The following is a 72,089-nucleotide window of genomic DNA, read 5'->3' on the forward strand; positions in this document are numbered from 1 at the left end:
ATCACACACACTTGCCTAGGCCCACACTCACACACACACGCCAATACAAATGGCAGAACAAGAGGATACGCTTAAGGATTTTTTACAGTTCATGAGGAAGATAAAAAAAGGAGTGCACTGTTAGCTGCCCTTTAGATGCCCTTGACGCAGTGATTCCATGTTGTGGCCATTTTGTTCAGTTGTCTTCCTTGATGTAGTTGCATGGAGCAATTTCCATATTTTATTCCTAAAAGATTTTGGTTTGTGGTAGATTTCTCTTCTCAGGACGGTTACTTTGCAAATCTTGACACAATACTTTCGAGAGAGAGAGAGAGAGAGAGGGAGGGAGGGAGTGAGGGAGAGCAAACAGCTTCAGCCACCAGTTTCTTGATCTCTCTTTTTAGGATCCCAGACCAGATCCCAATATTTGTCAGGGTGCAGGCCAAGAACCCCCAAACACACTTTTTTAAAAATTAAAACTGTTCGGAAAGGATACTTTGCTTCAGGAGCGATTTGACTGATCAATAGGCATTGTTTATATTGAAACAAACTTTATTCTTAGCACAGGATTAAGCTCATTGACATCACAGTAATTCATTTAAACTGCAAAGTGGAAACGTTGAGAAATGGAAACATTCAGACACAGTCCAAAATAAGAGAAAACTGGCAGAAATTAGTTTTAAACTGTCTCAATGGCTGGCAATCATTCTGTGCCTGGGCTCGATAGGGTCCATTTCTCACTTGGCAAACCTCTTACACTGTCAGAGTGGGCAGTGGGAACTTTGCAAATTAATACTTCTCTTTAAGCTCTGCTGTCTAACCTCTTCCGCGAATGGCTTCAGCTGGTATTAATGCTCAAGGTGTATAGTTGTGTTGTTCATTCTCAGTCCAGCTGAATGAAAGGCTCCTGCAAGCATCCAAAGGAGGTCCTTTCTTCCCATGTTTGGCTGGAAATTGCACAGATCTTCTGCCCATGGAAACCAGATGAAACTGCTTAAAGTGAAAGCAGCAAACATGTTTTTGATTGTTGTTTCTTCACTAAATTTTTTTTCTGATGCTTTAGCCATTTTTCAAATTTTGCTGGCTGATATTTGTTTCGCTTAAATATAGGAGCTTATTTATTCTGCAGCTGTTACACATATAGATTTAATTTTTCTTTTCCTGTTTCCTGTTTTTTTTCCTTTGGTTTGTGAATCAGGTTGCAGTGGAAATGTTAAGGAAAGAAACTGCTGAATCAGTGTTACCAATATTATAGAAAAACTGACCAGACAGAAACCTGTGTTAGAGTTCTGCAGAACATGGTGATCCTCAAAGGAGAAACCATTTGTAAATGTTTTCCAGGATATCAATCCTCATACCCATCTCTGGACTGGGGTGGAGGAGCGAGAGTACATAGCTTGGAATTGGAGACTACACAATGTGCAATGCCCTTTGACAAATCATTGTACCATAATCATAGGATTTCATGGCTTAAGTTGTAGCAAAAAAGATGATCGGGAAATTAACATGCACTATAACTGATTTGATTGCACCTACCTTGACATCATAATTTCATGGGGAATTGGCTCCATGGTCATAGGTCAGCTGAGACCCAGAAAACTATGGGCAACATGCATCATTGGGTTGGCAATGTTAATGGCAGGCAAGGCTATTTCATAATTTTGATTGTGCTTCCTTTTAGTCTAGTATAGGCCTTGTCTACACAATCAGCAAAATGCTCACAAATGTATAAACATCAACAAAGCGAGCTATTTCCCCTCCATCCCTAGTTAATAGGAAGAGGAGCGTGTCAGTGCTGCCAGTATCAATGCATTGCTGCATTTCTCAAAGCAGAGGCTCCTTGGAGCTGATGGACCAGTTTCCAGTATGTAGTCCTCCTCACCACTCTGACCTTGCAAGGTCACGGACAGCATCCTCGTGAATGTGTTTCGTACTAGTAAGTGGAATGTTTGGTGTGTGTAAAAGTGATGTCTCTAAAAAGCACCTTCCAACCAAGGCATTGGTTCAATATATCTTTCCTATGCTTGTGTAAGTGCGCATGTCAGAGTGAGCGAGAAGGAGGCAAGATATTATTTTTACATGATATGTGCCCATAGTTTTAGAGTTGGAGGGTGGGGGCAGCAGCTTGCAGCTTCACTACCCATTCTGTTGTAAACCACACAAGACCTACGTGAAACGACCAATTAACCACCCCGCATAAAAGCCGGCCCAGAAAGGAGCCGAGTATGAGTAGTCCTGGCTGGGTCTTGGAGTGTACTGTGTATATAGTTTATATATAACTTTCTTTACGTTTCTCGTTGTGGACTTCTCTGTGGCCAATCCACCTACCCTGCACATATTTGGGTTGTGGGGGTGAAACTCTTGTAGACATGGGGAGAATGTGCAAACTCCACACCAACAGTGACCCGGAGCCATGATCGAACCTGGGCCCTCGGCGCCATGAAGCAGTAGAGCTAACCACTGTGCCACCGTGCCTCCCTGGAGAACACTTGAGCAACTTGGATGAGAAACTATGTTGTTTCTCAGAGTCGGGTGTCTGCCACAAAAGAGAGACGTGCATTTTCCTCGTCAAGGAGGTAATTTACTTAGGTTGCCGCGTGGACTGGGATGAACTACACCCAGCAAAAGAGAAGCTGTGAGAAATTCAATAGGACATTCAACAGGCACCCACGCCAGAGGGCACAACCTAGCTGCGTTCATTTCTGGGGCACGTAAATTATTACGGCAAATTAATTTCGGGACTTGCAACCTTGCTAGCCCACCTGCGCATCCTGCTGAAAAGAAACAGGCATGGGCGTTGAGAGCACCACAGGAAGAGGTGTTTACTCAAGTCAAGAAACAATTGACTTCATCTGGTCTGCTGATGGACTACGATCCCACCAAACTACTTATAGTCATGTGCGATCCCTCGTTGTAAGGCGTTGACGCCATGTTGTCACACCGCATGGATAATGGTAGAGAACGGCAAATTGCATTTGCCTCTGGAACACTAGTCATGGCAGAGTGAAACTACACACAAATTGAGAAAGAAGGATTGGCCGTAGTTGTTGCAGTCAAAGAGGTCCATCAGTACCTGTATGGACGTCATTTTATGATACTGACGGATCACAAACCATTCTTGGGACTCTTCAAGGAGGACAAGGCTATTCCACTCAACGCATAGCCCATATCCAGAGATGGGCCCTCCCATTGGCGGCGTATGAGCACCAACAGGGTAGACATATCGTGAATGCGGATGCTTTGAGTATACCTCCGCTGCCAGCACGACACCCGACTTCCCCCAGAGACGACAGAGTTGTAGCTACATTAAACTTTATGGATACGTTGATGGTTGCGGTGGCCCAAATATATGAGTGGATGCAAAGAGATCCTTTATTGTCCAAGGTCTGGCATATAGTGCTATACGGTGGTCAACACTGGAAACTGGCCAACAGGTTAAAGGCTTTTTTGGCTAAAACTTTACTGGGTTCAACGCGTCGAAGACAGCATCCTTTTGGGGGAACTCGCATCATAGTCCCACACAAGGGTCAGGACTTTATATTGAGAGAAAAGCATAATAGGCACCTCGGCATATCAAAAATGAAAATGCCTGCCCAGAGTTATGTTTGGTGACCAGGTCTGGGTGTAGAGATAAAGTGACTGGCTCAATAGTGCGGTGTTTGCCAGGAGCTCCTGCCCGCCATGCCTCTTTACCCTCGGGAATGGACATGGCGGCCTTGGGTGCGGCTTCATGCGGGCTTTGCCAGTCCTTTTCAGGGCTCCACGTTTCTAGTTGTTATGGATGCCCATTCAAAGCGGCTGGAGGCCCACAAGATGATGTCCACTACTTTGAAGGTGACGATTGTAAAACTTTGACTCTCGTTCAGTACCCATGTCATCCCGGAGGTGTTGGTCACGGCATCCAAGAGGTGTTGGTCACCGACAACAGCACGCCTTTTACTCGTGAAGAGTTTGGGAGTTTCACGAAGGCAAATGGGGTGCAGCCCCGCATCACCCGGCTTCGAATGGGCTAGCCAAAAGGACGGTGCAAACGTCTAAAAGAGGCTTGACGAAGCAGGCCTTGGGGTGATGCCAGCAGACCTCCTAATGGGCTGAAGACTTCAGATCCGCCTCAGCCTCGTGTTCCCAGACATTGGCGGGAAAATACCCGGTAGTCTCAAAAGCAGGGGCCTTGCCCAGACTGACGGACGGAGACCAGACAGTTCAGACCAGGTGACGCAGTCTACATTGGAAACTTCGGTCATGGCACTAAGTGGGTCCTAGGAATGGTAGTTAGACAGGCAGGGCCAGTTTTGTACCAGGTTCGAGCTCAGAACTGGGTGATGAAGAAGCACGTAGACCAGCACAAATGCAGGAGACTAACTCTACGTGAAACTCCTCCGGAGGTTTCCGTTTCAAGTCAGACAGACACGGCACCACTAAATCCAAGAGCGTTGCCCCCTGGGGTCCCGACGCAGAGATGTGGGAGGTCAAAGACATGGTCTCCGATATGGAGACCCAGGCATTGCTGCCAATAGTGCTCCCACCACCCACACACACAGCGATCATCAAAGAAATAATGTTCGCCGTCCAGATAAATTCCGAAGGAGTAACCACGTGGAAAAAAGAGCAGGCGCCCTCCTGCTCCACCTTCCTCCAATGATTTTGACAGGGGAGGGATGTTATAACCCACACAAGGCCTACAGGGACAGACCAATTAGCCTCCCCGTGAGCTTGAAGGAATACGAGCTTCCCCGTTGAGGGGCGGGTCCCATCAGGAGGGTAATGGACTGGAGCATAAACGCCAACTCAGATGGGAGCCGAATTGGAATGGTCCTGGCTGGAACCTGGCGTGTACTGTACATAATTTACTTTGTAATAAAATGAGTTTCTTTACGTTTCTCATTGTGGATTCGTCTATGAACATTAAACATTCTTTTGTGCTATTCCAGGCAGTGCTGTTCAAGGTTGCTTCTTCAATGCAGTCAAAGGCTTGTCATTTCCAAACCCTCCAGTTTCAGTCTGTTTCCTATGTAAGGTGCCATATTTTTGTGGCGAAAGCGAACTGGTCTTGCCAAGCCCTAACTTGAAAGAGTACTTGAAAAATGACAGGCATTTGCTGAAGCTGCAGCCTATCCTTAGTGTTATTAAGTGACTATGCATCACACAATTAGATTACGTTAATCTTCTTTTATGCGTGAAATCCTTTGAAGGTATTAAGCGCCAAGATTTTCAGTTGTAAACCATAACTAGAATTATGCCCGATGGATATATCTGCTCAGTAATGAAATGGTTGCAAGATGGTGCAAGAGATTGACATTTGCTGGTAGTGAATGTGTAACAGGGGAGGCGGTGGCATAGTGGTATTGTCGCTGGACTAACAATCCAGTGACCCAGGATAATGATCTGGGGACCCATGTTCGAATCCCATCAATTTAAACTCAATAAAATATCTGTAATTAAAGAGCTAATGATGACTGTGACACCATTGTCGATTGTTGTAAAAAACCATCTGGTTCACTAATGTCCTTTAGGGAAGGAAATCTGCTATCCTTACCTGGTCTGGCCATATGTGACGTCGGGAGGAAGTTGCCCTGGGAGTCCTCAACATCGATTCTCACCCATGAAGTCTCATGGCTTCAGGTTAAAACATGGGCAAGGAAACCAACTGCTGATTACCACGTACAGGCCACCATCAGTTGATGAAACACAACTTGGAGGAAGCACTGAAGGTGGCAAAGTGCAGAATATGCTCTGGGTGGGGGACTTCAATGTCCATCACCAAGAGCTCGGTAGTACCACCACAGAGCGAGCTGGCCGGGTCCTAAAGGACATAGCTGCTAGACTGGGACTGCAGCAGGTGGTGAGGGAATCAACACGAGGTAAAAACATACTTGACCTCATCCTCACCAATCTGCCTGCTGCAGATGCATCTGTCCATGACAGTATCATAGAAGTGACCACCGCATAGTCTTTGTGGAGACTATGTCCCATGTTGACTTTGAACAGATCTAGCGACTCAATACTCATCCATGAGGTGCTGTTGGCCATCAGCAGCAGCAGAATTGTATTAAACCACAATCTGCAACCTCCTGGCATATCCCCCATACCATTACCACCAAGCCAGGGGACTAACCTTGGTTCAATGAAGAATGCAGGAGAGCATGCCAGGAGCAACATCAGGCACATTGATAAATGAACGGCGGGATTCTCTGGTCGGCGACACCGAAATCGCATTCGGCGATTGGCCGGAGAATTCCCATTCACGACCAAATCGAGGGGGGGGGGGCTGGCACCGCTTTCGCGGTGTTCCGCCCCCTCCAAAGTGACATACTCGGAGAGTACGCCGCGTGCCATACAAACGGCCTCAGAACATTGCCTGAGGCCCGCCCCCTGAAGCTCCGCCCCTGACCGGCCGAGTTCCCGATGGCGTTAGCCGTGTGTGGTCTCGTCCATCGGGAACTCGGCATGACGGCTGTGAACTGTGGGGGAAGGCCGATCTGCGGGCAGGGGGCCTTTGCCAGAGGCTGGGGGTACTGAGGGGGTTGGTCCGGGGCGCGTGAGCCGGCCAAAGGAGGGTGCAGGCCGCCGCCATGCACAGGCGCAGCCATGGACCCGGCAATTCTCCGGGCCGTATCGACAGCTAGAGCCGGGTGCTTTACGCTGCTTTGATGCTCGCCCCCAACCAAACGGAGGTTTGGTGGCTGTTTTACGCCATTTTTTCTGTCATAAAACCCCACCGTTCCCATGCTGGCGTGGGGACATAACCTCAGAATCGGAGAATCCAGCTCGAGGTGTCGACCTGGTGAAGCTACAGAGTCAACTACATTGCTGTGGGTCTGGAGTCACATGTAGGCCAGACAAGGTGAGGATGGCAGATTCCTTCCCTGAAGGACATTAGTGAACCAGATGGGTTTTTTCAACAATCGACAATGGTTTCACGGTCATCATTAGACTTTTAATTCCAGATATTTTATTGAGTTTACCTGCCATGGTGGGATTCGAACCCGGGTCCCCAGATCATTATCCTGGGTCTCTGGATTAATAGTCCAGTGACAATACCACTATATCACTATGCCACCGCCTCCCCTGCACAAGTCAGTCTCTTGCACCATCTTACAACCATTTCATGTGCCAAACAGCGTGAGCAGCAAGTAATAGAGAGCCAAGTGATTCCCCAACAAACACATCAGATCTAAGCTCTGTAGTCCTGCTACATCCAGCTGTGAATGTTGGTGGACAATTAAACAACTCATTGGAGGAAGAAGTTCCACAAATATTCCCACCCTTAATACTGGAGGAGCCCAGCACATACGCGCAAAAGACAAGATTCGCAACAATCTTCAGCCAGAAGTGCCGAGTGGATGATCCATCCTGGTCTCCTCCCGAGATCCCCAGCATCATAGATGGCAGTTTTCAGCCAATACCATTCATTATATGTGCTATCAAGAAACAGCTGAAGGCACTGGATACTGCAAAGGCTATGGGCCCTGACAATATCCTGGCAACAGTACTGAAGACTTGTGCAACAGAACTTGCTGCACCCCTAGCCAAGCTGTTCCAGAACAGCTAGAACATTGGCATCTACCTGGCAATGTGGCAAATTAACTGCCCAGGTGTATACACAAGAAACAGTACAAATGCAACCCAGCCAATTCAGTCTACTTCCCATCATCAGCAAAGTGATGGAAGGAGTCATCAGCAGTGCTATCAACCGGTACTTACTCAGCAATAACCTGCTCACGGACACTCAGTTTGGGTTCCGCAAGGGTCACTCAGCTCCTGACCTCATTACGGCCTTGGTTCAAAAAAGAGCTGAATGCCAGAGGTGAGGTGAGAGTGACTGCTCTTAACATCAAGGCAGCATTTGCCCTAATTAAATTGGAGTCAATGGGAATCAGGGGGAAAACTCTCCGCTGGTTGGAGTCATACCTGGCACAAATGAAGTTGGTTGTGGTGGTTGGAGGTCAATCATCTCAACTCCAGGACATTACTGCCGGAGTTCCTCAGGGTAGTGTCTTCAGCTGCTGCATTAATGACCTCCCTTCCATCATATGGCCAGAAGTGGGGATGTTTGCGGATGATTGTACAATGTTCAACACCATTTGTGACACCTCAGATAATGAAGCAGTCCATGTGCAAATGCACCATGATTTGGACAATATCCAGCTTTGGGTTGACAAATAGGAAGTTACATTCGCACTACACAAGTGCCAGGCAATGACCATCTCTTACAAGAGATGATCTAACCATCGCCCCTTAACATTTAATGGCATTCCCATTGCGGAATCCCCCATAATAAACATACTGTGGGTTACCATTGATCAGAAACTGAACTGGACTAGCCACATTAATACTGTGGTTACCAGGACAGGTCAAAGGCTAGGAATCCTACAGCGAGTAACTCACCTCCTGACCCCCAAAAGCTTGTAAACCATCTACAAGGCACAAGTCAGGAGTGCAATGGAATAATCTCCACTCACCTGGATGAGTGCAGCTCCAACAATACTCAAGAAGCTTGACGCCATCCAGCACAAAGTGGTCCGCTTGCTTGCTTCCCCTTCCACAAACATTCAAACCCTCTACCACTGACGGATAGTGGCAGCCACGTTTACCACCTACAAGATGCACTGCAGTAACTCACCAAGGTTCCTTAGACAGCACATTCCAAACCCACGACCACTACCATCTAGAAGGACAAGAGAAGCAGATACCTGGAAACCTCACCACCTGGATGTTCCCTTCCAAGTCACTCACCACCCTGACCTGGAAATATATCGCCGTTCCTTCACAGTGGCTGGTGCAACATCCTGGAACTACCTCCCTAACAGCACTGTTGGTGTACCTACACTACACGGACTGCATTGGTTCAAGGAGGCAGCTCACCACCACCTTCTGAAGGGCAACCTAGGGATGGACAATAAATGCTGGCCTAACCAGCGATGTCCACATCCCGTAAATTAATTTTTAAAAAACTTTGTGGTTGGCACACATGGGTTAAGAAGCTGGCAACGTTACCATGGCAGCTTCTATTAGCTGTGTATTATATATCTGTGTGATGGGTAAAGGACACAGTGTTGAATCTGGCCACCAAACTGTTGCCACCATTATCACCCAGTTCATACAGCAGTTCTTTGAGTGTTTTGCCACCCAATCACCAGCTCATATTTAAAAAAATGTTTCTATTAAGGTATTTATATATATACATCAAACAAAACCAAAACCAAAAAGGAGAACAAACAGGAAATCTCAGAACAAATAAATAACCAACACCCGTGCCGCACACTCTCTGCCTCCCCTTTTTTTTTAAAACCCCGAAGTTCCGCCCCCACTCCCCCTCTCCTCCCCGCTGATTTAACTATCCTGTAAGAAGTCGGTAAATGGTTTCCATCTCCAGGTAAACCCTTTCACAGACCCATTCAAGGCAAACTTGATTTTTTTCCAGCCTAAGGAATGCCGCGAGATCGCTCACCCATGACCCCCCCCCCCCCCCCCCCCCCCCCCCCCCGGCTTTGGCATCTCCAGGTCCCTCCATCCCAACAGGATCTGTCTCTGGACTACCAGAGAGGCAAAGGCCAAAGCATCAGCCTCTCTCGTCCCCTGGACTCCTGGGCCTTCCGACACTCTGTGTACAGGCCAACGAGCAACCACCAGTGGTCATCTAACCATGACGATCGGCGGGAAAACGGTATGCACCATGTAGATGAACACCGCCTGATCCAGCTCCACAAGCTCAGGATGTGCAGTCGTGGGCAAAAATGAGCAGGCGGCCTCTGCTCCGCCTTCTTCGGAGGATCTTCGGACTTTGGGGGTAGGGATGTTATAGCCTGAATGAGACCTTTTATAGCCGCAATGAGTCTCCCTGTGAGTCTCATTGAGCACAAACTATCCTGCTGAGGACCAATGGGAATTATGTAAAAAAGCTCGGCCCAAGTGGGAGCTGAGCAGGGAAATCCCAACAGGGACCTGTGTACATCGTGTAAATAGTAAGAAGTCTTACAACACCAGGTTAAAGTCCAACAGGTTTGTTTCGAATCACCAGCTTTTGGATCACTGCTCCTTATCGTGTAAATAGTTACTTTATTAATAAACAATCCGGGCGGCATTCTCTCAGCCTGGGGCAGGGCCGGAGAATCTCCGCGTCCGGCGTGAATCGTGCCCCGCCGCACCAACGCCGGGACTACGGAGAATCTCTACGCTCTACGCAGCCCTCCCCGTTGATTCTCGCCCCAGGATGGGCTGAGAGGCTGTCAACACTTAGCCTCAGGATCAGAGAATCCCGCCCCCTGTCTCTTTACGCTTCCTCCGTGGACTCCTCTGTGGTCACAATAGATATATTCATTGGATTCCCCCTTAGTCTCATAGGCAGAGGTAATTACCATTGTGGTTATGCTTCTATCCAATCCGCAGTTTATAACTCAAAATAGTGATGCTTACTAACCATGGTTTTTAATATTGTAGAATTGATTTAAATTTAACATGTATCCTTCTTGACATTTGATTTGAGTTTGGATGCAGAGAGACCAATTTGCAATTCTTGAATCAGATAAATCAGAAATCTCAATTAACCCTAACTCCAGATTGGAACAAACCCAACCTGTGAGTTGCCCTTCTCCCCCCCGCTGAGTGTATTGGTTATAACTCTGCTGACCTGCCTCAGCTCCTCACTGACACCGCCAGCTTTGACCGACCTGCAGTCTCGTTTAGGATGCAATCTGAATTGTAAAGAAGAGTAAAGCTGTAAAACGCACCAATACTAACCTTTTGAACAGTTTTTTTTAACTAACATCAACTTTGTAGGGAACTTTAAGTTAAATACTGTTGCAATCTTCCCTGTTTTCCAGTATTCTGGTTTCATTGCGGAGTCAGAAGATGCTCACAGGCAAGATTACACTCCACCATGAGAGCAGACTCACCAGAAAACAATTTGCTGTAGACTCCAGGAGATTCCATAGGAGGTATGTTATTGTAATAAAACATAATACAGGATATACTTGACCTAAAAGAATTGGTAGCTGAAGTACAGAAACTGTCATCCTTTTACGCCATTTATGCTGTGTGACTTATTAATTCAGCCTTGCGATTAGAAAGGAGTGGCACTGCCCTGCTTTTCAGTATGATTTAAGTATGTTGTTCATTAATCAGTACTTTAAATGATGATTTTGACTGTTTGTGGGTCACAAGATGAAGTGATTGCAATGTTATGGACTATTAAAGCTGTTTTATCTGAGTTGGTTGGTTTACCAAGCGGTGTCTAAAACCGGAGAAGAAATTCCAGTACATGCATTAGCCCTATCCACTTAAAAGTGAGCATTAACCTCTTTGCTGCTGGCAAATTCCTTTCTCATAATTTCGTAAGTGTCAATAGACAAATCAAACAAAATGTTAATTTGCAACCATTTCTAACTTGATAAATACCTGCAATGTGCAATTGATTTCTTTACCAGCTCATCGAGGTAGTGTATTGCTCTGCTTATAAACCAAAATTATGAGAAGGAATCTGCCATTTATTTGAATGAGGGATTCATGCCCACAGAGGTGTAGTGCCAAGTTACAGTATCAATCTTTCCCTGATTATAATCCCAGAGTAGACGCCAACAGTGGTTGGAATGCTGGACAAAAAACCCAGTATTTTATTTTAATTTTGTAAGACTGTGAGGAAAGAATACCTCACTCAAGGAATGATTGCACGAAGAAATAGGGATATGGCAAACTTTATTACTAACACAGTATTAAAATATCTTTAACATCACACCATAAAATAACTTACAATCACCCCTTAAACAATGCTACTTAGGACAGCAGGGTAGCATGGTGGTTAGCATAAATGCTTCACAGCTCCAGGGTCCCAGGTTCGATTCCCGGCTGGGTTACTGTCTGTGTGGAGTCTGCACGTCCTCCCCCTGTGTGCGTGGGTTTCCTCCGGGTGCTCCGGTTTCCTCCCACAGTCCAAAGATGTGCAGGTTAGGTGGATTGGCCATGCTAAATTGCCCGTAGTGTCCTAATAAATGTAAGGTTAAGGGGGGGGTTGTTGGGTTACGGGTATAGGGTGGATATGTGGGTTTGAGTAGGGTGATCATGGCTCGGCACAACATTGAGGGCCGAAGGGCCTGTTCTGTGCTGTACTGTTCTACAGTGAATACAGTAACCCTTAACTGCTATTTTAATTCCCACTCAAACAACAAAAAAAACATTTTACCTCTCAATCCACTGTGAAATACAGTTAGCATTCAGGAATAATTGCTTTACAGAGATGTTTGGATACTCTACTTTGAGACAAAGAGATCCTTCAAGATCTTTAAAGAAAAGACCTGACTCTTGACAGAACCATGCAGAAACTCTGGCTATATTCCTTCAGAAGTTGCTTCAGCTTGTTTCTGCTCACACACTCTTCTGAACTGCTTGGAAAAAAACTGCTTATCGAGCTACAGACATATCTTTTAACAAAATGGAGATGCTTGGTTTCGGCTCTCATCGTCAGCTAACATTCAACTAAACCTGTTTTCCTGCAAAGTGTCTAATACCTTGGCTCCTCCCTATAATTACTTCATCTCACCAATCTGAGATCTGATTAACCCTCTTCACCCAAACAAAACTGCATTAGCCCAAGATTTTTACAATGTCTTAATTGCACCCCTGGTTCCCAACCTTTCAAACAAGGATTTTTAAAAACATGACTGCAACAATCACACACATGCCAAGCCTGGATTTTAACCCTTTCCGCACCAAACACATAGGGCGCGATTCTCCGCCCCCCACGCCGGGTGGGAGAATCGCGGGAGGGCCAGGAGACTCACAACACGCTCCCCTGGCACCCCCCGCGATTCTCCCACCTCCCGCTCGGATGAATCACCGCTCACTGTTTTTCACGGCGACCGGCGATTCACGTTCCTGTCCGGTTCACGATGGCGGCAACCACACCTGGTTGCTGCCGTCATGAACATGGGCGCCAAATGCTTGTTTGTGGCTTGTGGGGGGGTGGAGAGGCGAGTGAGCACCACGGCCATGCTCGGGAGGGGACTGGCCCGCGATCGGTGCCCACCGATCGTCGGGCCAGCGTCTCCAAGCGACGTACTCTTTCCCCTCCGCCGCCCGGCAAGATCAAGCCGCCACGTCTTGCGGGGCAGCGGAGGGGAAGACGGCAACGACGCATGCGCGGGTTGGAGCCGTCAGCCGTCGTGACTTCAGGCGCGCATGCGCAGGTTGGAGTCGGCCAACCTACGCATGCGTGGCTAACGTCACTTAGGCGCCGCCGTCACGTCATTCTCGGCGCGCCGCCCTGACGCAAGTGTCAAGTCCCGGCGGCCGAGAGTTACGGAACGCCACTCCTAGCCCCCCGGGTGGGGGTGAATAAGGTGCGAGGAGCGGCCTCCGAGGCCGTCGTGAAACTCGGCCGAGTTTCACGACGGCCTTCCCGATTCCGCGCAGGAGCGGAGAATTCCACCCATAGAGTATACCGGGCGGAATTCTCCGCTCCCGCGCGGAATCGGGAAGGCCGTCGTGAACTCGGCCGAGTTTCACGACGGCCTCGGAGGCCGCTCCTCGCACCTTATTCACCCCCACCCGGGGGGCTAGGAGTGGCGCTCCGTAACTCTCGGCCGCCGGGCCTTGATGCTTGCGTCAAGGCGGCGCGCCGAGAATGACGCGACGGTGGTGCCTAAGTGACGTCAGCCACGCATGCGTAGGTTGGCCAGCTCCAACCTGCGCATGCGCGGCTGACGTCACGCCGGCTGACGGCTCCAACCCGCGCATGCGTGGTTGCCGTCTTCCCCTCCGCTGCCCCGCAAGACGTGGCGGCTTGATCTTGCGGGGCGGCGGAGGGGAAAGAGTGCGTCGCTTGGAGACGCCGGCCCGACGATCGGTGGGCACCGATTGCGGGCCAGTCCCCTCCCGAGCACGGCCGTGGTGCTCACTCCCCTCTCCACCCCAGCAAGCCACAAACGGGCATTTGCCGCCCATGTTCACGACGGCAGTGACCAGGTGTGGTTGCCGCCGTCATGAACCGGTCGGGAACGTCAGGCCGCTCCGGAGAATCGCCGGTCGCCATGAAAAACGCGAGTGGCGATTCATCCAACCGGGGGGTGGGAGAATCGCCGGGTCTGCCAGGGGGACTTGTCGTGAGTCGCCCGGCCCTCCTGCAATTCTCCCACCCAGCATGGGGAGCGGAGAATCGTGCCCACTATATCTGACACTCAGGTCACTGAGGTAGTCTGGCCCACTTTAGTAAATACTTCTACATGCAAAATGTGGCAAGAACACAATGCACCACATGCACAAAACAGGATCTGAGGTGGACCATACAGCAAAAAGATAATGAAAAGGAGAACACTAGCAGGGAAAAATAGGCATTGAGGAGGAAGGCAGTGTAGCATAGAATCTGCTGTCAGTTTATATGGGCAGTGGTTCAAACTGACATTACTGTAAAGCCAAGCACCTGGAGCCTGTGACACCGGGGTTGAGCTTTCTTATTCAGATGTGGTTAAAAGTCCAATCTATTAATGAATGTTGGTGAATGGATGAATGAATGGGTGAATTGATGATTGTGAATGGATGAATGGGTGAGAGTGAAGGGCTGGGTGTGTAACTGGGCAGGTGCGTAGGTGGTTAAAGAGTGGTAGGTTGGTGAGTGGGTATTCAAGTAGGGCGCGGAGTCAGTGGAAGGGGATGCTGCTGGTTGGGTTGGGGGAATTGTCAGGTTAGGTCGGGAGTGGTAGTCTGATTAGGTTGCGAGTATGGGTGAGGTCGGGAGGCGTTGAGTCAGGATGTTGTCTGTCAGTTGGGCTGTAGCCGGGTTTGGCTTCTGGGGGGCTTGCTAGGTCGATGGGGTGGTAGATTGATGGTTGGGGAGTTGGGTGGTCGGGGGATTAGTTGGGTGGTTGGGGAGTGGTTGGGTGATCAGGAGGGTGATTTCAGTGGTCGCATGCAGGTGGATTTGTCCATCTCAGAAGATTAAACTTGCTGGGAAATCCTACATAGGTCTTCGTGTCAGGAGTTACACGGGGGCCTGTTGCGCATCTTTAGCTGTACATCTGGTCTCTGCCAATCCTGAAACCGGACAATTTAGGCCATTGTCTTTGCGTTGTTCATTCCCTTGCCACCAAATTTATTCCTCTACCAGCTACTATCTCTGGCTGAGCCTGGTTCACAACTCCAGTATCTTAATTGATAAGCTGAGTTTCCGATCTGATATTCTCCTTAATGCAAAGAACTCCTACTCCTCCGTTGTAACTGATGTGTTTTTATGATGATATAAAAAGTACCGATCACTCATAAAAAATTGTATACATTTTTTACAACACCATCTCATATCTCAGCCTTCTGCACTAAAACCTTCATCTCTTTTGTTGTCTACTTCTCTGACATCCATGAGTTGGTGGGGAGGTACCTGGTGTCATCTGGAAAAGTGATTAGAATATGCCAGGATTCCTGTCAGAGTGCTGTTTTGAACAGGTCCTATCAGGTATAGGGGAAATGTTGTTTAGTTTAAAAAGAATTACTGACCAATTCCTTCAGCATCATGACCCTGGGGCCTGCACCTACATGTTTCTACTCTCTGTGAGGCCCAGAAAGGCCAGAGAATCCATCTATGGGATGTTAATGATGCCAGGAACAGAAAAGCAACTGAGGGTAATTGACTTCCCACTGCCCTTCTTTTAGAAGCCCCAGCAAAGGAGCTAAGCCATAATGCAGGTGGGGACTGCAGTTGAGGTGGCAAAGGGAGGAATCGTAGCTAGGCAGCAAGGCAGCAAATCAATGCCAACGTGGATCAGCAACAAGGACAAAAATGGATTCTCTGCTCAGGCTGAGCACCCGACTAATCCCCCTGACCACCCAGCTCACTCACCAACCAGACCCAAACCAACTGACCACCTTCCTATTCACCGATCCTAGGTACACACCTGATCCAAACACAATACCACTCCCGACCCAACCTAATTGCCCCCACAATCCGACCCAACTGCTCTCCCCTCCACCCGATTAACCCCAACTCGAATACCCACTAACCCACCTATCCCTTTTACACACCTAAAAACTCACCCACCTACCAACTCACCCAGTTACCCACCTGACCTGTGGCAAGAGGTCTGCAGAACCAGGGGTGAAAAATACTTTGTTCTAGACTATGTTCTATGAACCATTTAGTTCCTCACTAGTCCAAACAGCTTTCAAAAGAAATCAGCTGAACAAATCAGCACCCTGTGCAACAAGTCCAGCATCCCAAACCCATTCAGAATTCATTTCAATTTCTTAATCTGAGTCTCCTTGACATTAAGAACAATAACTGAATCATTTCACAAAAATATTCCATTTGAATTCCTTCTGCTATAGCGTATTCACAAGGTTATTAAGACAAGAATATTATAATTTAAAGTAAATTGTCCAGTTGATTATCCAGGCAACAAGTAATGCACTTCCAAAATAATTCATTGTGTGAAGTAATTCATGATGTCTGAAGCTGTTTAGTTAACCTGTTGTTAAAATACATTGAAATTAAACTATTCATAAATCTGCTTTTCAATCTTTACAAGGACCAATGATAAAATATTCTGATGAGATGTTGGAGTTAGAAATATTGGGAATAATTTCATCTGAGCCTGTTTTCCACCTTTACACGTCTAAAACATGTACGATAGAACTAGCTCCTTGTGCTTCATTAACATAACCCAAGTGATCTTCTGTTGATAGTTGAGCTTCCTCAGGCAATTCGCCTGAGGGAAGCCATCAATGTTGCGCCCCCTACCTCTCCAGCATTGGCTTTCAGTAACATTGCTGGAAAGAGGTTTTCATGAAGCAGGTTACATGTAATTGGGACATTTATGGGGTAGAGCAATCCAGCTCCCTTGACTCCAGGTCTGATAACTGGCTTCCATATTGCTGTCTAATTTGTTGGACAGAGTTTATACATTTTATTTTTGTCCATGATAAAAAAAATTAATGTGTGAGGTTAGTGTGTTTTCTTATCCTCAGAGTGATTGTCCCAATTTAAGTGATTTCCAGGAGCAAGCTTTTGTGAATTTAAAATTAAAGATTATTTATTAGCACATACTTGTTCCGGCTATTTATACTCACACTATCACAAGCACAATGATTAGATAAAGATGAAGGAAAAAAAATACAATTACAATATGGATTTGCTTCTTTCAAAGCAAACCTGTAGTTTCTTGGATGAATTGATGGTTGAGCTGAAGTGAAGTAACTGTAAGAATAGATGATTCTTCTTAAACTCCAAGGAATTTGTGGCTGAATTTCCATAAGGCCAGCTCCCAGGTGAACCTGGAGTTAGAGAAGGTTGGGGAGGGTGATAAACAAGAGTCATTGTCCAACTTTCAAGGTATACTTGTAGTTACCTTTATAGTGTAATTGTCTTACAGTTTGTTTGATGGTTTTTCTGATGGTATCTGTCTTAGAGCAGCTTCTGCTGTTATACATTTAAAAGTAGGTAGTAATCACAGCTGCCTTACCTGTGTGACCTGGAACAAGTCCTCATTTTGCAATGGGGTAGTACATTAGGCCGATAAACACCGTGGCCTCAACTTTTAGGATGATAGAGTCTCTAAAGAGTCAGTGGGGAACACATCCCCATTATCTTCACGAGTCATGCTGCCATTTTGAACTCTAAAGAACATTGATTGGTGTAACATAGGACTTCTGCTCCTCAGTTGCCGGAGGAGACATTTGCATGAGACTGTCAAAGTTTAAGTCCTGTGAACCAGAGGCCCAGGTAAGTATCAGAAATCCAAGGGCAGGGAGAGTAGGGAAGGTCTGGGTCTTGGGAGGGGACAATCTGGTCTCAGGAGATAGGCTGGGGTGAGGAAAGTTTTAATGACCACAGAAGAAACCGAGGTGAGTGGACAAAGATAACTTGGTTTTATTGCAAAGTAATAATATATACAATACTCTTCAGATCCCGGCCAGGTCTGAGGTGTTTATTCATGGTCTGGCTGAGTTACATATCTATACCCCTGTCCATGGCTCCCCACCCCTCAGCGAGGGAGCTCGTATTCCATGAGGCTCACGGGGAGACCAACTGTTCCAACCCCTTAGGTCACGTGTAGTTTATAACATCCCCCCCCACCCCCCGAAGTCTGAAGACTCTTCCGATTATGGTGGAGTTGGGGAAGTTATGTGTCTTTTCGCTCCTAGCTGCGCCTATTGCGCCTACTAGGTCAGACCAGGCGGCATATATGTGGATGGTGAACGTCGTTTCCACGCTGACCGAGATACTGTTAGAGGCTGCTGAATGGCTTGTTCCCCATCGTAAACCTCCAACGCCAGGGTCTCCACATCAGAATCAGAATCAACAACCTGTCTCATCCCAGTATCCTGACCCCCTTGGGACAATGCTCTTGAGTCTAGAGGTGTCGGAGTTGGCTGGGCTGGAGTAGGCATCTCCTGAGGAGTTCGGCGCATGGCTGGTCTCCTATTCCTGATTGTCCATGTGAGATTAGATATTTGTTGGAGTTTTAGAACTGTCTGGAGTTGCATAAGTGCAAATTCTACAGCCAAGTCACATGATATGCTACAGCCATTTTAAACAGTGTTTGATGTCCACTTTTTAAAATACAGCTTTTACGTTTGGCATGGCCGCGATTCTCGTGTTTTTGAAAACTAAGTCCTGCTTCCAGTGGGAAATCAGGACTGTTTCCCGCTGGTGCTAGGAATGATGCTGACATGCCATTCAATGACACTTAGAATTCAACCGTCTCCCTTTGACATTCAATGGCATTACCATTGCTGGATCCATCATTGTTAACATCTTGAACCATAATTCTGCAGAGAGTAACATACTTCCCCACTCCCCAAAGCCTGTCCAGCATCTACAAAGCACAAGTCAGGAGTGCAATGGAATACTCTCCAACTGTCTGGATGAGTGCAGCTCCAACAACACCCAAGAAGATCAACACTATCCAGGACAAAGCAGCCTGCTTTTTTGGCACCAATTCCAGAAACACTCACTCCCTCTGCTGATGCACAGTGTGTACAGGGTGCACCATCTACAAGGTGCACTGCAGCAACTCATCAAAGTTCCTTCAATATGATTTTCCAAACACATGACCTCTACTCTCTTGTAGGATGAGGACAGAAAATGCATGGGAACACCATCACCTGCATGTTCCCCTCTAAGCCTGACACCTTGCCGTTCCTTCATTGTCACTGGATCAAAATCCTGGAACTCCCCCCTAATCACACTGTGGGTGTACTACTCCATATGGACTGCAGCAGTTCAAGAAGGTGACTCACTACAACCGTCTCAAGGACAAATAGGGATGGTCAACACATTCTCTCCTTGCCAGAGAAACCCATATCCCATGAAAGAATAAAAAATACAGGCTGCTACTGGCTGAATTTGGATTCTGATTTTAATCAACTCTAGCTCTGAAAACTTAACTTACATTACATTTATTCTCATGTGAGTTTATTTTTGAAATTCACCCTTCGATTTGGCCAAATTCGATGGCCCATCACCTTGCAGCAGTAGCTTTGCAAGAAGATTCATGCTCTGCCATTTTAGCAAAGATCCATTTATTTTAAGTGTTTCAGATAAACGGGTTCGTTAACACGTTCATTCCATTGGCAGGGAAGGATCATACAAACACACTTAAAAACATTTATATCTGAACACATACAGGCAGAATGTTTGGATCGTGAGTATAGTATTGTAACATTTGTATCACCATGTGATCGCTTCAGCGCACACAGATTTTCCAAATGCCATTGTAATTAGCATTAGTATGTCACACTTTTCTATTATGTGACTTACACTCTCACACTGATCAGCTGGAGCTTGACACCTTTGAAGTTCAGATGAAGCTTTGATGTGCAGAACAGAGTGTCAGTCTGAGTTCTAAAGCCACAGCATTGCAAATCCTTTGTACAGCTGGTTGATAACGGCACTTTATAAACAGTAGTTAAAGAAAACCCTGAAACATATATAATACGGTTCTCGAAACTCACTAACTTGTCTGGATCCCCTGTTGTCAGTTTTCAAGAATTCGATTATTAACTCTAAAATAGCGCCTTGATTTCAGGCCAGATTCCAGGGCAAAATTCTCAACAGGTTACTTAACAGTTCTAGCATTGCCTGCTGACTGGATCATTAGCTCCTCTCTGGGCATCAGCGCACAATGCCCTTTCATGTTGAACTTGCATCATGTTATAAATTCTCTGCATGAACTCCTGACCCTCCACACCTCTGGACCACTGGCTGTCCTCCGAATCACTGGCTGTCCTCTGGACCACTGGTTGTCAGCGAGTCTAACCTCAGTGAAGAGAGGGTGCGATTCCAAATTAGGATAGTAGTTTCTTCCTTTATGCATTTGGCATACACTGGGGATCCACTGGGCAGAAAGGCAAATTTCAGAGTACAAGAGGGACAGTAAAAGACGGAGGAAAGGGATTTCCACTTTGAGCAACAGTAGCAATGCTAAGGAATTTCTGACCACCATTCGAACCATCCTCATCCCAATTTACTTTTTATGGACCCTGAGATTAAAGCCTGCAAAGGTAAATTTGAATTTTGGCGGGGGAGTGGTGGTGGTGGATGGTAACGAGGATACCTGTAGTAGATATTCAACATGCAAGATGTGGGCAACGTTCCACTCCTCAAGGCTTCAACTTTCACTCAAGCTGTTCAGGAGAGTAGCAAGAAATATAAAGACATCTAAGTCACCATCATTTACATTTATCAACTTGGGATAGGATGGCCTCTGGTGTTCCCAGGGGTGAGAGATTGATGAGGCTTGTGCACAGGCTGTGTAACAGTAGGCCCGGCTACCCACTTTTGCTCTGTACTCTGCAGAAGAAAATGCATCTGCATTGTATTGGAACAACATTGTTTGAATTGGATTGGAGAGACAGGCAGCACGGTAGCACAGTGGTTATCACAGTTGTTTCACAGCTCCAGGGTTCCAGGATCAATTCCCGGCTTGGTCACTCGCTGTGATGGAGTCTGCATGATCTCCTCATGTCTGCCTGGGTTTCCTCCGGGTGCTGCGGTTTCCTCCCACACTTCAAAGATGTGCAGGTTAGGTGGATTGGCCATGCTAAATTGCCCTTCGTGTCCAAAACGGTTACTAGGTTATGGGGATAGGGTGGAGGTGTGGGCTTAGGTAGGGTACTCTTTCCAAGGGCTGGTGCAGACTCAATGGGCTGAATGGCTCCTTCTGCACTGTAAATTCTATGATCTATGATCTCCCGATATAACGGGTCAGATTTAACATGACTATTGGTTGATTTGAGTCAGTTTTCCAAATATTGTGAGTAGATCACATTGAATCCCTGCACCAATTAAGCACCAGAACTTGCTTTCTCCGTTGGGCTTGCAGTGAAATCGAGCATGCAGTGGAGTCCAGAAAGACCAAACTTTAATTAGTAACGGGTCATTTTACACAAATCATCAGGTGGGAAATGGGGTAGTTCAAATTAGCTCTTCCTTTTTGCACCCTTCTCAATTTTAATTTTCATTGAAAATCAGGTCGGGTATAAAAGAGTCATCGGACCTAAACCTGTGAACTATCTTCAGGGTGGGTTTGGTCAGAATTACAGTTAGTTGATCTCAGGAGGAGCAGCAGTAGGGAACAGCACAGCCTAATTTTAGAAGGGGGAATTTGGCCAGTTCCAATAGCAGCCCAGTCACATCTCTGAGAAATGCAAGGGCAATGTATCAGGACACGATCAGGCTCGGTTGCGATGGGTCCCTGTAGCTGAACACCCTCTGGCTACTGGCAGCCAAGGATAGCACTTGAAGAATGACCAGTTGGGCAAGTTGCTGGAGAGCCCTGCTGCCATGAGAAATTCAGCATAATTACGGAGAGGAGATCAAAACAATTGGAATTCAGCATTGATGGCTACTTAACAATTCTTAACCCTGAAAGGATCCTATGCTATAGAAAGGTGCGTGACATTCAGTTATTTTCTGTGGCGTTCCCTCTTCCTGCTCTTTTGCCCAAGAGAACTTTAATTCTCCAAGCCTGGGGTTGACTTCAGTTATTAAAGCAAACATTATGCCAAAAGTCACAGGAGATGAAAAGAGTGAGAATTTTGCTGCTGACAGCTGAATGTGTTGGGTTGTACTCACACAGGGACCAGCAGGTGAATCCAGGGGGAGGCATTCTGTCAGCCCATTGGATGTGAGTTTGAACATGCTGACACACAGGGGGGGAAAGGTTAATATCCAAGTAAAGGAAATGGTAAGTGGCCCTCCACTATTTGTCATTCTTGCTGGAATGGAAATCTGTGCTTTTCCATTTTCTATCCCCACCAAGTAACGAGACGAATTCTGGATCTTCAACAATGCATCCATGTAACAATGATACTGTAAAGTCATCTTTTGAACTGCAGTACTATAGTTATTCCCACTGTGAGGTACCACCTTTCGGATCTTAAGCTGCAGCTCAGCTTGATAAGGCCATTAAAAATAACAGTTTATTGAAAGAGGTGCAGAGTATTTTTTAAAAAGAGTTGATGACAGGGTAGCACGGTAGCATTGTGGATAGCACAATTGCTTCACAGCTCCAGGGTCCCAGGTTCGATTCCGGCTTGGGTCACTGTCTGCGAGGAGTCTGCACATCCTCCCCGTGTGTGCGTGGGTTTCCTCCGGGTGCTCCGGTTTCCTCCCACAGTCCAAAGATGTGCAGGTTAGATGGATTGGCCATGCTAAATTGCCCTTAGTAGCCAAAATTGCCCTTAGTGTTGGGTGGGGTTACTGGGTTATGGGGATAGGGGGGAGGTGTTGACCTTGGGTAGGCTGCTCTTTCCAAGAGCCGGTGCAGACTCGATGGGCCGAATGGCCTCCTTCTGCACTGTAAATTCTGTGAACTATGACCAGCCCTTATATTACCACCACACCCAGTTTGGGTAAGATATTAAATCATACCAGCTCCTCCAGGTGTATGTAAAAGATTATACAGCACTAATTAAAGATCTGTGGAATTCTCCTGGAGTCCGAGCCAACATTTATCTCCAAACCAATGCTAGGCAAAACAAGTTACTGGTCATTGATCTCATTGCTGGAGCTTTGCTGTGTGCAAATTGGCTCCTGCATTTGCCTGCGATATCACAGTGATTACTTATCAAAATAGTGTGACACACTTTGGCTGGGATTTCTCGCACCCGTCACATCGTGTAGGTTCGATGACGAGAGCAGAAAATATCACGAGAAGGCCAAAGTCGCATTTTACGTCGGCGTAAACATGCGATGTCATTGTCCATTGTCCCTGCCTCTCCTGTAAGTGATGGGGCACAATTCCCAACGTTGAACGTCAGGCGCATCTTTAAATATATTAACATATAATTATCAGGCCTGTATGCCTGAATCATTCCTCCCCCCTCCTTCCCCTGCAACCCCCCCCCCCACCCCCCCCCCCCCCCCCCCACCGCCCCCCCCCCCCCCCCCCCCCCCCGCCCCCACACCGCTCCACCCCCTGGCCAGTAAATCCATTCATGTTGGTATGATGACAGAATGGCATGAATCAAGATTGGCCTCCCAATGTGTCCGAAAGGTTTGGTCCTCTAGCTTGGTAGTAATGGTAGAGTGAAGGATACTCCAAGTCATGAGGTTATAGGTTGTGGTTGATTACAATCCTGCTGCTGTTGCTGAGGGCTCACGGAGTATCATGGATGGCCAGCTCCCAACAGCTAGATCTGTTCTGAACCTATCCCACTGGTGCTAGACACCCACAATGGAGGGTGTCTGTCAGTCTGAAGATTGGACTTTGTCTCCAGAAGGACTGTATGGTGGTCACTCCTACAAATACCGTCATGGGCAGATGCATCAGTAACAGGTAGATTGGTGAGGGCGGTGCCAAGTAGGTTTTTCCCTCCTGTTGGTTCTCTTTTCACCGACCACAGGCTCCGCCTGGCAATTAGCCCCTTCAGAACTCAGTCGGCAGTGATTTTACCAAGTCACTTTTGGTGGTGGGCATTAAAATCCGCAACCTTAATGTATTCTGTGCCCTTGCTTAATGTCATCAGTGCTTCATTTAATTAAGGGGCATTCAACATGGAGGAGCACTGATTCATCCATTGAGCGAGGGCAAATGCGGTAACCAGAAGGTTTGACCTGATGCCATTAAGTTTCCTGACGTCCTGTGTCAATGAGGTGAGTTTTCCAATCCCGCCTGCTGTGGGAATGGTCATGGGCGGGGCAGACAATTTGACGGGCCATTGAAAGGTCCGTTGAACTCGGGTAGGAATTTCCGCTTGCGGGGCGGGTGGGCAGGCAGGATCGGAACATCGTGCCCAATGTTGAGGATTCCCAAGGCTTCATCTTCCTGATTCTACACATGATGCCACCAACTGCGGTGGGTCTGCATTGCTGGTGGGACATGAGATATCCAGTGATGGTGTTGGATCAGTCTGAAAGGTCAGCTGAAAGGTTTGATTCAGAGTGTGAATAGGTGTGAGGTATAAAGTTAAAACCTCACAGCATACATGGCTCAGCTGATGCTTTTAAGTAATAATTTTCTGCCTGAGCTCTCTTCTGATAGTAAGACCTAGCATTTTATGATAATCTCCTAATTGAATGCATTAAGCTCCATTTACTTATCCTATTTCATTAGTGCATTCAGGAGATTCAGAACAATGTTATCAGTGCACGAATCAAGTGAGAACAAATCTCTGTTCTATATCTTTCCAGTGGTTAAAGGCCATTGTGCCCTGTGAAGAGAAGGAACAGTGCTATACTGCTTTGTGGAGTTAAAGTAGCACTATCCCTTTTCACAAATGCTTATGTAAACCAGGTCAAGCTCACAGATGAATAAAAAGAAACAGCCAACAAGGGATCTTAGCGTAATTGGTTTTAATAACTTATAAAATAAGAGGATGACCTATATACATGAAATCTAATACAGGTAGTAGGGGGCAGGGAGTTAGGTCATGATGATCTATTTTAATAGAATAGTGAAAAGGACATTTCAACTTTAATTTTAAAGCAATGACACAGTAGCAGCACAGATTTGGTGATCCTTGATGAAGAAATAGCCTCTGTTTACTTTGTTCTCTGGACGCTAGAGAGCTCTTAATTTATAGCGCAATCTAGTTCAAAAGAGAAGTAACTTGTTTGCTGCCTTCACTGAAACTGGACTGAACCAGTTTCCGGACAATCTTCATTCCTTGATGATAGATCACTTCCGCAGACATAATCTGGGAACCAATTTCTCAGTGCCCAGTGCTTCGTAAATAAGCACCATTGGAACTTGAATTGCTGAGACAATTTTCTTTAAATCTATGCACTGTATCTTTTCTGACTCTTTTTGCTATGATTGCTGATAATAATTTCTACTCCAACTTCAGTTATTTCACAGTTACTGTGTCATACAGCAAACATATGTAGTTTCTGAACACAAGTGCAAATACTTGTATGTGAACAAATATTGGCTACATGTACAAATCTCAGTGTATGTGCATAAGTACAAAGATTGTCATACGCACGCGGTGATATTTTCAAACTTACAGAGATCTGCACAAATCCTCATTGGTATCTAATTCTTTTACAGGTTTGATTAGTTTCACAGATTTACTCAGATATGCAAGAGCCCAAGATGAGTCACAGCTCTGCTTTTTGCCAAATAAGCATGAATGCCTAAACACAGACATTTTTCAAGTGTATTTTTATAGACAGGTATAGGCCTGCCTGGGAGTCGGTCAACTTTCAATATTTGCAATGGCATATTTATGGGTTATGGAAGGAGATAACAAGATAGGAGAAACATAAATAAAAATAAGAATGGCCAGAAAGATGTATATACATCTCAATACCTCAGCTGGTAAATACACGAGTTGGATCTGAGTGGCACAGCCCAAATGTTTCCAGCTCTGGCTTCAACCTCTGCTGAGGAATCCTATAATTGATCTTGTCAGCACATCTTGGCTCAATAGAGTCCAATAAACAGCCATTTTATTCCAGTCACCATCAATAATTTCTGTAACGCGTGCAAGATTGTGTTCACCCCACAGTTGAATATAGTTATTTTTTTTGAAGAATGATCACTTGGTTAAGAATGGAAGGTGGTCACTGCCAGTGAACTGGAACCTGCATAAATAAAGATAGGACGATGAAAAACTGGAGGAGGAACAAAGCAACGATAAATTTACAGAAACGATAAAATAACTTTGGTTGCAATCAAATTTAAGCAGGTCATCCTCTTAGCTTAATGTAGAAATGACTTTGAAATCCAGACCCGAACACAATAACATCAAATATTTTTTGCAATGTAAATATCCTACTTGCGTGTTTAACATCTGACTATCATGACCCAAGAGTAACTCACAATAGCTTCATTGCAAATCGGCATCTTTGAGTAGTTACAAAACATGGCAGTGAGAAGCACAGTGATTTGGTGCAGGATGGGGATCAATTTGGTAAAGGGAACATCACTGGCATGGGACAAAAACGCAATCAGGAAAATATGAATTTGTTAATTAACCATGAAAGGGGATTGAGGGGCACAAATTGCATCGGATATGTTTTTCTCCTTTAGAAATAGTTATTGCAGTTTAACTCTTCTGCTCATGAATAACAACTGTCTGTCAAACGGATGGGTGCAGCTGGCTCTCTCTCCAGTCAAACTTGATAATCTGGCCCAACAGAGCACGATTAATCAGCACGTACCTGTACTGATGCTAATTTGCCCACTCCAATATCTAATGAGTTGTCTAATCACCAGTACTTGAAAACAGGACGTAAATACAGCTGTGTGGTGAGGAAATCAGAACGCACAGGCAGGGGTTGCTCACAACATTGACAAATCTTGGCCTTGTGACCAAGATCTCACCATTTTCTTGACACCATCCACGGGAAACAAGGTGACCTTCCTGGGACCAACGGATGGCTCACTAACTACAGGTCCATACTGCTTAGATGTGTAGTATTGATCACATTAGTACTGGGTCAGAATTCAAAGTGTGCTGTAAGGTTATGAGGAAGAAGACTTAAGGGTAGGCAGCAATGCAATGCAAAAATGGAGCTGAAAATATGGCACCTTTATTTTGTGTCACATTCACATTCAATTATAGGATTCCTCGGCAGAGGTTGAAGCCAGAGCTGGAAACATTTGGGCTGTGCCACTCGGGTCCAACTCGTGTATTTACCAGCTGAGGTATTGGGGGAGCATATACATCTTTCTGGCTATTCTTATTTTTATTTAGGTTTCTCCTATTTTGTTATCTCCTTCCATAATACACAAATATGTTAATTGCATGTTAAAATGCAATTTAACAACATTGCATTATGTTAAATAAGCAGATTGAAATAAATTAAAACATAATGCAAGCAACAGGGGTAATTTTGAGCCTGCACTAGCCATGTGCGGGGTCGGCGACACAAGCTCATTAACTGGGAGAGGAACCAGTGGCTGTGACAGCGTTGGGGGGAGGGGAACTAGTGACTTTCACAGAGTTGGGGGAGGAACCAGCGACTGTGACAGTGTTGGGGGGGAGGGAACCAGCGACTGTGACAGAGTTGGGGGAGGTGGGTAACCAGCGACTGTGACAGAGTTGGTGGGGGGGAACCAGCGACTGTGACAGAGTTGGGGGAGGTGGGTAACCAGCGACTGTGACAGAGTTGGGGGAGGTGGGTAACCAGCGACTGTGACAGAGTTGGTGGGGGGGAACCAGCGACTGTGACAGAGTTGGGGGAGGTGGGTAACCAGCGACTGTGACAGAGTTGGTGGGGGGGAACCAGCGACTGTGACAGAGTTGGGGGAGGTGGGTAACCAGCGACTGTGACAGTGTTGGGGAGTTGAGGGGGAACCAGCGACTGTGACAGAGTTGGGGGAGGTGGGTAACCAGCGACTGTGACAGTGTTGGGAGTTGGGGGGGAACCAGCGACTGTGACAGTGTTGGGGAGTTGGGGGAGGAACCAGCGACTGTGACAGAGTTGGGGGGGAGGGAAACAGCGACTGTGACAGAGTTGGGGGAGGTGGGTAACCAGCGACTGTGACAGAGTTGGGGAGTTGAGAGGGAACCAGCGACTGTGACAGAGTTGGGGAGTTGGGGGAGGAACCAGCGACTGTGACAGAGTTGAGGAGTTGGGGGAGGAACCAGCGACTGTGACAGAGTTGGGGAGTGGGGGAGGAACCAGCAACTGTGACAGAGTTGGGGAGTTGGGGGGGGAACCAGCGACTGTGACAGAGTTGGGGGGGGGGGGGGAACCAGCAACTGTGACAGAGTTGGGGAGTTGGGGGGGGAACCAGCGACTGTAAAAGAGTTGGGGGGGGGGGGAACCAGAGTCTTTGGCAGAGTTGGGGAGTGGGGGAGGAACCAGCGATTGAGACAGAGTTGGGGGGGGGGAACCAGCAACTGTGACAGAGTTGGGGAGTTGGGGGGGGAACCAGCGACTGTAAAAGAGTTGGGGGGGGGGGGGGAACCAGCGACTGTGGCAGAGTTGGGGAGTTGGGGAGTTGGGGGGGGAACCAGCGACTGTAAAAGAGTTGGGGGGGGGGAAACCAGCAACTGTGACAGAGTTGGGGAGTTGGGGGGGGAACCAGCGACTGTGACAGAGTTGAGGGGGGGGGGAGGAACCAGCGACTGTGACAGATTTGGGGGGGAACCAGCGACTGTGACAGAGTTGGCGGGGGGGGGGAGAACCAGCGACTGAAAGTGTTGGAGGGGGGAACCAGCGACTGTCACAGAGTTGGGGGGGGGTGGCGAACCATTGACTGTGACAGAGTTGGGGAGTTGGGGGAGGAACCAGCGATTGTGGCAGAGCTGGGGGGGGGGGGGGACCAGTGACTGTGACAGAGTTGGGGGGGGGGGAAACCAGTGACTGTGACAGAGTTGGGAGGTGGGGGACCAGTGACTGTGACAGAGTTGGGGGTGGGGGACCAGTGACTGTGACAGAGTTGGGGAGGTGCGGGAGGATCCAACGACTGTGACAGAGTTGGGGGGGGGGGGCAGTGACTGTGACAGAGTTGGGGAGTTGGGGAAGGAACCGGCGACTGTAAAAGAGTTGGGGGGGGGAACCAGGGACTGTGACAGTGATGGGGAGGGGGGGGGGGGACCAGGGACTGTGACAGTGATGGGGAGGGGGGGGGAGAACCAGCGACTGTGGCAGAGTTGGGAGGGGGGAAACCAGCAAATGTGACAGAGTTGGGGGAGGTGGGTAACCAGCGACTGTGACAGAGTTGGGGAGTTGGGGGGGAACCAGCGACTGTGACAGTGTTGGGGAGTTGGGGGGGAACCAGCGACTGTGACAGTGTTGGGGAGTTGGGGGGGAACCAGCGACTGTGACAGAGTTGGGGAGTGGGGGAGGAACCAGCGACTGTGACAGAGTTGGGGAGTGGGGGAGGAACCAGCAACTGTGACAGAGTTGGGGTGTTGGGGGGGAACCAGCGACTGTGACAGAGTTGGGGAGTTGAGAGGGAACCAGCGACTGTGACAGAGTTGGGGAGTTGGGGGAGGAACCAGCGACTGTGACAGAGTTGAGGAGTTGGGGGAGGAACCAGCGACTGTGACAGAGTTGGGGAGTGGGGGAGGAACCAGAAACTGTGACAGAGTTGGGGAGTTGGGGGGGGAACCAGCGACTGTGACAGAGTTGGGGGGGGGGGGGGAACCAGCAACTGTGACAGAGTTGGGGAGTTGGGGGGGGAACCAGCGACTGTAAAAGAGTTGGGGGGGGGGGGGAACCAGAGTCTTTGGCAGAGTTGGGGAGTGGGGGAGGAACCAGCGATTGAGACAGAGTTGGGGGGGGGAACCAGCAACTGTGACAGAGTTGGGGAGTTGGGGGGGGAACCAGCGACTGTAAAAGAGTTGGGGGGGGGGGGGAACCAGCGACTGTGGCAGAGTTGGGGAGTTGGGGAGTTGGGGGGGGAACCAGCGACTGTAAAAGAGTTGGGGGGGGGGGGAAACCAGCAACTGTGACAGAGTTGGGGAGTTGGGGGGGGAACCAGCGACTGTGACAGAGTTGAGGGGGGGGGAGGAACCAGCGACTGTGACAGATTTGGGGGGGAACCAGCGACTGTGACAGAGTTGGCGGGGGGGGGGAGAACCAGCGACTGAAAGTGTTGGAGGGGGGAACCAGCGACTGTCACAGAGTTGGGGGGGGTGGCGAACCATTGACTGTGACAGAGTTGGGGAGTTGGGGGAGGAACCAGCGATTGTGGCAGAGCTGGGGGGGGGGGGGGGGACCAGTGACTGTGACAGAGTTGGGGAGGGGGAAACCAGTGACTGTGACAGAGTTGGGAGGTGGGGGACCAGTGACTGTGACAGAGTTGGGGGTGGGGGACCAGTGACTGTGACAGAGTTGGGGAGGTGCGGGAGGATCCAACGACTGTGACAGAGTTGGGGGGGGGGGCAGTGACTGTGACAGAGTTGGGGAGTTGGGGAAGGAACCGGCGACTGTAAAAGAGTTGGGGGGGGGGAACCAGGGACTGTGACAGTGATGGGGAGGGGGGGGGGGACCAGGGACTGTGACAGTGATGGGGAGGGGGGGGGAGAACCAGCGACTGTGGCAGAGTTGGGAGGGGGGAAACCAGCAAATGTGACAGAGTTGGGGGAGGTGGGTAACCAGCGACTGTGACAGAGTTGGGGAGTTGGGGGGGAACCAGCGACTGTGACAGTGTTGGGGAGTTGGGGGGGAACCAGCGACTGTGACAGTGTTGGGGAGTGGGGGGGAACCAGCGACTGTGACAGAGTTGGGGAGTGGGGGAGGAACCAGCGACTGTGACAGAGTTGGGGAGTGGGGGAGGAACCAGCGACTGTGACAGAGTTGGGGAGTGGGGGAGGAACCAGTGACTGTGACAGAGTTGGGGGGTTGCGGTAGGATCCAACGACTGTGACAGAGTTGGGGAGGTGCGGGAGGATCCAACGACTGTGACAGAGTTGGGGGGGGGGGGGGGACCAGCGACTGTGACAGAGTTGGGGGAGGTGGGTAACCAGCGACTGTGACAGAGTTGGGGGGGGGAACCAGCGACTGTGACAGAGTTGGGGGAGGTGGGTAACCAGCGACTGTGACAGTGTTGGGGAGTTGAGGGGGAACCAGCGACTGTGACAGAGTTGGGGGAGGTGGGTGAACCAGCCACTGTGACAGGTTGGGGGGGGGAACCAGGACTGTGCAGTTGGTGGGGGGAACCAGGCGACTGTGACAGTGGGGTGGGGGACAGGAGCTGTGGAGTTGGGGGGGAACCAGCGACTGTGACAGAGTTGTGGGGAGGTGGGAGAGGGAACCAGCGACTGTGACAGAGTTGGGGGGGGGGCAGGACGTGACAGAGTTGGGGGGGGGAACCAGCGACTGTGACAGAGTTGGGGAGGGGGGAACCAGCGACTGTGACAGAGTGGGGGGGGGGGGGGAACCAGCGACTGTGACAGGTTGGAGGGGGAACCAGCGACTGTGACAGAGTGTTGGGGGGGGGGGGGGACAACGACTGTGACAGAGTTGGGGAGTTGGGGGGGGAACCAGCGACTGTGCAGAGTTGGGGGGGGGGGGGGAACCAGACTGTGACAGAGTTGGGGGTGGGGGGACTGTGACAGAGTTGGGGAGAAACAGCGACTGTGACAGAGTTGGTTGGGAACCAAGGCGACGTGACAGAGTTGGGGGTTTCGGAACCATTGTGACTGTGACAGAGTTGAGTGGGGAGCAACCAAGCGACTGTGACAGAGTTGGGGGTGGGGTGTTTCAACCTAGTGGACTGGTGCAGCGTTGGGGGGGTGCGGGAGGAATCCAACGATGTGACAGTATTGTGGGGAGTTGGGGGGGAACCATTGTGGACTGGACATAGAGTGGGGAGTTCGGGGGGAACCTAGTGAGCTGTTACAGAGTTGGGGGGGGGGGTGGTGGTGGTGCGGGAGGATCCAACGACTGTGATAGAGTTGGGGGGGGGGGGGAAATCAGCGACTGTGACAGAGTTGGGGGGGGGAAACCAGCGACTGAAAGTGTTGGAGGGGGGAACCATTGACTGTGGCAGAGTTGGGGCGGGGGGGAACCAGTGACTGTGACAGAGTTGGGGGAGGGGGAACCAGCGACTCTGGCAGAGTTGGGTGGGGAGAAACCAGCGACTGTGACAGAGTTGGGGGGGGGGGGGGAACCAGTGACTGTGACAGAGTTGGGGGGGGGAACCAGTGACTGTGACAGAGTTGGGTGGGGAGAAACCAGCGACTGTGACAGAGTTGGGGGGGGGGGGAACCAGTGACTGTGACAGAGTTGGGTGGGGAGAAACCAGCGACTGTGACAGAGTTGGGGGGGGGGGAACCAGTGACTGTGACAGAGTTGGGGGGGTGCGGGAGGATCCAACGACTGTGACAGAGTTGGGGAGTTGGGGGGGAACCAGTGACTGTGACAGAGTTGGGGGGGTGCGGGAGGATCCAACGACTGTGACAGAGTTGGGGAGTTGGGGGGGAACCAGTGACTGTGACAGAGTTGGGGAGTTGGGGGCGAACCAGTGACTGTGACAGAGTTGGGGGGGGGGGGGGGGGGTGGTGGTGTGGGAGGATCCAACGACTGTGGCAGAGTTGGGGCAGTGGGTGCGGGAGGAACCAGCGACTGTGCGCAAGGGGTTTGAGTGAAACACGGGAGGAATGCCTGCACCTTACTTGAGAACTCAGTAATTGCTGTGCCCTGCACAATCTGACCCTGCAATGGGTGGAGATGGAGGAATGGCATGTTTCCTCTGATGATGAGGACCTCAAAATGCATGATGAAGTGGATGTCCTTGGACATGGCGGTCAGCAAGCAGGCAGTGGTGTAGTCCCGAAAGGGCAGGTGAGCTCAGGACGTGCACATAGCTGCTTCATTCATAGATGGTGATGGTAAGGGCCGACAATCACATCCCATTATTCTGAAGTTCTTTCTATATGCACTGCTCTCCTTTCTGACTGCTGACAATGCAAAACCTCAGTGATATAGCTCATGTCGTGGGGAAGATGCAGTGACCCATTCTTGCACTGTTGCAGGAGGATGATGATCGCTTGCAGTGGGGACAGAGCATTGTTCCTCAAGGAGCTACTGCAAATGTCTGACTTCTGTCTGGCTGAAGCCAGCTTGCTGACTCTCAGGGTTATAGCTTGGCGATATCAAGCAGAGTTTCAGCTCTCCTGATCTACTCTTCCTTAGTGACCTGTTCCCATGAGGTTTACCATCACCTAATAATAATCTTTATTGTCACAAGTAGGCTTACATTCACACTGCAATGATGTTACTGTGAAATGTCCCTCACCATGGAGAGCATGTCCCTCACCATAGAGAGCATGTCCCTCACCATAGAGAGCATGACCCTCACCATGGAGAGCATGTCCCTCACCATGGAGTGCATGTCCCACACCATGGAGTGCATGTCCCTCACCATGGAGAGCATGTCCCTCACCATGGAGTACATGTCCCTCACCATGGAGAGCATGTCCCTCACCATGGAGTGCATGTCCCTCACCATGGAGTGCATGTACCTCACCATGGAGTGCATGTCCCTCACCATGGAGAGCATGTCCCTCCCCATGGAGACCATGTCCCTCACCATGGAGAGCATGTCCCTCACCATGGAGTACATGTCCCTCACCATAGAGAGCATGTCCCTCACCATGGAGAGCATGTCCCTCACCATAGAGAGCACGTCCCTCACCATAGAGAGCATGTCCCGCACCATGGAGTGCATTGCCCTCACCATAGAGTGCATGTCCCTCACCATGGAGTGCATTACCCTCACCATGGAGAGCATGTCCCTCACCATAGAGAGCATGTCCCTCACCATGGAGTGCATTACCCTCACCATGGAGTGCATGTCCCTCACCATAGAGAGCATGTCCCTCACCATGGAGAGCATGTCCCTCACCATGGAGTGCATGTCCCTCACCATAGAGAGCATGTCCCTCACCATGGAGAGCATGTCCCTCACCATAGAGAGCACGTCCCTCACCATAGAGAGCATGTCCCGCACCATGGAGTGCATTGCCCTCACCATAGAGTGCATGTCCCTCACCATGGAGTGCATTACCCTCACCATGGAGAGCATGTCCCTCACCATGGAGAGCATGTCCCTCACCATGGAGAAAATGTCCATCACCATGGAGAGCATGTTCCTCACCATAGAGAGCATGTCCCTCACCATAGAGAGCATGTCCCTCACCATAGAGAGCATGTCCCTCACCATGGAGAGCATGTCCCTCACCATAGGGAGCATGTCCCTCACCATGGAGAGCATGTCCCTCACCATAGAGAGCATGTCCCTCACCATGGAGTGCATGTCCCTCACCATAGAGAGCTTGTCCCTCACCATGGAGAGCATGTCCCTCACCATAGAGAGCATGTCCCTCACCATAGAGAGCATGTCCCTCATCATAGAGAGCATGTCCCTCACCATGGAGAGCATGTCCCTCACCATAGCGTGCATGTTCCTCACCATGGAGTGCATGTCCCTCACCATAGAGAGCATGACCCTCACCATACAGAGCATATCCCTCACCATAGAGAGCATGTCCCTCACCATGGAGAGCATGTCCCTCACCATGGAGACCATGTCCCTCACCATGGAGAGCATGTCCCTCACCATGGAGAGCATGTCCCTCACCATAGAGAGCATGTCCCTCACCATAGAGAGCATGTCCCTCACCATGGAGAGCATGTCCCTCACCATAGAGAGCACGTCCCTCACCATAGAGAGCATGTCCCTCACCATGGAGAGCATGTCCCTCACCATGGAGAGCATGTCCCTCACCATAGAGAGCATGTCCCTCACCATAGAGAGCATGTCCCTCACCATGGAGAGCATGTCCCTCACCATAGAGAGCACGTCCCTCACCATAGAGAGCATGTCCCTCACCGTGGAGAGCATGTCCCTCACCATAGAGAGCATGTCACTCACCATGGGGAGCATGTTCCTCACCATGGAGAGCATGTCCCTCACCATAGGGAGCATGTTCCTCACCATGGGGAGCATGTCCCTCACCATAGAGAGCATGTCCCTCCCCATAGAGAGCATGTCCCTCACCATGGAGTGCATGTTCCTCACCATGGAGAACATGTCCCTCACCATAGAGAGCATGTCCCTCACCATAGAGAGCTTGACCCTCACCATAGAGAGCATGTCCCTCACCATGGAGAGCATGTCCCTCACCATAGAGAGCATGTCCCTCACCATGGAGTGCCTGTCCCTCACCATAGCGAGCATGTCCCTCACCATAGAGTCGCATGTCCCTCACCATGGAGAGCATGTCCCTCACCATAGAGAGCATGTCCCTGACCATGGAGAGCATGTCCCACACCATAGAGAGCATGTCCCTCACCATAGAGTTGCATGTCCCTCACCATGGAGAGCATGTCCCTCACCATGGAGTGCCTGTCCCTCACCATAGAGAGTATGTCCCTGACCATGGAGAGCATGTCCCTCCCCATAGAGAGCATGTCCCTCACCATAGAGAGCATGTTCCTCACCAGAGAGAGCATGTCCCTCACAATAGAGAGCATGTCCCTCACCATGGAGTGCATGTTCCTCACCATGGAGAACATGTCCATCACCATGGAGAGCATGCCCCTCACCATGGAGAGCATGTCCCTCACCATAGAGAGCATGTCCCTCACCATGGAGAGCATGTCCCACACCATAGAGAGCATGTCCCTCACCATAGAGAGCATGTCCCTGACCATAGAGAGCATGTCCCTCATCATAGAGAGCATGTCCCTCACCATGGAGAGCATGTCCCACACCATAGAGAGCATGTCCCTGACCATGGAGTGCATGTTCCTCACCATGGAGTGCATGTCCCTCCCCAGAGAGAGCATGTCCCTCACCATAGAGAGCATGTTCCTCACCATAGAGAGCATGTTCCTCACCATAGAGAGCATGTCCCTGACCATGGAGAGCATGTCCCACACCATAGAGAGCATGTCCCTCACCATAGAGAGCATGTCCCTCACCATAGAGAGCATGTCCCTCACCATAGAGAGCATGTCCCTCACCATAGAGAGCATGTCCCTCCCCAGAGAGAGCATGTCCCTCACCATAGAGAGCATGTTCCTCACCATAGAGAGCATGTCCCTCACCATGGAGACCATGTCCCTCACCATAGAGAGCATGTCCCTCACCATGGAGACCATGTCCCTCACCATAGAGAGCATGTCCCTCACCATAGAGAGCATGTCCCTCCCCAGAGAGAGCATGTCCCTCACCATAGAGAGCATGTTCCTCACCATAGAGAGCATGTCCCTGACCATAGAGAGCATGTCCCTCACCATAGAGAGCATGTCCCTCCCCAGAGAGAGCATGTTCCTCACCATAGAGAGCATGTCCCTCACCATTGAGAGCATATCCCTCCCCAGAGAGAGCATGTCCCTGACCATAGAGAGCATGTCCCTCACCATAGAGAGCATGTCCCTCACCATAGAGAGCATGTCCCTGACCATGGAGAGCATGTCCCACACCATGGAATGCATGTCCCTCACCATGGAGAGCATGTCCCTCACCATGGAGAGCATGTCCCTCACCATGGAGAGCATGTCCCTCACCATAGAGAGCATGTCCCTCACCATGGAGAGCATGTCCCACACCATAGAGAGCATGTCCCTCACCATAGAGAGCATGTCCCTCACCATAGAGAGCATGTCCCTCACCATGGAGTGCCTGTCCCTCACCATAGAGTGCATGTCCCTCCCCAGAGAGAGCATGTCCCTCACCATAGAGAGCATGTTCCTCACCATAGAGAGCATGTTCCTCACCATAGAGAGCATGTCCCTGACCATGGAGGGCATGTCCCACACCATAGAGAGCATGTCCCTCACCATGGAGAGCATATCCCACACCATGGAGAGCATGTTCCTCACCATAGAGAGCATGTCCCTCACCATAGAGAGCATGTCCCTCACCATAGAGAGAGCATGTCCCTCACCATAGAGAGCATGTCCCTCACCATAGAGAGCATGTCCCTCCCCAGAGAGAGCATGTCCCTCACCATAGAGAGCATGTTCCTCACCATAGAGAGCATGTCCCTCACCATGGAGACCATGTCCCTCACCATAGAGAGCATGTCCCTGACCATAGAGAGCACGTCCCTCACCATAGAGAGCATGTCCCTCACCGTGGAGAGCATGTCCCTCACCATAGAGAGCATGTCCCACACCATGGAATGCATGTCCCTCACCATAGAGTGCATGTCCCTCACCATAGAGAGCATGTCCCTCACCATAGAGAGCATGTCCCTCACCATGGAGAGCATGTTCCTCACCATGGAGACCATGTCCCTCACCATGGAGTGCATGTCCCTCACCATGGAGAGCATGTCCCACACCATAGAGAGCATGTCCCTCACCATGGAGAGCATGGTCCTCACCATGGAGAGCATGTCCCTCACCATGGAGTGCATGTCCCTCACCATAGAGAGCATGTCCCTCACCATGGAGAGCATGTCCCTCACCATGGAGAGCATATCCCTCACCATGGAGAGCATGTCCCTCACCATGGAGACCATGTCCCTCACCATGGAGACCATGTCCCTCACCATGGAGAGCATGTCCCTCACCATGGAGTGCATGTCCCTCACCATAGAGAGCATGTCCCTCACCATGGAGAGCATGTCCCTCACTATAGAGAGCACGTCCCTCACCATGGAGAGCATGTCTCTCACCATAGAGAGCATGTCCCTCACCATAGAGAGCATGTTCCTCACCATGGAGACCATGTCCCTCACCATGGAGTGCATGTTCCTCACCATAGCGAACACGTCCCTCAGCATGGAGACCATGTCCCTCACCATGGAGTGCATGTTCCTCACCATGGAGAGCATGTCCCTCACGATGGAGAGCATGTCCCTCACCATGGAGTGCATGTTCCTCACCATAGCGTGCATGTTCCTCACCATAGAATCATGTCCCTCACGATGGAGAGCATGTTGCTCACCATGGAGTGCATGTTCCTCACTATAGAGTGCATGTCCCTCACCATGGAGAGCATGTTCCTCACCATAGAGTGCATGTCCCTCACTATAGAGTGCATGTCCCTCACTATAGCGTGTATGTTCCTCACCATGGAGAGCATGTTCCTCACCATAAAGTGCATGTCCCTCACTATAGAGTGCATGTTCCTCACCATAGAGTTCATGTTCGTCACCATAGAATGCATGTCCTGCATCATGGAGTGCATGTCCTGCACTATTTGCAGCAAGGTCGTTGGCCTAGAAGCCTCAGAGAGTCGGCCCTATCTCCTTGGACAGAAGGTGGTAGGACTTCTCCATCATGTCTTTCAAACCAAGAAGTGTAGCTGACTTGCCTTCCAGATTTTGCCTTTGGAGCACCGGCAACAGAGGTATGAGCAAGTCCAGAGATAATTAATCTGACTGTTCCACCACAGGTGTCCAGCAATCCTCTGTGTACCAACACCCTTGGATGTCCTTGCTTTGGCCTGCTGTGGATCAGGCAGAGTGAGCTGCTCACCAGATTGTGACCTGAAGGCCTCTCTAGAACTGGGCCCTACCATGGCACGTGTTTCAGTGGATGTGGGAGGTGTGTGTGAAAGCTGTGACGTCTCTTTGCTCTCCAATTCTGAAATGTAATCTGAGCAGGTCTTTGAGATAGTTTCTTGGACCTGGTTGGTGGAGGGCCTGGGCTGCTCCCCGGATGTGCCTGCAAGAGAAGGCAGATTTCATTAGTGCATGATAGGGGCTTTTGGATATAGCAGACATGACTCACGTTGGTTTGGTGTGATGGGGATAGTGTTCTGGGTCCTCACTTGGCTTATTGGCATTCACCCACCCTTGGCATAAGTGCAGTCAAGTTCCTTCCCTATCAACTGGAGGGCTCTCTCCTCAAATTCTAAGAGGACTTGCATTTCTGGCATTCCTCCGCCCGTTTGAGATCTCTCCTGTTAATTGCGAGCCAACCTGCCCTGCATGAAAACAGATGGATTGAGTGTAAGTGGGCTGTGTGCCAGGGCAGATGGTAAGGATGCCTGGCAAGTGTGGTTGGTGAGTTGGAGCATTGAGCTGGTAAGGAGATGAGCCCCTTTGAGATGAGGATGTTGTGGGAGAGCGAGTGGTGGTGCCCCTTGAGGTGGCAGTGAGTGAGATCCCTGTGGATGTGTGATAGGTGTGTGAGTTTGAGAGTTTAGAGTGATGAGAGGAGTGACTCACCCTGGCAGAACAAAGGAGATCGTTCATCCTTTTGTGGCTTTAGACACTGACTCGATGGCTGCCCTCCTCTCCAGGGAGCTGCCGCTTAGAATTCCTATAGTGCAGAAGGAGGCCATTCAGCCCATCGAGTCTGCATCGACCCTCTGAAAGGGGACCCTACCTAGGACCACTCCACCACGCTATACCTGTAACCCACCCTAACCTGCCCTTCTTTGGACACTAAGGGCCAATTTAGCGTGGCCTATCCATCCAACTTACACAACTTTGGACTTACCAGCACTACCACCACCTCCTGTGCTGGGTCCGTCTCCTTGTTTGCTGTTTCCTCCCGTACATGGCCGATGAGCCATGGCATCCAGTAGTCTGCTGAGGGAGGCCTCTGAAAATCGTGGGCCAGACTTTATGGGCGGGATTATCCGTTTCTGAGACCAAGTGTTGACACTGGCGCAGAATTCATGGAGTTCCACGACAGCAAAACTGGCCCCGTGCCTGGACCGATTGTACTGCCGTTAAGGGGCTAGCACCGGCACCAGCTGAAACACAATTGATTCTAATGAAAAACGGTACCGGATTCGCCGGTTTCGTGATTGACACTCAGGAGGCTGACAAGCTGCAGCCGCATATACACACTTCACTCCCCACACACACCATCCCAGCCAACAAGATGGCAGCAAGGAGAATGGCACCTCATTTCACCGACCCAGTCAGTGCCACCAGCAAAACCGTCTGGCCTGGCCAGCAGTTCCGGAGAAAACTGCACGACTTCCGCAGGGCTTCCAGGGTGAGAAGGCAGCACTGTGCGGGGGGATTTGCTCCTGGGCGACAGGAGTTACCCACTGCGCTCATAGCTGATGACGCCTATCCAGAGGCCATAGACCGATGTGGAGACCCACTAAAATGATGTCCATGTAGTGACCAGGAGTGTGATCGAGCGGTGCTTCGGCCTGCTGAAGATGCGGTTCAGGTGCCGGTCCTGCTCTGGAGGGGCCCTCCAGTATGGCACCGAGAGGGTCGCCCACATCGTGGTGGCCTGCTGCATCCTTCACAGCACCGTGCAGCGCAGGGGCGATGTCCTGGAGGAGGAGGATGAGGAGGAAGGGCAGGCCTCGTCCGACGGGGAAGATGCAGAGGAGAGTGAGGGTGGGCGGGACATGGAGCCCAGGCACGGGAGGCTGCACGATGTGTGCGCCTGAGCACAGAACGCCTTGATCGCCTCCAGGTTCACCGACTATAGGGGGGGGAGGGCGCACTGGCTGAGGGCACAGGCACCATAACCCAAACCCACACCCCCTCACTCCCCTGCCTCCCCCAGCCTACACCTGCCTGCAATTCCCTCCGTTATACATACCTGTCACACTATGTGGTGGGGACCCTGGGTTGACAGTAATAGCGGGTCTGGTCCAAGGGATGGAGGATGATTACAACCCGCTCTGTGATGAGCTCTGGTGGTCCTCATCGTTTGACAACGTCTGACTCCTGCCCACGGTAGCACTTTCCACCCTTGGGGTGACGGTGGTAATGGGGACGTTCGAGGAGGGGCGCGGTGTGGAGCCCAGGTTACACACAGGTTCCATCCATTCCCCCATCCCCAAACATCCACCCATTTCCCACCCCTCCCCCACCCCGCCCTTGCCAGCCTAGACTAGCCCACCCCTCACTGTCTAACACTGGCATCTTCTATTTCTAACACCCCCCCCCCCCCCCCCCCCCCCCCCCCCGCAGGCGAAGGCCGGGCTGAGCAGAGAGATAGTGTGACATAGTGTGAACTCGCCAACATTGAGGGCACTTAAAAGTTTATTGGATAAGCATATGGATGATAAGGGCATAGTGTAGGTTAGATGGCCTTTAGTTTTTTTCCATGTCGGTGCAACATTGAGGGCCGAAGGGTCTGTACCGCGCTGTATCGTTCTATGTTCTATGTTCTATATCTGCCAGATGATAGCACACCTGGCACCGCAGGGGTATGGGTGAGGAGATCTAGGCCCAATGGGCGTCAAGGTGACGGTCGCCCTGAACTTTTACGCCACAGGGATCCAGGCGCCAAGTGGGGACCTGTCCGGATCTCAAAACCTCGGTGCACAGTTGCATCCATGCTATCATGGAGGCCCTATATACCCAGGTGGCTCAATACATCCACTTCAATATGGACCGAGCCCACCAGGATACCAGGGCAGAAGGTTCGCCGCCATCGCAGGAATGCCCCAGGTCCAGGGGGTGATCAACGGGATGTATGTCCCCTTACGAGCACCTCCGATCACAGGCTGCTCTGCACAAACCAAAAGGGCTTCCACACAATGAATGTGCAGTTGGTGTTTCACCATGTCTGGAAACGATACCCTGGTAGAGTGTACGACACCTTCGTCCTGGCACACTCAACGATTCCTGGCATGTTCGAGACATCCCCCTTTGTGACTACTGCTTCTGTTCATGCGTACTTTTCAGTAAAGAATGTCAACCATATGACATACAACGTGAATGATCAGTCTGGTCTCTAATATGCCTCGAAGGCTTACTGCTATGAAAATTCAAAGTAGTGGCCACGATGACTTCTAGTCAGAGCACTGATTCTTTTTCCTCCTGAAAAAGCAGTGCTTCTCGCACCAACTGGCACAACTCACTGACAGGTTTTTTTGCTCGTTTTGAGTCTCATGAAACATTGCTCTATTTGAGTGGGACAGTCTTGGACTCGAACACCTGTTGGGCACAGTGTTGATCCTTCTAAACTCTTGCTATTCTCTCTCCGCATTGTCTACACTTCCATCAGATCATAGCTCACACTGTACCCATTCTGCTGCCATCAGGCATGCTTAAATAAAGGACTGTACAAGTGAGGGGATCCTTAGCTCAGAAAGTCAATGCTATTCCTTACAATCTGAAGTGCACCAAGTTGAGCGACTTCCAGTGGCGACATGTAGGAGGAGGTCGCAGGTAAGGGAGCTCCTGCTGGAGTCCTCGGTTTTTGGCCCATTTCACCCAGTTTCCGGGATATGTTGTGTGCAGACTTGTCCCGGTGGAGAGCTATTTTCAAAAGAAAAAGCCCAAGAAGGAATATTGGGAAGAAGGGTACGGACGATATTCCTCCTGCAGAGTTGGGAAGGAAGATGGCGGAGGCAGGCTCGTCGGGTGAGGCCACACCAATTACGATGGATAAGCTGGCAGAGATGATGGCAGCTGAATTTGAGAGCCAGTTCAATAAACACATTGTACGGCAAGGGAGGGAGATGCTGGAGACAGTGTGGGAGCAAGGTGAGGTGTTGAAGGGAGTGGAGGAGGCACTGCTGCGGTATGGTGACCAGCTGGATTCGTTGGAAGCAGAGCTACTGAAGGTGGAGGATTGGAATAAGGGCCTGAGGGCTAAGGTCGAGGGCCTGGAGAATAGGTCGAGGAGGCAGAACTCAAGGTTGTGGGATGGCTGAGAGGGTGGGGGGGCTGGAGGCCAACGTAGTATTTTGCAACAATGTTTGCAAAGTTGTTGGGGGAGGAAGACGACACCCCTCCACTTTGAGTAGGATAGGGCCCACCGGTCACTCCAGGTGAAACCATGGGCGAATGAGCCACCAAGAGCTGTGATAGTTTGTTTTCACAGCTATCAGGTGAAGGAGAAAATCCTGTGATGGGTCAAGGAGGATCGGGAGGTGAGGTGGGAAGGTAGTGATATTCGCAAATACTAGGATGTCGTGGCAGGGCTGGCAAAGTGGCGAGCGGCCGTCAATAGAGCGAAGTCAGCGCTGTACAAGAGTGGAATGCATTTTGGTGTGATGTACCCGGCGATGTTGAGGGTTTCGCATAACTCCAGAGATCACTTCTTCAAGACGCCGTAGGAAGCAGAGGCGTTTGTGAAAGCTCAGGGATTTGGATTGAACCGAAAGTGGTGGAACAGGGACACGGTAGCACAGTGGTTAGCACTGTTGCCTCACAGCTCCAGTGTCCTGGGTTCAATTCCCAACTTGGATCACATGAATTTGTGGAGTCTGCATGTTCTCCCTGTGTGTGTGGATTTCCTCCGGGTGCTCCGGTTTTCTCCCACAAATCCCGAAAGATGTGCTGTTAGGTAATTTGGACATTCTGAATTCTCCCTCTGTGTACCGTAACAGGCACCAGAATGTGGCGACTAGGGGCTTTTCACACTAGCTTCATTGCAGTGTTAATGTAAGCCTACTTGTGACAATAAAGATGATTATTATTATTATTGTTGGGATGGGTTTGTCTGGGGACATTGTAATGGGTTCTGCTTTTTCTTTGTTTAATTATCATGTGCCTCTTACTTTTTGTACATAGTTATTGTTAAATGAAATTAATGTTTGCGGGGGTATGGGGGGTTTGTCATTTTCTTCCTCTTGTGTTCTGAGGGGTTTGTGAGAGTATACAAATATGGGGAGGGGAAATTAACAGTTTCTGGGTTGGAGTTAGGGGCGGGGGAATTTTGGTACTTGAGGTGGACGGTTTGGGTGTGGGGGGGTTTTGTCTTTTTGATGTTATTTTGCGGGAGGGGGGTTCTGGTGGAGGCTACCTCAAATAGGAGCCAGGTGGGGGAGGGACTGTGGCCTGCTGAGCATGTTTAGGCAGGATTTGGTGAGCATAGAAGGTTTGATTGGTGGGGGGGGCTGGGGATAGTGAAGAGAGAGGAGGTTGTCAGGGGGTTTCTGGGATAGGGGAGGGGTTGTGGACGGTGACTGGGGGTTGTTCTATGTCCCATCCGTTGGGTGGGCAGGTGCCATCCTGAGTGGGCTCTGGTTACAGGAGTTTAGTGGGGGGAGGGGATAATCCCTTGTGCTGGAAATAGAACATAGAACATAGAAAAATACAGCACAGAACAGGCCCTTCGGCCCACGATGTTGTGCCGAACTTTTGTCCTAGATTAAGAACAAATTAATCTACACCCCATCATTCTACTGTAATCCATGTACCTATCCAATAGCCGCTTGAAGGTGCCTAATGTTTCCAACTCAACTACTTCCACAGGCAGTGCATTCCACTCTCTGGGTAAAGAACCTACCTCTAACATCCTCTACTCTCTGGGTAAAGAACCTACCTCTAACATCCCCCCTATATCTTCCACCATTCACCTTAAATTTATGTCCCCTTGTAATGGTTTGTTCCATCCGGGGAAAAAGTCTCTGACTGTCTACTCTATCTGTTCCCCTGATCATCTTATAAACCTCTATCAAGTCGCCCCTCATCCTTCTCCGTTCTGATGAGAAAAGGCCCAGCACCTTCAGCCTTTCCTCGTAAGACCTACTCTCCATTCCAGGCAACACCCTGGTAAATCTCCTTTGCACCTTTTCCAAAGCTTCCACAACCTTCCTAAAATGAGGTGACCAGAACTGCACATTGTACTCCAAATGTGGCCTTACCAAGGTTTTGTACAGCTGCATCATCACCTCACAGCTCTTAAATTCAATCCCTCTGCTAATGAACGCTAGCACACCATAGGCCTTCTTCACAGCTCTATACACTTGAGTGGCAACTTTCAAAGATCTATGAACAGAGACCCCAAGATCTCTCTGCTCCTCCACATTGCCAAGAACCCTACCGTTAACCCTGTATTCCACATTCATATTTGGCCTTCCAAAATGGACAACCTCACACTTTTCAGGGTTAAACTCCGTCTGCCACTTCTCAGCCCAGCTCTGCATCCTATCTATGTCTCTTTGCAGCCGACACAGCCCTCCTCACTATCCACAACTCCACCAATCTTCGTATCGTCTGCAAATTTACTGACCCACCCTTCAACTTCCTCATCCAAATCACAAACAGCAGAGGACCCAGAACTGATCCCTGCGGTACGCCACTGGTAACTGGGCTCTAGGCTGAATATTTGCCATCCACCACAACTCTCTGACTTCTATCAGTTAGCCAGCTCATATCCAACTGGCCAAATTTCCCACTATCCCATGCCTCCTTACTTTCTGCATAGGCCTACCATGGGGAACCTTATCAAATGCCTTACTAAAATCCATGTACACTACATCCACTGCTTTACCTTCATCCACGTGCTTGGTCACCTCCTCAAAGAATTCAATAAGACTTGTGAGGCAAGACCTACCCCTCACAAATTCGTGCTCACTATCTCTAATTAAGCAGAGTCTTTAGAGATGCTCAGAAATCGTATCCCTCAGTACCCTTTCCATTACTTTGCCTACCACCGAAGTAACTGGCCTGTGATTCCCAGGGTTATCCCTATTCCCTTTTTTGAGCAGGGGCATGACATTCGCCACTCTCCAATCCCCTGGTACCATCCCTGTTGACAGTGAGGATGAAAATATCATTGCCAACTGCTCTGCAATTTCATCTCTTGCTTCCCATAGAATCCTTGGATATATCCCGTCAGGCCCGGGGGACTTGTCTATCCTCACGTTTTTCAAAATACCCAACACATCTTCCTTCCTATCAAGTATCTCCTTGAGCTTACCAGTCTGTTTCACACTGTCCTTTCCAACAATATGGCCCCTCTCATTCGTAAATACTGAAGAAAAGTACTCGTTCAAGACCTCTCCTATCTCTTCTGACTCAATACACAATCTCCCGCTGCTGTCCTTGATTGGAAGTGCCCTGTCTGAACCTTGTTTCCTCAGGTTACATAATTATCCTTCTTCCTCTTAACAAGACATTCAACCTCACTTGTCAACCATGGTTCCCTCATTCGACTATCTGCTGACAGGGACATACATATCAAGAACATGTACTATCTGTTCCTTGAACAAGTTCCACATTTCAATTGCGCCCTTCCCTCACAGCCTATGTTCCCAACTTATGCACTTCAGTTCTTGTCTGACAGCATCGTATTTACCCTTCCCCCAATTGTAAACCTTGCCCTGTTGCACGCACCTATCCCTCTCCATTACTAAAGTGAAAGTCACAGAATTGTGATCACTATCTCCAAAATGCTCCCACACTAACAAATCTATCACTTGCCCTGGTTAATTACCAAGTACCAAATCCAATATGGCCTCCACTCTGGTTGGACAATCTACATACTGTGTTAAAAAAGCTTCCTGGACACACTGCCAAACACCACCCCATCCAAACTATTTGATCTAAAGAGTTTCCACTCAATGTTTGTGAAGTTGAAGTCACCCATGACTACTATCCTGAGACTTCTGCACCTTTCCAAAATCTGTTTCCCAATCTGTTCCTCTACATCTCTGCTGCTATTGGGGGGCCTATAGAAAACTCCCAACAAGGTGACTGCTCCTTTCCTATTTCTGACTTCAACCCATATTACCTAAGTAGGCAGATCCTCCTCGAACTGCCTTTCTGCAGCTGTTATACTATCTGGAATTAATAATGCAACTCACCCCCCCCCCCCCACCCCCCCCCCCCACCCCCCACCCACCTCTTTTACCACCTGACTGACTTGAAGGGGGGGGGGGAGTGAGAGACCCCCTATTTGGTTGTTTATGTGGAATGTGCAGGGGTTGGGGAACCCAGTTAAACATGCAAGAGTTTTCTCTCACTTGAAGAGTTTGAGGACCGATGTGGGGCTGTTGCAGAAGATCCACTTGCGGGAGAAGGACGTTTTTTTTTCTCTAAAACATTGGGCGGGTTTCTTCATTGGCCGACACCGCAATCGGGAATCGTGATCAGGCGGAGAATTGCGTGTCAGCCAAAAATCGAAGCCGTCACCAGGCTCACAACGGAATGCCATGCTCCGGTGCCTCGACAGTGGCGTGAATCATTCTACGCTGCATGTACAGCAAACGGCGTTAGCATATCATCAATGGGCCTGTCTCCGGCATTCTCCGGACTCTTGCAATGAGCCGCCTCCACCAGGGGGAATTACCAACGGTGAGCTTGACTTGTGGTTTGGAAATTGGGAAACAGACACAGTGGCTGCTGAAGGAGAGGGAGGCGGTAGGTCATGTTCTCAGTGGCGTGACCAAGGACTGCTGGCATGGCTGGCTGTGGAGGGGGCATCTGCCAGAGCCAGGGGGTGTGGCAGGGATTGACCCGGAGATAGGCCGTGGCATTGGGGTGACCCATGGGACCCGGGTCTACAGGCATGGTTCACCATTGCCGTGGCATATAAGGCAACCATTCTGCTGCGCACCCACCGTGACCCGTGGTTACGTAGAGTGAAACCGGCAGCATGGGTGCAACCACCCGAAAACTCCCCCCTTGCACCTCATCTCTACCATACCAATCCCCCCACCCCAATCCCTTTCAGCACCCTACCTCCAACCCAGCAACCCCCCAAAAACAGGCTTCACCTGCCGACAAGGGCATCACACGGCCCATCCAAGGGCAACGCCATGGTAGCCCCTATAGGAGGGCACCAGATGGGGGCCATAGAGTATATATCTGGCATGGGTAGTGCCAGCCACTCGTACTCAGCCGCCAGGGACAGACGCCAGGACCAGAGGCCCCTGCGGTGCCAGGCACCGATGGGACCAGGGGTGCAGTATGGAGGGCAGCGTGCCAGGGAAATCAGTTGGGAAGCTTGTGGGGATGGAGGAGGAGGGCAGGAGGAATGGTGGAATGCAGGGTGCAGGGGCTGCAGTGTAGGCCCGGGCCACTGTGTAGCCCGTTGGACCTAGTTGGTCACATGGGTATGCACCATGCTAACATGTCTACTTTTTGACCCCTGCTGACGATGGATTTCGGAATCCAACCAGAAATAGTTACCATCATTCTGGCTGCCGCAGCTGGGGTATGCACTGAGGCTGTACGAGCAGGAGCTGCTTGGGGAGTAGCTTGCCCCAGAGCAACAGGAGCCAGCCGGTCAGGATGGAGAGCTGACCACCAACAGGTCGAGGAGTAGGTGGGGAAGAGGCACCACGTTAGGCCTCTTGTGTACTGGCAGCGCCTGTCATTCAGAGAACTGCCGGACTGGGCAAGCTATCGAAGACTCTGGCTGAGAAGGGGGACCATACTGCCAGATTATGACACACCTGGGACCACGAAGGTATCGGGAAGGAGACCCATTCCTGGTGGCTGTCAAGGTGTCGGTCACCCTGACCTTCTTCACCTTGGGATCCTTCCAGGCGCCAGGTGGGAACCTGTCTGGGATTTCACAGACTTCGGTGCACACGTGCATTCGCGCCAGCACGGAAGCCTTGTACACCTGTCAGCACAGTTTCAGCTTCAATCTTCACCGAGCCCACCAGGATGCCTGGGCTGCGGGTTTCACCGGCATAGCCGGGTTGCCCCAGGCTCAGTGGAGGAGGGGGTGAGCAGGGCATAGGGCCCAGGCAAGTTGGTGATGTTGCCGGTGTTGCTGAAGATGTTTTCTGCTTTACCTGCTCATGTGTAAGTCAAATATCAACTCTGTTCCTGCTCATTTGCTTCTTAGTTTTGAGCTCAGCGCTGAAAAGCTTTGGAGTCTCAGCTTCGCCAACATTTTCTGGGTTCCAGGTTTCACGATTTGATCCTGTACACATGCAGTTTGTCCTCTCAATCGTATGAGCTGGCGTTTTGCATGTTTTATGAAGTGCTGATTTCTTTCTGCCTGTGCATCGGGCTGCGTTGCTCCCTCCTGAGCAGCTGGAAGATGTATTCTGCTTGGCAAAGTTGTCTCGTACTTTTCTGCCATTGAGTAGCTCTGCAGGCAATTTCACGTCAGCCTTCAGAGGCACAGTTCAGTGTGACAAAAGGGCAAGGTTTTGGGTCTTGCGTTTGCTCTTGGCATTTTGTGAGGGATCACTTGACTATCTGGGTAAGACCATACCCCCTTGGGCAATGTGACAATGAGGTGATGATGTTGAACATGCTGTTCAACAAACAGTTTGAACTCTCTGGGGGTGAATTGGATTCCGTTATCATATATCATACTTTCAGGAATCTCTTGCTTATGGAACGGAGCTTGTACTGCTGAAATGATTGTTGTAGCTCTCAAATCTTTCATCTTTCAGATAAAAGGGAGCTTTTGACAGTAATCTGCAACAAAGAGATCCATTCTCGATTGTGCCTGAATAAATTGGCTCACGCAGTATGCCGTAGCCTGCCTGGTACTTTAGTGTCCCCCCCCTTTTCTGGAATTCTACATGTAATACTATTTTTTTGATGTCTCTGTCAATGCCTATCCAGTACTCAGCTGATCCAGGGCTGAGCTTACACTTCTCCACTCAGGTGACCTCCTGCATTTTCTGGAGAAGTCCTCTCTGAGTCATTTTGGGATAGATTATTCTGGATTCAGCCAGCACAACACCATCTTCTCGTGACCAAGACTGCCATATTTCTGACTGTGCTTGCTGTTTGTTATCAGGCATCCCTGGATCCCTCGCTGAGAGAGTATCCGTAACTCTTCGTTTTTTCTGGTTCCATCTCTAACTTGACTCCGTTTTAGTGATGTTATGTGCACTTTTTACTGCATTTTTACCCTGGATCTTTTACCTTATATTTATCTCATGGTGATAAGCAAGCTAGAGCCTCTGCTAGCAATATTGCTCTTCCTAGCTTGTATCTAAGAGTGAAATAGTAACCCCGAAGCTTCAAGAATAACTTTGACTGTCTTGCTGGAGCTCTGCACAGATTTTATTTGTGGATCTGCTCTAGTGGGAAACGCTCAATCTCTACTATTAACTTTCTTCCATCGTGATATATACAGAATTCCTCACATCCATACTCAACTGCCAAAAGCTTTCCATGTTGACATATCTGGTCTCAGATGATGTTAAGGTTTTGGTTGTGAATGCGATCAGCTTTCCATGTTGTACCAGGGCTGCTCTCAGTCCTTTTATTGAAGCATCGACTTGTAGAGTGACAGGTTTCTCTGCTGTAGTGTGGCAGATTTTTCTCCTTGCTTACTTCTTCTTTGAGCTTGCTGAAAATCCTCTCTTGCAACCCTGACCACTGGTACTCAACATTGTCTCTCATCAGCGCTCATAAATTTGCTGTGTGTTCTGACATGTGGGGTCTGAAAGAACCCATGTACTGTATCAAACCAAGCAAACTTCTCAGCTCTGTATTTTCTCTTGGAGCTTCTGTCTCAGAGATAGCTATGACTTTTAGCAGGACACAGCTTAACTCTGTCAGGTATGTGCCCCATCCCCAAATGTCACAGGAATGATTATGTGGTCTTTTCTTTGTCTATGGTGAAATTGTTTTCAAGTGTGAGGTTAGTTTTCTTACCCCAAAGTTATTTGTCCTAATTTACATGATCCAGCAGTAGGAATCTGTGAATTTAAAAATAACGAAAACATTTTTATCGCACAGTTGCCCCAAAGGTTTAAAATGTGACATCTCACACACACAGACATTATGGATGGGATTCTCCGGTGGGCGCAGCCGGAGAATCCTGCCCGAGGTCAATGGACTTTTCCATTGTCCGCATACCGCCCATGGCGATCTTGCGGTGGGCGGTGCAGAAGAATCCAGCCCTATATGTGGATGAATAAGTAAACAGCATGATTACACTTTGTAATGATTTCAGTCTCTTTCATGGCAAGCCCGTAGCTTCTTGGACGAATTGATGCGTTAACTGGAGTGAATGTCTTGTAAAAGCAGAGCATTCTCAGGCAGCTGTAAGGCTTTTTGTAGTTGAATTGTGAAGAGGTTGGCTGTCAGCTGAACTTAAAGTTTGAACAAGTTGGATGGAGAGTCCCCCCACCTGTAAGGTATCGCTTTATGTATTACTTTGATGATTAGTTGCCTTGCAGCTGGTGCTAAGACTTTGTCAGCTTTTTTTCTGATAGCGTATTATCCAGAACAGCTCCTGCTGTTATTTTTAAAGCAGGTACCAAATATGTCTGCCTTACCTATGTGGCCTGTTTGAAGTTCAAAGTCCTTTGCCAAATAAGATTAGATTATTAAACATCCTGTGTTGTGGCTTTATACATCCTGAGAGCTTCAGACAGCCAAGGTCTTTATGAATGGGATGAGGAACCATCACAATATAATGAAAGGTCAAAGAGATCCATTTCATATTTGTCGACCACCCATTGAATTTTGATATCTCTATTATCATTGTGAAGCTAAAAGATGTGGCAGCTGGTATGTTATGGTCCTTTCTGTTGACAATTCACCTTTAACAAAAGGATGTATGAAAGCCACAAGTGGCTGTGGTTGTCCATATTTTAATTAGATGTGTGATTGGATTTCAGGACGTTCTGGAACTGCATACTGCCAAGTCACATGATATGCTACGCTATATTAAGCAGCTTTTGGTGTCCACATTTTAAAATGCAACTTTAAAATGTACAATTCTTCATGCCTGTATTGAGCATGGCACAATGCACTGGCATTCTGTCACCTTGATAATACATTTGTCTGACCTCACTTGATCTCAGCTTTACTGATTCTTCCCATAGCCATACGAAGGTATAGGTAGTCTTGGTCATTTTCATCCAGATCAAAGATCTGGGTATCATCAGCTATGCCGACTGCACCATTGCTTCCCTTGCATGTCTCACCTACATTTTATTGGAACCCATCCTGTCTCACTTTCAGGCCAAAGGTAGATCCTGTCCAAAGGGTACAGTGAATTTTACCAACAATGAAAATTCCTTGTCAAGCTTCACATTCCAGTAAATCTTCTGGCATTAACATTGCTGAAAACCCTTGCCCTTGCCAGTGCTGGTGTGATCTCTTCCATTGTTGCAATAAGCTAGAGATTCCTCTTGGTGGCTTTATTAAGATTTTGGAATCAAGGCAAGATTTAACCATATATTTGGCTTCTCTCTCACAATTATGGAATTAATCCAGTCTGTAGCTCACTGACTCTGGCAATTAGTTCCTTCTCTTCTATTTCTTGGAGCTTTCTTTTAAACTTTCCTCTGAGTTTTATTGGTACTTTCTGTGATGAATGAATCATTGGTTTATTCTCTGGATCAATAGTGATATGATATTCAAAATCTTCAAAAGTCCAACTGTCTCATTCTGGATACATTTGGATCAGATATTTCTTGCTTCTGGTCTGAGGGCACTTTTCAGTGAGTGTGCTACCTTCAATTTTCAGTGACACCTCCTCCATCTCATGGTTTACTGAAATCAGCTACAACTACTCAACCCCAGGACAGCAGGACCATCTGTTTCAGTGACGTGGAACAGGCAGTTAATGTCTTTATCTTTGTGTGTCCCTCAGATTTTGGTTGCCCCTTGCTGTCGAATCTCAGTTTCACCATATGTTGTCAGCATGACATCGCTCAGTATCAGAGCTTCTTTCTTTGGGGAATCATTTTCATTCAAATTTTCAGGAAAGATCTTCTGGGCACGATGATGTTATTCTGTGCGTTGGTATAAAGCCTCAAATTCAGATTTATGGTTATGGGTTTATTTCTCACTCTATTCCTGATCTGAATAGTTACCTGAATTTCTTTTCTCTGGGCACTGTCACATCCAGTTATTTCATACAGTTATACGGTCGCTCTGTCTATTGTGTTCTCAAACTCATTGTTATCTTCCAGGATGTTTTGGTTTCTTTACATTTTCATTTGCTCTGTTGCTCTCTCTTACTGGGAAGCACCTTTTCCTTCTTTTTTCTTTGTCCTGAACATATTTTTTCATTGATTTGGGCTAGCCACAAGCTCAGTTTATTCGAGATGTGGATCATTTTCTTCTGTCTATGAACTCATATGGTTATCCACAGCTCATGCACATTGGGCTCGATTCTTCCCACCCCGACGGCAAAATCGCAGCCGTCGCCAGACGGAGAATCCAGTTTGACACCATAATCGGGCCCGGCGCCGGTTTGGCGCTTCCCTGGGCACCGGAAAGTGGCGTCACCGAGGAGTACGCCGCGCCGCTGGGGGCCATTGCGAGGGCACAGAGGGCATTGGGCTTTGCCTCCATTGCTGGATGCCCCCAGTCACAGGACATCAATCACACCCATGTGGCCATCAAGGAATCCAAAGACCAGCCTATCAGATTCAGCAAAATGAAGGGCTTCCGCTCCCTCAGTGTCCACATGGTCTGCAACCACCATAAGAGCTTCCTCCCTCCATGTATGTGCTTGCTATCATTATAGCTGCCATGTCTTCTTCAACCTCCGCCTGTTGTGGTGCCTCAGGACTTCACCCCAACTGCCAAAGAGTGTGGAAGGGTATTAGGGGACAAGGAAAATCCCTTTAACATAGCTACTGGGTGGCAGGGTGGCACAGTGGTTAGCACTGCTGCCTCTCAGTGCCAGGGCCTTGGGTTCAATTCCAGCCTTGGGTGACTGTGTGGGGTTTGTACCTTCTCCCTTGTCTACGTGGGTTTCCTCTGGGTGCTCCAGTTTCCTCCCATAGTCCAAAAATGCATAGATTTTGTGGATTGGCCATGCTAAACTGCCCCTTAGTGTCCAAAGTTTAGGTGGGGTTGTGAGGTGAGGGCAGGGGAGTGAGCCTGGTTAGGGTGCTCTTTCAGAGGTTCGGTGCAGACCGGATGGGCCGAACGCCCTCCTTCTGCGCTGAAGGGATTCTATGATTATCTACAGGAGCCCCAGACAGAGACAGAGAGGCAACAAAATTAAAGTCTCTTGCCTAGCAGGACAAGCATTGAAGAGACATCAGGCTTCTGAAAATGCGATCTGGTGCCTGGACCAGTTGGGTAGTGCCTTCTAAGAACATTCTACAAGGGCCTCAGTCAAGGTAATGGTTTGCTGCATTTTTCATAGCATGGCCCTGTTAAGAGTGTGGACCTCTGGGGAAGCACAGTGGTTAGCACTACTGCCTCACAGCACCAGGGAATCGGGTTCAATTCCGGCCTCGGGTGACTGTGTGGAGGAGTTTGTACGTTGTCCCCATCTGCGTGGGTTTCCTCCGTGTGCTCCGGTTTCCTCCCACAGTCCAAAGATGTGCAGGTTAGGTGGATTGACCACTATAATTTGCCCCTTCGTGTCTATGGATGTGCAGGTTAGGTTATGGGTTTACGGGGTTGGGGGGGAATGGGGAAGGGTCGGTGCTGACACGGTGGATCGAATGGCCTCCTTCTGCACTATAGGGATTCTATGAAGTTGGTGATGCCCATGGAAGGGGACTGCACATTGGTGCGGGAGTAGGGGTAAGAGAGGTGCATGAAGAAGAGGCAGAGGGAGGTAATGCTGAATGGAGAGGTAGAATATGCTGTCTGAAAGGTCGGTGGTCGCATATTCAACAGTAATATTCAAAAGAGAATTGGAAAAATATTTTATAAGGAAAACATTGCTATGCTATGGGAAAAGGGTGAGTGTGTGGGTCTAATCGGATAGCTTCACCAAAGAGTCAGTATAGGCTCAATGGCCTGAATGGTCTCCTTCTGTGCGGCACCATTATGTGATGCTATGATCCTGCAAAGAGAGAACTGTATTAATGTAGCACCTTTCACATCCTCAGGATATTCCAACATGCTTCTAATGACATGCAGTCACTGTCACAGCTCAGCAGTTAGCGTCCGCACACAAAAGTCTCCAACAGTAAATGAGATAAGCAATCAGTTAACCTGTTTGGGTTTTGTTCCTTGTGAAATAAATGTTGGTCAGGAAATTTACCTTAAATTCCCTCCTCTGTTATTTCAAAGGAAGTATAATGGGTCAGCACCTAGGTTAAAATAATGGTAGGAGGAATTTTGAGTGCATGAAGAGTTCATGCAATAACATTACAGACAGTAACCTCCCAGTTATATTGGCGAACAGTGGGCCATTGTGATTTTTTTTGTCAGCGCACCATGCTCAAAGTGCTGAAACTGGAATGGTCTTTATCTACAAGTTTTCTAAACCAGAACTGCAAAGCTTGAACCTGAGCGTTTGAATGTGTGCTGAATAATTTGCAAAGGGTTGAACACATGGCACATCATATAGGTAGATGAGTAAGAGCAACACTTATCGGTGACTCGCTGCTGGTTTGTTTTCCCACCCTGTAGGGAAGCACTTAAACTCTTCTCACTACCTCCTCCTAACAGTATGGTTCAGATTAGGATCTCACCACTTGGGGAATTCTGGCCAAGAACCCACATCCTACCATTCCATTATGCAGCATGTTGCAGCAGTCGTCCTTTGCAGATCTCTCCTCCAATACTTTAATGTCCAGATTATTCTCACTTTACCCGTTCTTTGTTCATTTGGGTTTCCTATCTGTTTGCCCCTGTGCATTGCTGACTTCCTGTAAATTTCTGTTTTTTTCTTTAAAGCGTAATTTAACAATGTTGTGGGCAACAGAAGCTTCAAATCTCGTGGTTGACCTTTTGACAATTACGTTCACCAGCAGCATGAGAGTTTCGGCAGTTCTGTCAGATTGTTAACTGAAGTAATTGACAGAAGCAAAACTTTTTCTTTTGCCCTCTTCATCTCGGGGGGGGGGGGGGGGGGGGGGGGGTGATCTGTCAGCGTCTACCTTGTTCCCATGGCAATCCCATCTCTTGTTAAAGTGTGCAGCATTCACCATGGCGAGGACTTTTGTCCTATCTGCACTGTCCCATAACGAACGTTCAGAATTATCTAGAAAACGCTTGTGGAGGATGCAATCTGTGTAATCACAAAAATACATTAAAATATATATTGAAGTTACCCAAAATAGTTTTGGGGCTATGTGATATTGGACTATTCACTCAAGAAATTAATTTTTCTCAACCACATAACGGACGCCCCCAAAACAAATCAAAGAAACAACTATCACATTTCCTCAAAAAAGGTCAACTATTGGATCCTTTGTACATTTTAAATTCGGCAGCAATTTAAATCTTGTATTGTGAAATGGAACTCTGTTCTTTGTTATTTCAGTGACATGATGGCAGTGAAGTGCAGGTAGTCAGAGTTCAGTGAAGTAGGGAGAGAGGCAAGGGAGTTGAAGTGAAATTTAGAGTGAAATATGTAAATCTATATGAAATTACTTTCCTATTAACTGTCTCTGATCTGCGTACAGCTGACTCCTTCAAGTTTACCATTATGAGGGAGACTTTATTTTGTTCTTGGTAGAAGAATTTTGGGCATGATGGGGGAGATGGGAGGGCAGCTGAATAAAGCCCCACGTTGGATCTGTAGAAATGTGCTAGGGGGGCACGACCCTGTTATGTCTGACTGGGCAGCACTGGATACTCAAAGTCTTGAGTGTGCGAGACTCGTTAAAAACCCCAGGATTATGTAAACGAAGGCAGGGCTTCCCAGCAACAAAGTGGTTCCTGTGATTTTTGCAGCCCTGGCCTCATTAAAATTCAACTGATCAGCTGCAAGGGGTCAAATGGGCAGCTTGAAACAACTTGCCTGATTGAAGTCTGAAAGGTCGGCTGTGAGGGGTGGGCGTTCCCATGGCGGCAGTGGCTTTCCCAGTCAGGCGACCAGTTAAAATAGCTGTGAGGGCCTGATGACAGGCCAAGTCTGGTAATACAAAAGATTAAAATCTCCAGTGCTAAATCATCTTTATGTCCTTTCCTGTTTCATAAGGATACAGAAGGCTTCATTAAAATAAAGTCCCGTTGTTTGGCCTTTTGTCTATTTTGACTATTAAAATGGGATTCCAGAATGCTGTTACCCTTTTTAACTTAAATCTTATAAGGAATGGTTTGAATTTGAAATTTAATTTAACATTTTAAGGTAATCCATTAGTCATAGTTCATTCCTCAACACTAAATCCAGTGCACCATTCCCTCAAAGTGTTAAGTCAAGAAGCAGTCCTTGGTTGTCTCAATAAGTGGTTCCTGGGAGCCTCATATGTCTTGTGTCTGCCTCTTGAAGTTCCTCCACTGTTGCCTTCACTTCATTAACCACTATATTGAGCTGTACGTCTGCAGATTATCATCCTTCCATTCTTCTGGTGCTTTGCACTCTGGTACTTCTGCTGAATTCCAGTTGGAGTCAGAGAATTTTCCCAACATTCACCACTATTTACAATATCGCCCTGCTCCCCTGCGGAACGACAGTTATCCTTTCTTAACAAAGGTAGTCACTTCTTCCCCACTAATTCAGCACCTAAATGGTGCACCTCTGCACTGAGCTTCAACTCCATCCCTGACATCCAGACACATTTTCCCCTCAACAGGTCACACTTTCTGTGGGTGACAGGCATTCACCTTGCTGTCATTTTCCACCCGACCATCACAACTGAACTTAGGTCCTGTAGTAATTTCTCACCTCTGTACTGAAACCCAGCCAGGCTCTGTGCACTAATGCTCGATAATAAAGTAGTGTACAACTCCGTATTCTTTTTTCAGTTTATTGAACCACCATTAACATACAAGCATCAGTATCCTACACCCTTTGGTTTTAATCAATACCCACAAACGCTAGACTGGATTCTTCAAAACCCGACGCCGAAATCGTGTCCGGTGCTGGGGTGGAGAATTCATCTTCACGCATGGAATCGGGACCGGCGCCGGTTCCCTGATTATCTGGGCCGCGAAACACAGCACATTCGGAGAGTACGTCGCGCCGCGAATCCCCTACCTGCCAATTGGAGGGCAGGGGAGGCCTCATAGGGGAATGGGTATTTAATGTGCGGGCGGTTCAGGTCGGGCGCGTTTCCTATCGCGGGCACGACTTGGGTGGTCCAGCTCTGCGGTCTGAGTCTGCATGGAGCACGGCGCAGCTGCTTGAAGCCGCCGCCATGCGAGGCCACCGCCGCGCGCATGCGCGGCCTCAGACCCGGAAGTCCGGGATCCCATATCTGCAGCTAAAGCTGGTAGATCCACACCGGGTCCCTGCTAGCCCTCTGCAGGGCTATGAATATGGGGCCTTTGCACACCAGTTTTTCTGGGGTGAAAGGCCGCAGTTTTTACAACGGCGTGGGGACAGTCCCAAAAACAGAGAATCCAGTCCCCTGTTCCCTTTAACTCTCTTGATTTTTGAACAGCGCTCATTCTGTCCAACACACAGGGAAGTAAGTTTGCATTTGTGCAGATGATCAACCTGGCTTCTGTTGCTCTGTTTCAGTCCCAACTGTGTCGCCAATACTGTGGGATCCTTTTGATCCTAAAAGTGAAGCGTGGTGGATCAAACTATTGATCCCTGTTCATCCTTGGTGGACTGGTTACCCTTGGTCAAGGCAAGGTTCAACTCTACTCTATCTTATGGTTTGGGACATTTACCTAATATTCCATTAATACATTCAGAAATTAATTCATCTCTAATGGTTACTATAATTTAGGTCACTATAAAACATTTAATTTATCCGCATAGTTGATCTCTAGCTAACGATATCTAAGCTACTCTCATGCTGCTGGTGAATATCGAATAAATTATATACAGTACAAAATTTAAAACAGCAGCATCGCTTCTACTTAATACTAATAAAGTTAAAGAGGTACATAGTTTATTTTTAGCAGTGATTGTTACATGAGTTCATTTTATTGAATTCCAAAGGAGGGTACTCAGACTGTATATATCGGGGAGCGGGAGGCTTGTGCTCGCCATTTATGTGGTCGGAGTATGTGAATGACACTGCAGATTATTGCAGTTACTAGAAGGGCCTCTACTATGTATGAAAGGGGGCTCCATTTGGCAATGTTTTCGCACCAGGTCGGGGTTTTGATGTCTGTGTTTATCTGTGGTGTAGTGTCCGGGCTAGTGGTAGCCTGTTGTGTGGTAGTGTTCGGGGCTGGTGTACATGACTTCCTGTTGCGGCTATGCGGAGCTAAGTCGCACGTTCGGCAGCTCCCGCTAGAAACTGACTTTTGGGCTCTTTTTAGGGCCCCCAACAGTACTTTTTCGACGATTCCCAGTGTGGGAAGGGGGCAGCAATATTCCCCCGGCACTGTATGGATTGGACCAGGAGTGGAGCGGTGAAAAAAGTGGAATTGGAGCAGAGAAAGGTGCGAGGGATGAGGGCCATGATGGTGGCAGGTGGAGACCAGGCAGCGTGGGCGCAGTGGTCACAGCAGCAGCAGGAGTTTCTCCAGCGCTGCTTCACGGAGCTGAAGGCAGAGCTGCTGGAGCAGATGAAGGCGTCAATTGACAAGCTGCTTGAGACTCAGACGGTCCAAGGCGCGGCGATCCTGGAGGTCCGGCAAAAGGTCTCGGAGAATGAGGATGAGATCTTGGGCCTGGCAGTTGTAGCCACCGAAGTTGGCCATTCCCTCAATACAAAATGGAGGAACGCAAAGCTTGCAGGTTAAAATGGACAAAGTTTGCAGCACAAGCAGGCTGCACCAAGCCACTGTGTATTCTGTCTGCTAAGAGAGCTGACAGCACCGAAACGAACATTCCGCATACTAATGAGTCAATCTCCGGGACAGTTAGCATAGTAATGGAACGATCCCAGGGACAATGGACACAATAGGGAAGTGATTGCAACAGTGTATGGGAAACCAGACACCCCGGCACCAGCGGGGTTCGAAGACAAAGCACCTGAAGGCCCGCCCAGCAGCCGAGAAACAGCCTCAGTATTGGGGGGATTCAAACAAATCGATTGGGAAGAGACCCAATCGATTCCCAGCAGGTAGAGGGCCCGCCCAAAATGGCGCGAAGCCCTGGGACCTATAAAAGACAGGTTCCAAACTTAGTTCATTCTTCTTGACCAGCCCTCCTCTCTTGACCATCCCTCTTGACCAGCTTTTACTGAAGAAGACCATGACCGAGAGAGAGAGGAGAGGTTTGGGACAGCAGCCGCCAGCAAGTAAGTGTCTCACAACGATCGCTACCAGAGATAGACACTCCTGACCCCTTTTAAACCGTACCAACCTGAAGTCTGCAGACTCAGTGCAGAGCAAGAGGCCTTGTCCCCTGATCCGGCAGTTCCTTTAAGATAAGTATTGGTTTATTTAGTGGTAGGAATAGTTTAGTCATCTTAGCATGTGCATGAGTAGATTATAATTGTATTATAATAAACTCATTTGTTTGAACTTACTAATTGGTGTCTGGTTTATTGCTTTGAACTTGACCTTGAAACTTGTGGCGGTATCTTAACGCTACCTGGCGACTCCAGAGCTAAGTAACAAAACAGAGCCAAATCGAGTGTTAAGCACACTCACCCAGAACAAGCAACACGGTGAAGGTGGAGGCGCACGAGGCGCTCCATAAGAAATGGCAGGCAAAGTTCGAGGACATGGCGAACCGGTCGAGAAGAAAGAATCTGCGGATTCTGGGTCTCCCGGAAGGATCGAATGTGGGTGCCTACGTGGTCACCATGTTGAACACGCTGATGGGAAGGCCCCTGGAGTTGGAGGGGGCCCATCGAGTGCTGGCGAGGAGGCCCAAGCCCAGCGAACAGCCGCGGGCGGTGCTGGTGCAATTCCACCGGTTCGCGGACAGAGAATGTGTGTTAAGGTGGGCCAAGAAAGAGCGGAGCAGCAGGTGGGAGAATGCAGAGGTCCGGATTTATCAGGATTGGAGCGCGGAGGTGGCTAAGAAGCGGGTCGGGTACAATTGGGCTAAGACGGTGCTGCACCGGAGAGGGGTGAAGTTCGGCATGTTGCAGCCGGCGCGACTGTGGGTCACCTACAGGGGCCCTCACCATTATTTTGAGATGCCGGAGGAAGCGTGGACCTTTATTCAGGCCAAAAAGCTAGACTCGGATTGAGGGCCGGGCACGAGGGGATGCTGAGGGGGGATGGTTAGGACTGTTGTGTTGTGTTTTGGGGGATTTTGTGGTTAGGTTGGGCAATGTTCCTTCTCTGTCTGTCGGGTGGGTTCTTAATGGGGGGCAGGTAAAAGCCTGTGGGCGTCGGTGGCTGGAAGTGGGGATGGGGCCCCGCCCGGGGGGGGGGGGGGAAGGCCTGAACCGGGGTAATTGGGACTGGGACTGGGCCTGGAAAGGGAGCTATGCCAGAGGGGGGGGGGTCGGGTGGGTGGAAAGCGCGGGCTTTTTCCCGTGCTAAGGGGGGAAAGGGGCGGGGCCGGTGCTGGAAAGCGCAGGCTTTCTCCCGCGCTGAGAGTGGACGGGGGTGGGGTCAGGGGGGGGGGGGGGGAAGTGAGCCTGTTGATGGACAGGAGGGGGGAGGGGAGATTCCCACACTGGGGGAGTCGATGGAGCGGCGGGAGTGGCCATGGTCAGCTGGAGTCGGCTGACTCACGGGTGTGCAATGGGGGGATCAATGCAGCTAGGGGGAGATCTGGCTGTGGGGGGGGGTGAGTTGGGGGGGGGGGGGGGGCGGAACCGGGGTGCTGCTGGAATGGCCAAGAGGGAGCTGGAGTCTGTAGAGGATGTCGGGGCGGGAGTCTGCCGTTGGGGGGACCGGGAAGTGCGGGGGGCGCGGGCATGTGGCTGGCCTAGAAAGGGTTATGGCTAATCGGGGGTGGGGGGGGTGGGGGGCAGGCAGCCCCCTGATCCGGCTGATGGGGGGGGGGTGGGGACGACAGCCCCCTGATCCGGCTGATAACCTGGAATGTAAGAGGCCTGAATGGGCCGGTCAAACGGGCCCGCGTGTTCGCGCACCTGAAGGGGCTGAAGGCAGATGTGGTCATGCTTCAGGAAACGCAACTGCGGGTGGCAGATTAGGTAAGATTGACAAAGGGGTGGGTAGGGTAGGTGTTCCATTTGGGGCTGGATGCAAAACATCTGGGGAGGTGCCGATTTTGGCGGGGAAGCGCGTGTCATTTGAGGAGTTGAGCGTCGTGGCAGACAATGGAGGTAGGTATGTGATGGTGAGTGGTAAGCTGCAGGGGGTGCGGGTGGTCTTGGTGAAAGTATAGGCCCCGAATTGGGACGATGCGGGGTTCATGTGGCGCATGTTGGGCCGGATCCTGGACTTGGAGACAGGGTCTTGATAATGGGGGGACGACTTCAAAATGGTGCTGCATCCAGCATTGGATCACTCTAGGTCTAGGACGGGCAGGAGGCCGACGGCGTCCAAGGTGCTGAGGGGGTTTATGGATCAGATGGGAGGAGTGGACCTGTGGAGGTTTGCGAGGCCGGGGGCCAGGGAATTCTCATTCTTCTCCCATGTTCATAAGGCCTACTCTCGGATTGACTTTTTTGTAATGAGCAGGGCGCTGATTCCAAGGGTGGAGGACATGGAGTATTCGGCGATAGCCATCTCTGACCATGCACTGCATTGGATGGACCTCGAGCTGGGGGAAGAGAGGGACCAGTGCCCGCTGTGGCGCTTGGAGGTGGGGTTGTTGGCGGACGAGGAGGTGTGCAGGTGGGTCCGGGGTGTATAGAGAGGAACCTGGAGGCCAATGATAACGGGGAGGTGCAGGTAGGGGTGGTCTGGGAGGCGCTGAAGGCAGTGGTCAGGGGGGAGCTGATCTCCATCAGGGCCCACAAGAGGGGAAGGAGAGGAGAGCGAGGGAGAGGCTAGTGGGGGAGATAGTAAGGGTGGATAGGAGGTACTCAGAGGCCCCTGAGGAGGGATTATATAAGGAACGGCGCAGCCTCCAGGCCGAGTTTGTCCTGTTGATCACCAGGAAGGCGGAGGTGCAATGGAGGAAGGCACAAGGGGCGGTGTACGAGTACGGAGAGAAGGCTAGCCGGATGCTGGCACACTAGCTTCGGAAGCGGGAGGCAGCGAGGGAGATCAGGGGGGGTGAGGGAGGAGGGGGGAGCACGGTGCGAAGTGCGGTGGGTATTAATGGGGTCTTCAGGGACTTCTATGAGCGACTGTATCGGTCTGATCCCCCATCGGAGGATGTGCTGGCTTCTGGACCGGCTGAGGATCCCGAGGGTAGAGGAGGGGCAGGTGGCGGGGCTGGGGGTGCCGGTTGGGTTGGAGGAACCTGTCAAGGGACTAGGGAGTATGCAGGCGGGAAAGGCACCGGGACCAGATGGGTTCCCGGTGGAATTCTATAGGAAGTACATGGACCTGTTGGGCCCGCTGCTGGTAAGGACTTTCAATGAGGCAAGGGAGGAGGGGGTCCTGCCCCCGACGATGTCTAGGGCACTGATTTCTTTAATTCTGAAGTGGGACAAGGACAGTGTGGGTCGTATAGGCCGATTTCACTCCTTAATGTGGATGCGAAACTGCTAGCAAAGATATTGGCCATGAGGATCGAGGACTGTGTTCCGGGGGTCATACACGAGGATCAGACGGGTTTTGTGAAAGGGAGGCAGTTGAATACCAACGTACGTAGGTTCCTGAATGTAATTATGATGCCGGCGGTGGAGGGGGAGGCGGAGATAGTGGCGGCTATGGACGCGGAGAAGGTCTTTGATAGGGTGGAGTGGGGGTACCTGTGGGAGGTGTTGAGGAGGTTTGGGTTCGGGTAGGGGTTCGTCAGCTGGGTGATGCTGCTGTACGAGGCCCCAGTGGCGCGTGTGGCCACGAACAGGAGGAGGTTGGAATATTTCTGGCTATACCGAGGAACGAGGCAGGGGTGTCCTCTACCCCCCTGCTCTTTGCGCTGGCGATTGAGCCCCTGGGGAGTCTAGGAACTGGAGGAGGTTGGTGCGGGGGGGGGGGGGGGGGGGGGGGGGGGGAGGAACACCGGGTATCGTTGTATGTGGACGATCTGCTATTGTATGCGGCGGACCCGATGGGGGCAATGCCGGAGGTGATGAGGATCCTTAGGGAGTTTGGGGATTTCTCCGGGTACAAGCTCAACATGGGGAAGAGCGAGCTGTTCGTGGTGCACCCGGGAGACCAGGAGAGGGGATTGGTGAGCTTCCGCTAAAAAGGGCAGAAAGGAGCTTTAGAAACCTGGGGGTTCAGGTGGCTAGAAGCTGCATAAACTCAAATTAACGAGGCTGGTGGAGCAAATAGAAGAGGAGTTCAAAAGGTGGGATATGCTGCCGCTCTCCCTGGCGGGGAGGGTGCAGTCGGTTAAAATGACGGTGCTCCAGAGGTTGTTGTTTTTGTTTCTGTGCCTCCCCATCCTGATCCCTAAGGCCTTCTTTAAGTGGGTTAACAGGAGTATCATGGGGTTCGTGTGGGCAAAGAAGGCCCCGAGGGTGAGAAGGGTGTTTCTGGAGCGGAGCAGGGACAGTGGGGGGGCTGGCGTTGTCTAACCTCTGCGGGTACTATTGGGCTGCCAACGTGGCGATGGTACGCAAGTGGGTAATGGAGGGGGAGGGGGCGGCATGGAAGAGGTTGGAAATGGCGTCCTGTGTGGGCATGAGCCTGGGGACATTGGTAAAGGCACCACTGCTGCTCTCTCCGACGAGGTACACTATGAGCCCGGTGTTATCGGCGACCCTCAAAATCTGGGGGCAGTGAAGACGCCACAGGGAGGAGGTGGGGGCTTTGGTGTGGTCAACGATACGGGAGAACCCATCGGTTTGTCACGGGGAAAATGGATGGGGGGTTCCAGAGCTGGTACAGGGCAGGTATTAGGAGGATGTGGGACCTGTTCATTGACGGGAAGTTTGTGAGCCTTGGGGAGCCTTGTCAGGTGGTGGAGTTTCCACTGCTGCCGGCGTGCAGGGTCCAGGACAGGGTGGTTTCGGGGGTGTGGGTTGGAGAGGGTAGGATCTCGGCAACTTATCAGGTGATGCAGGAGGAGGAGGAGGCCTCGGCGAGGAGTTAAAAGGTAAATGGGAGGAGGAGCTGGGGGAGGGGATCGACGAGGGTATGTGGGTGGATGCCCTGGGAAGGGTAAATGCTTCCTCCTCTTGCGCGAGGCTCAGACTGATACAATTTAAGATGCTGCACAGGGCGCACATGACCGGGGCAAGGCTGAGCCGGATTTTTGGGAGCGAGGACAGATGTGTGACGTGTTCGGGGAGCCCAGCAAACCATACCCACATGTTCTGGGCATGCCCAGAGTTGGAAGGGTTCTGGAGGGGTGTAGTGAGGACGTTATCAAAGGTGGTGAACTCCAGGGTTAAGCCAGGCTGGGGGCTTGCAATATTTGGGGTGTCAGATGAGCCGGGAGTGCAGGAGGCGGAAGAGGCCGGTATCCTGGCCTTTGCGTCCCTTGTAGCCTGGCGAAGGATTCTGCTTGAGTGGAAGGATGCATAAATGCATAAATGCTTCACAGCTCCAGGATGCATAAATAGCATAAATGCTTCACAGCTCGAGGGTCCCAGGTTCGATTCCCGGCTGGGTCACTGTCTGTGCGGAGTCTGCACGTCCTCCCCGTGTGCGTGGGTTTCCTCCGGGTGCTCCGGTTTCCTCCCACAGTCCAAAGATGTGTGGGTTAGGTAGATTGGCCATGCTAAATTGCCCGTAGTGTCCTAAAAGTAAGGTTAAGGGAGGGGGAGGGGGGAGGGGAGGGGAGGGGGGGGAGGGGAGGGGGGGGAGGGGAGGGGAGGGGAGGGGGGGGGAGGGGAGGGGAGGGGAGGGGAGGGGAGGGGGAGGGGGAGGGGAGGGGGAGGGGGAGGGGGAGGGGAGGGGGAGGGGGAGGGGGAGGGGGAGGGGAGGGGGAGGGGGAGGGGGGGAGGGGGGAGGGGGGAGGGGAGGGGAGGGGAGGGGAGGGGAGGGGGGGAGGGGAGGGGGGGAGGGGGGGAGGGGGGAGGGGGGGAGGGGGGAGGGGAGGGGAGGGGAGGGGAGGAGGGGGGAGGGGAGGAGGGGAGGGGGAGGGGGAGGGGGGGAGGGGAGGAGGGGAGGGGGAGGGGGGAGGGGGGGAGGAGGGGAGGGGAGGGGATGGGGGAGGGGGGGAAGGGGGGGGGAGGGGGGGGGAGGGGGGAGAGGGGAGGGGGGGTTGTTGGGTTACGGGTGTAGGGTGAATACGTGGGTTTGAGTAGGGTGATCATGGCTCGGCACAACATCGAGGGCCGAAGGGCCTGTTCTGTGCTGTACTGTTCTATGTTCTATGATGCGAGGCCCCCAAGCGTGGAATCCTGGATTAATGACATGGCAGGATTTATTAAATTGGAGAAGGTGAAATTTGCCTTAAGGGGATCTGTGCAAGGGTTCTTCAAGCGGTGGCAGCTGTTCCTAGACTTCCTGGCGGAGCGTGAGGAGATGGTCAGCAGCAGCAGCAACCTGGGGGGGGGGGAAGGTGGGAATGTTCGTGTTTGGTTGGGGATATACTATTGTTTCTTGGTTAACGTTTATTTGTTTATTTATGCACTTTTGTTCTTGTTGTTTTATTATTTGTGTTAAGGGGCGGGGGGGGGTTCCATTTTTCCTTTCTGTTATTTATATGTGTAAATTTTGAATAAAAATCATAAAAAAAAACAAAAAACAGTCAGTTGTGCGTGCAGTTGCAGAAGTCCAGCGATGATCCAAACGCATGTCAGCAGTTCTTGCTTCATCCTGTGTCTTCTGTTTTCTGTGTAATCCTGGGGATGCAAGCATGGTATCTGTTATTATGCTCGGTTAATATGCCTTTTTATTAGTCTTTCTCTCCTTACTCCAATTATCCGTTATGATTGTCACCATATGTGACTCCCTCATTTTTTTATCGAAATACTATTTTGGAGAGACAAGAAATGCAAAAATATTTTTAAAGTACAGAGACTTTCGCAGCTTGTGGTCGATGAGGGAGTGGGTGGACAATTTCTTCGACCAGTCTTTTCTTTACTTGCAACCAGTGATGGTTGAGGCTTACGTTAACCGGCCGAATTTCAGGGCGGCCAGTGTCATAGAGTTTCGTCCCAGGGCTCAGAGGTAGCTCGCGTGTTGCAGCAGTGATCAGCAACCAATTGTGTTGCACGTGTAAATAGCATGTGGGGAACGACCAGGGGGGTCGCAGGAGGTAAAGGAAAGAAGTGATGAGCGTACAGAATGTGGCAAAATGCATTCTTTATACCACAACCAAAGGGAAAGTGGAGAAGGTGAAACTAAGCCCTGCCAAAGGCAACACAGAGGATAGAGAACCATTCCAGAGCCTATGAAGTGACGGGGACATGAGGCGCTTGTGGGCTGCTGCAGGATAAGAATGGGTGGGATCCCCGGGTAGGGTGGGGATCAGTGTCGTTACTCCCTACATAGGCGACCTGGTGGATGGTAAGAGTTTGTAGTTGTGTGGAAACTTGTCATAAAGACTGGAAGAACAGTGATCTGTTTCTCAACAAACTTGTGTCTTTAATTGACATTGGGTATTGTACCCTCGAATCAGAAGAGTAATTTTGTGTCAGGTGGCATGAATTAAAACCATGTAGTAGAAATAAAGAAGGAAAAAGACATCAGAACTTTTGGACACCTTAATACTTAGGCGGTGTCTCTTTCTCATCATCTGGACACCTCAGGGTTCTGTACCAAACAGTGTTGTAAAAACATTACCTAAACGAGAGTCAGTATCTGAATCATCACCACCTCCTGGTTGCCAGACTCGTGTCTGCCATTGCTGTGCCTTGGCCGCGTGGGCCATCGGATAATCAGAATCGTTGTGCCTTACCAGTCTGCAAGAGTTGTTGCGGTGCCAAAGAGGGGCTTGTTTGTTGTGAGGCGTAGGGGCGGTGGGAGTTGAGGGCAAGTTACTGTGGTCGGGCGGTGGCTGGGGGAGGGCATATAGGGAGTCAAAGATATCTAAGTCGTGGTTCCGGGGCCTGGGGTGACTGGGGGCAGAGAGATCGCGCCAGTGTTCAGGGATTGTAATCAAATCCGGGAGGCTCTCGCTGTCTTCGGAGTCAAGTCCAAGGTGAAAGTCTGTACCTGTGGGCAGAGACAAGTTTGGGTTTGTGGGCGTAGACAAAGTATAAATGCCGGCATGGCTGGGGCAGGGTTGGTATAGGAGTTAGATGAGGTTGTTGATGGGCAGGGCGGAATCGTCTCCTATTGCCAGAGAGATGTGGTGGGAGTGGCTACATTGTGATCCATAGACTTTGAGTTGGTTGATATGGAACCAACCAGTTTTACCGTTGGGGTACGGTACACGGAGGGGCTCACTTTGTGGGAAATGGAGTAGGGTCCTGTAAATTTGGAGGAGAGGAAACAACTGGGGTTGTAAAGTGAAACCATTACTTGCTGACCGACTGTGTACTCTACGGGTGGACGGTTTTGGCAAAGTAGGCTTTACTCTGCTTCCTTCTAGCGCCTAATCGGACAGCTGCAGCAAATTGTGCCGCTTTAATATTGTCTGTAACCTGTTGGACTGCATTTTTGTGAGTGAGGGCGGTTACTGTAGGGCTTGCCAGATCGAGGCCTAATAAATATTCAATACCCTTCATGGGCCGTCCGGTCATGAGAGTGTGGGGGGTGAAATCTGTGGAACTGGAAACGGTGTTCTGAATAAACATGAGAGCAAATGGGAGGACTGTGACCCACGTGATATTGTTCTGTTGCACCATCTTCCTAATGGTCGCTTTTAAAGTTCGATTCATTCTCTCGACAATGCCACTGGATTGGGGGTGATATGCTATATGGAATTTCTGCCTGATTCCAAAAATTGTTAAAACATTTTGCATGACTCTGCCGGTGAACTTGGTCTGACTCAATGCTGTGGGGGAGTCCCAGCGTGTGAATATCTGTTGGGTCAAAATCTTAGCAGTGGCCTTTGCTGTGTTTGTCCGTGAGGGAAATGCTTATACCCATTTAGTAAAGGTGTCAATTACAATCAGAACGTACTTGAACCCGTTTCTGCCAGGGGGAAGGGGGCCAAAGTAATCGATTTGCAAGTTTGTCCAAGGGCCATTCACAGGTCGGGTGTGACGTAATTGTCCTTTCTTTGAGTAACGTTCAGGATTGTTTGGAGCACAGAGAAGGCAATTTTCGACATAATGGGTCACATCGCTTTTTAAATCGGGCCACCAGCAAAAAGGTCCTAAATGGGCAATGGTATTGTTTATCCCCTGATGTCCGTGTCTGTCATGAAATTGGTAAATTAACTGGTTTCTGTCCTGGGTGCGGACCACATAAATTCCGTTTTTTAAAACTGTGACGTCCTGTACAGCCAGTGCATCCTTCCATTAATCATAGGGGGCTGGGAAGGTGTCATTTAAAACCTGTTTGAGGGTGTTGTCTGCTTTTTGGGCTTGAGATAGATCCTCAATATTGGTCTGGGAAACCTGGACTGAGTGTATCGGTTCGCTTTTGGGTGGCTGCCAGAAGTGAGCATGGCGTGATCCTGCTTTGGCTAAGGCGTCTGCCTTTACATTACCGGGTGGGGAAGAGCGATGATGGCTTCTTACTTTAATGATACCGTTTGTTCGATCTGAGGCTGTCTTGAGAATGTGCTTTAACAACGGGACAGAGGGTAGGGGTTTCCCATCGAGTGTATGTCTGCGGGGGTTGGAAAAGAGTTGGGGTGCTGAATTACATAGGCGATGGCTGCGAGTTCTGCTGCTTGTGAACCAAGGTGGCCAGGCAATTTTTAAAGAGATCTCTTCTAGTGGGCATCCCTGCGCGTCTTCCACGTAAATTCCACAACCAGTAATTCTAACTCCATTTTCGATTGTGGATGAATCGTCTACATAAATGTTTAAAGTATCCCCTGTGGTTTGGGAATCCTGTGTCTTACTGCCTGCTCGTGGGTGTAGTGACTTTGGGATAAAGGGTCCTGTGAAATATTTTGCCTGTACACCCTGGGCGGTGGGAGAATCGCCGGGGAGCCGCGTGAATCGTGCCATGCCGCCCCGACTCCCGCACGCGATTCACCCACCCCCCAAAACCAGCGCCGCGTGAGTCACGCCGGGCCGCTCGGAGAATCGCCGCAAACGGTGAACGGCGATTCTCCGGCCCGGATGGGCCGAGCGGCCGCTCCGACACAACAGGGTCCCGCCGGCGCTGCCCACCCCTGGTCGCTGCCGGCAGGAACTCTGCGGGAATGCTCGGGGGGCGCCCTGTGGGGCGGGGGGAGGGGGGCTCCTTCACCGGGGCGGGTCTCCGAAGGGGTCTGGCCCGCGATCGGGGCCCACCGATCGGCCGGCCTCTCCCCCCCGGGCCTACGTTCTGCCGCGGCCGGCCCCTGAACACCCAGGCCATATTGTGTCGGGGCCGACGCGCGTAAGAAGTTCCTCGCGCATGCGCAGGATTGAGCTGCCCCAACTGCGCATGCGCGAGTTGGCGCCGTGCCCATTTGGCACCGCGTAGGGATGCTGGAGTGGCGTGAACCACTCCAACGCTGTGCTGGCCCCCTGTTGGGGCCAGAATAGGTTGTGCCCGGACCCTGTTCGCGCCGTCGTGAAACGCGACGGCGTTCAAGACGGCTCGGGCACTTGGTCCGTGAAGCGGAGAATCGCCCCCCTCCCTGTTTCAGCATAGTCGCGGGACTCGTCGTGGCAATAGCGGGGGCTGCTGGAGGGGTTATTTTATTATTACCTTATTAAGTTCTCGGTAATCGATCATTAGTCGCCATGAACCATCGGGCTTTTTTACCGGCCAAATTGGGGCATTATTTGTGGACTCTATGGGTCGAATAACTCCTTGGTCTAACAAACTGTAAATAACCTTCAAAACCTCACCCTCGGCTTGCTGTGGGATACTGTATTGTTTTTGCGGCTTTGGATCAGAACCTGAAATCTTTACTGTACCTGGGATCTTCCCACAGTCGTGTTTATGTTGTGCGAATAAAGCTTTGTGTTTTATGAGGACCTCTCCAATCATCTGGTCTGCACTAATTGTTTGCGGGTTAAACCAATATTCCCCTACTGAGCAAATCCTGTTTTCATAATCTCCTACTGTGAGCGTAGCGGGAGCCCTAGCTGCTTTAGCCATTCGCCATACACATTTTGTTACTGGGCCAAACAAAAGGTAATGGGAGCTCATAAAATCAGTGCCTAAAATGTGCTCTGCGGTTTGGGGTAAGTCAACTAAAACAACGGGGTGTCTGCTGCTAATGTTCCCTATCTGAATGGGTACGGGAGCTGTGATATATCCCTGTTGCATGTGGCCTGTGAATCCACTCAGGGTGATGTGTCTGTGGTGGGCCATTTGTCATGTTGAAACATGGTGGAGGAGTTTGAAGTGGTGCGGGATCCTCCTGTGTCCCAGAGAAAATCAACTGCATGTTCCCGGGCTGTGCCTGTAACTACTGGTCTGCCTGATTTGTCCTACCATGTGTCACAGACCCAAGTTGGGGAGTCCGAACACCGTCAATCTGTGGAGTTAAACGCTAAGTGGTCTGAACGGGCGCTAACATTATGCATGGGCCCAACATTGTTCCTAGGTGGGGGGTTTGGAGGTGGGGGGTTTGGTGGTTGGTATCATTGATGGTTCGGGGGGGTTTTGTCGGCAGTCGCGGGCGTAATGTCCCATGTGGCCACAATTGTAACAACCTCGTGGTGCCTGTGCTCTGGCGTGCTGTTTCTCGTGTCTACCCTTGTTTATCCTTACTGAGTCCTGGCTAGTCCTAACTGGGTGCATGTTTGCTTCTATCTCGTCCTAATCTGTCTGTCAGTGTAGGGTTTGTTCCCATGCTCTAGAAAGTTGTACCTAAACTTCATTGTGTGTGTGGTCTGCAGGGTCGTAGTTTACACAAGCCTTTTGACCTGTGTCTTTGGCATGCGAGACTACGGTGCGGGACCATTTAGTGGTGTCCTCCTCATTTAGGTGTGCGCGGTTCAATTGTCCGTAGACTGCCATGAAATGAATCCATAGGCGACCAGCAAGTGCGGTTGGATGTTCTCCCTTCTTTTGCCTGCAGTGATTTAAACCCTCGACTGGATCTCCTTTGTTATACCCGATGGCATCTAATATGGCTGTTTTCATTTCCTGGAGGGTTCCTCCTGCTACATTTTGGGGTTCGGGCAAAGCTGACCCTACGGATGGCTAAGGCTCATAACTATTAGCTTTACTTCCTCTCATCTCGGCTGGGCGACCTGTTGTTCTGTCTCCTCTCTTTCCAGGACTGCGCGCTGTGTACCTTGGTAGGCTTTATCGTACTGGGTCTGGAAGCTACTAAGGTGAACTAGACAAGATTGATGTGCGTGTTTTACATTGGCCATTTCCTTATGCTTAGCTGCTAACTATTCCCGGAGTTGCTCAATTATCTTCTCGCTTTTGTTACTGTTTCCCTCATCCTTTTCTTCCTTCTCAATTAACTGCCTACGGAGAGTCTTCATGACCTCCTCTGTGTCTCGCAATTGTGCCAAACAGGACGCTATTGCCATTTCTGACTTTCCCTACATTCTTCTTGTGGACCTCGCTTAGGTTCTCCCACCAAGCCTGTCATATCTTTCCTGGACCTGACTCATCATTAGCGCAAACATTCGACCAAAGGGGCCATCCTTTCCCCTTTAAGTATTTCCTTAACTCTTCCTCCCATACCCATACGGGGCATTGCTCTGCTCTGTTGGTCGCTGCGACCTCAGGTTCCTGTGGATTCATCAATCTTTCCATTGCTTTAGTGCCCATTACTTCTCTTATCTCTTTCTCTACTTTTAATTTGGGACAGGGGAATAAGGCGACGATTTGAACAGCGGATATGGCTTAAGCTATTTTCCGGCTCACAATCCCTCGATAGTTGTACACAATTCTAACGAGTTTACCTTACTCTTCCTGTTAGGTACGCATGCGAGTTATTACACACTTCCGAAATTTGGTTATTTGGTCAATGGGACTTGCAC

This window comes from Scyliorhinus canicula, chromosome 1 (assembly GCF_902713615.1).
Source record: "Scyliorhinus canicula chromosome 1, sScyCan1.1, whole genome shotgun sequence".
NCBI classification, from domain to species: domain Eukaryota; kingdom Metazoa; phylum Chordata; class Chondrichthyes; order Carcharhiniformes; family Scyliorhinidae; genus Scyliorhinus; species Scyliorhinus canicula.